Consider the following 71,173-nt stretch of genomic DNA (forward strand, 5'->3'; position numbering starts at 1 on the left):
CTGCACACACACACACACACACACACACACACACACACACACACAAACACACACACACACACACACACACACACACACACACACACACACACACACACACACACACACACACACACACAGTACTTTGATTCTGGGGCTCTTCGATTGGCTCTCCAGTGGTCTGCTGGCTCACTTTTTTTACCTATGAACTCATTTCCTGTTGGATGAAACACACAAGAAAACAAACCCTTTACTGTGAGCAGCTTTTTTTTTCTACACGTTTGTATCAAATTACCGGTTCACTGGGGGACTAAAAACTGCCATGAAGCACTGCAGCAGCATCTACATGATAAGTGATGATGACTATACTGAAATACACTGTATTTGTTTTTTACAGTTAAGGCTCTTATCGGGTGTTCAGTATGCTAAAACATAACTTCAGCATTCAAACTGATAATAAAGTAGAATTTTCGTTAAAACAAGCAGCTAATTTACAGACATAACTTCGAAATCAGTGCTTGAGGATTCCTCTACGATTATGAAAGAGAAAATGTGATGGCTGGCAGTGTGACAGCAGCTCGCTGGTTATGGTGCACTAACAATCTGCATGGCTCACTTTAAATGGCTACTGTATACAGTTCACATACAAAACATTATGCGCAGATCCTGCAGAGCCTGTGGTGCAGTGACAGCAGCGGTGTAGGCCTCACACACCGACACACACCAACACACACCGACACACAAAGGCCTCAGCACTCCGCGAACTACACACAAACACAATCCACTGCATCGACACCGGGCTGCTTTTGTATGTGCCGGAAATAAACGACCGTAAAAATCGGTTTGTAAAGCCTGACCGCACCGTGTTAATTCGTCTCCATTAAAGGAGGGCCGTCAGAAAGCGTCCGACAGCCGCACCGCGTCCTCCCTGCTCAGTGTGGAATCCACCGTAGGCCTGCAGACAAGGCCCGGAAAATACCGACAAATAAGTGCTCCACGGTCTTTGTCAGAGACATAAAGCCTTACCGTGCGATCACACTGATGTTCCCCTCCCCCTCCTCCCTCATCTCCGCAGACTGTCCCGCTCTACAGGGAGAGGAGCCGCGCAGATCCAGCACAGCACATCTGAAGAGGGAACAGAACAGAGCCGCTGCAGCTGATCAGCACCGCGGACAGAGTCAGCCCAGTGTTCAGCACCATGGACAGAAGCCCGCTGCACTGCCCCCTGCAGGAGCCCCGAAGAGCTGCAGCCCTGCCTCCCGCTGCCCTGCTATGGAAAGCCAAAGGTGCCATAATACGCCCGTAATGTTCGTCCGTAATTTCGCACGAAATTACGGACGAACATACGGGGAGGCACGTAAGTTGGTGCGAAAAAACTGGCGAACATACGGGCGTATTTTCGCGCGGTTTTTCGTATGATAATGAGCCCCTCCTTCTGATTTCCATGGCCAATGAGTTCAAAGTTTCTGTAACCAATCAGTCAAGACTAAAGCCAGACCAAAGCAATCTGTAGATGAAAAGTTCCTGACATTGTGAGGCTGTGAATTGTACATTATTCCAGATTCATGGGACTATGTATTCATTTGCCTTTCAATATAATAAATATATCAATCAATATAACCTGCCTTCATTGTATTTTAAAATAAAATCGCCTTTTCCTTTTCCTTAACCCTCTGGAGTGTGAAGTGAAGGGTATTTTCTCAATTTTTAGATGTCTCCTTAAATCAACTTTTAAACGTAGGCTACTTCTTATAACATGGCATGGTGTAACATGTCAACATTTTCAGTCGTCTCTGGTCTTGCTAGAAATGCAAAGCCACTCACCTTATGAGATATTAAGCTTAGAAATCCGATATTTGGAAAACTTCAAAACTGTTGTGAAACAAAGATGTACTCATGTCATCCATTTTTTTGGTTCACCAAAGTAGTGAAATATATGAATTACACTATAGGCCTATATAAATGTGTTGTTCATGTCTAAAATGAAAATGTGTAAATTATAATTTAGAGTAAAATATTTCCATCCCTCTACTTTCACCACAGAAGAGTTACATCAGGACTGATTCACATTCCATACCAAGGTTCATGAAATTGAGCATTTAACATTTTTATTCAACAAACTATTTATGTTAACATAAGAAACTGTAAAATCTCAATATTTACAATATCAGAACTTTCTCAACCAACTATTCATTATAAATGTAAAGACAGGGGGAGCAGTGTAATGGTCTGTCTTCCAGGACAGTGGGTCTGGCTGCTGTGTAGGTGGGGGTGATGGTGCATGGGCTGCTGGTGGCTGTGTCGGAGGGAGGTAGGTGTGATTGGCCCAGGTTGATACTGGCGGCCGTGTGGGAGGTATACGTCTGCTAGGAGAGACTTCTTTGCTGGCTGGGTTGATCGTGATGGCTGTGGTGGAGGCCTTTGTACCGAGGTGTATCTTAATCTTGTGGCAGGCACAGATGGAGGTAGAGGCCGCTGTAGTGATGCTGTTCTTCTGGTCCTTGGTGATGGCTCTGGTGAAGGCCCTTGAGCCACGGTAGATCTTGACCTGGGGGCAGGCACAGATGGAGGTTCTTGCTGCTAGGCCCAGGCAGCTGTGAAATCGGAAAGAAATATAGGACAATAATTACTACTAAGTTCATTAAAATATAAAGTTCAAGTGGAATGTTTCTCAAGCACAAATAACAATGCACAACTCAAAATAAAATGGGGAGGTGGGACAGGAGTCTCTCTCTCTCTCTCTCTCTCTCTCTCTCTCTCTTACAACCTATTTAACTATGTTACACCCACACAATGAAAGTACACTATTACTGTAATATTTACATTGACCTATCTTCAAATGGATCCGTGTTGTTGTTGTTGCTGTATTCTCCAGGTTCTGATGCTCCATCTCCACTGCTGCTAGTGTTACAAGTCCGCTGTGCAGATGGTAATCAGATAATAAGCCTGTCGAATAGGAGAAAAGAATGAAGCAGAGGGAAAGTTGCTGCCGTTTGTGTGGTTGTCCTAGACAGAATTTATTAAACACATTCATAAATTCACTTACAAATTATATCCGTTTTCTCTATTTATCTAATCATTCTCTGGTTTGACGCCAATTTTTACAATATTCCAAAATCCTATGGAGAAATCCAGTTGCTTTTTGTCAAGGGAACCAGCAGCTTACTTCAGGGTCGTCCTACAAAAATACGTCATCACTGCACCTCTCTATTTCAGGCTGATAACCAAAAACACATTTGAAAAACAAATTAACTTTCGTGTAGTGCTTATTGACATTAACAGGACATTGAAGCAATGGTGAAATACATTAAGTACAGAGATATTTTACTTAAGTAAACCACTGCATGAAAGCTATTAGAAACAAATTTTTAAACATTAACAACGTTTCTGTTCTTCTGAATACATAACCGTTTCTTGGAATCGAAACTAAAATGGTGAAACAAAAACCTACCGCACCCACAACATTTTCTTGTACATGTGCAATGTCCGATGTCAAGACGCCATTGTGCTAATACAGCACTAGGCCATGTTTTGGCCCAGAGGAGGAAAACATTGTTTTGTTTGTCGTTACTCTGAGCTTTGAAGTCTGCCATACAGACTTTGCACTTTGGCGGACATCTTGTGTTGGTCAAGCTGCATGATTATTTTCTGAAGTACTTCAAAAGTGAAATGAAGGGGTTTTGGATATGCTATGTTGAGTGCATATAGCAAGCTGAGGCAACTGAAGGCAGTTCATTCAGCACCTCCACGCCCTCGATGATGATGCCGATGTCTGCTGGTGGCTCCTGCAGTCCTTCCTCCTCCTTCCGTATCACAAACACACCCATTGTGAGCTCCTCCATCTCCTTCTGAAGATCATCTGTTCTGGAGTCCTAGAGTAGGGGTAAATGACAACAAACATCACTGGCATCACTTTGCACTAATATGTACTTAATATGGGACAATAATATCACTGGCCGGAGTCCTACTCTGTGATTACTCACTGATTATTCTGACGACTCACATGATCAGAACCTAATCTTTAATTCATTTATCTCATCTGATCCATCTGTATTATTGCGATTATGTTGAGAAGGATTAATATCACTCAATTGTTGTCAAATTGTGGATGTGCTGTGTGGCTGTCTGTGGGGGGGGGGGGGGGGGGGGGGTTGTCATGCATTGTTCTGTGTTTTGTGTTAAAATGTGTAAAATTCAACAAAGAGTATTTTTTTTAAAAACATGCTAGGACTACTTTTTACATATACATGTTGTGTTTCGCGGTATAGGCTACTTGGGAAAATTACAAAAAATCCAAATTCCGATGCTATGCTTTAGTTATTCCTGATGAGCAGGTGGCACGGTCCATCAGTGTATGAATGGGTGAATGTGAACATGGTGTTCAAGTGCTATGAGGAGTTGGAAAACCACAAAGGTGCTTTAAACTTACATGATGTCAAATGTCCAAGATTATGAATATAATTAAACCGGACAGGTGTTATTTTAGTATAGAAATGTCCCTTTTACAGCATTAATATCAATCTAATATGTATTGGCACGTGTGCCTTTGACAAGCTGTGCTGACATGCAAATTGCAGTTAAAACTTACTAGATATTCCTTTATCAGCTCATCTGGATCTTCTCCCAGGAAGATAATGAGGGCTCTCAGGACACACTCCCTCCGAAGATGAATGTCTTCAGTCTAGGACAACATTATTTTGGTTAATTTTATTTTTCAAAATGTCTATTGACAGATTTCCTTACTCTTACAGCTAAAATCCTTCACTTTATTTAGAAACAAATGGACAGAGTTACAGAGTTTCATAAAACAACGGTTGCCCTCCCCGTGCATCTATAAAAGGATACACAAAATGTATCCCTTTTAGCTGGCAAGGACTCATTTGACAATGCGGATTTACCTGGTCAAAAATAACCATGATGTCAGCAGTCTTTTGACGTGTTGATCCTCCTTTGGCATGGATGACTGTGATTAGCTGACTTGAGTGAATGTCCAACTGGGCCATGAACTTCTCCTCAAGAGGAATGGTCATTATCCTCTGGAACTCTGCATTGATCTATGAAAGAATAATACAAAAATGACAGTGAGTAAATTCATAAAAATTCAATTGAACTCAGTCTGTATGCAATTAACATTTGAAAAAAGAACCATTGAAGCAAGTGTAAACTTCTTCCGACCCCTTTTCGGACGTGTAATTAGCTAAAGCTTTGTTGTTTATTGATACCAGACAATGACACTACAGATTATTCAATTATTAATTAAATGTTTCGTTATTGCATTCATTTGTATAGTACTATATCACCTTTTGTTTCATTTGTATTTTCTTTGGTTTTACATGCTCGAAGAAAAAAAAACTAAACTAAGCATGCCTACACACTGGCAAAAAGTATAACAAACTAAAAATGTAAATTATGTCAGTAAACACTGTTAAACATAATCTTTACCACACCATATTATGATGAATGGATAAAAGCTTACTAAAAAATGGATACAGACTATATTACCTCTTTTTGTTGGAACAGTGTCTTTGAAGTCCTTGATTCCTGGCTCTTGGTTTACCACCTCCTGTCGTCTGTAGGCGAACGTGTGAGCCATTTTGTCTGCGATGACCCTATTATTGTTCCTTATCCTGATGTCTGTCAGAAGTTATATTCTTTCTTTTTCCAGGCTTTCCAGATTGGCACCAGTGGGGAAGGATGGATTAAAGTTAGACTCAGCTCGCTTTGGCCTCTTGACTTTTTTTAGCAGGGAAAGCATCTGTAGCAGCTTTAGATTTCAGGGAATTTAACACCAGCTCTGGGCACCCCTGCAATTTGAGCTGAGTCCTGTAGTTTCCCATCTTATATTTCAGGTGCTGTTTCCATCCATTGCAGCCATTGAATGAGCCAGGTTCTTTCAAACAAGGATGCTTTTTGATAAGAGCCTCTGCCAGGGCTCGCAATTAACGATGTCCCGATGTCCCGGGGACCATAACAATTCCTACTGGGGTACAAATCTATTTTGTCTGGGACTATTTCGGGACAGTGAAAAAAAAATTAAAAGTAAACTTCAAAATGGGATTTATTTGCAAATTCATTGGGCTGTCAAATCATAGAATACATTCTACGTCATCCACTCTGCTGCTGACTGCTGCTAGACTCGCGCCAATGCAACGGTCACGACAGTTAAAAAAAGAAGAAAGAAATGCTGAGGTGGTTGAATAAACAGCCCCTGATGCAAGCCCCAATTCTGCCGACTCCCGAAACGAAAACATCCCAAGTCCTGGTCATGATGCATCGTCGTCCACTGTGGTAAGTTAGTTGTCTTAAGTGTCAATGCTAGCTAACGCTAGCAACTGAAGTGTGCCTTACAATGCATACAAACGTCCTAAAATGCGATGTCATGTTCTTTTGAAGTTTGTGAAAATGATGTGAAATACAGTTGATCAGAATAAGAGGTGTTGCCTATCATTTTTGTATTTTCTTTGTCAGCCAGTCAGTGACCAGGCTAGAATCTTTAGCTGCAAAAACATAAGGCATTTAGCTAATCATTTAGCTTTTCATCTTTTTTTTGTGTTTCAGTTTTTTTTGGTCAAGACCGTCAGTCAGATTGGGTGACGATTAGAAAGGGTGTCGCAAGGTAATTTTAGTTTGTCAATCAACTCTACAGCCATACCATATTGAATTGAAAAATACAAATCAGAATTCTTCAATGTTGACATGACAATGATAAATTAGTCTGGATATTGAGAAACAATAGAAACATGTCTTAAAACCACTCTCTTCCCTTCTACTCTAGGAGAGGCAACAGATCAGACTAATATTTATATGTTTAAAAGAATAAGTATTTTAAACTTACATGGTGGACCAGAGTCTATGGTGTGATGATTAAGTGACAAAAAAGTATCAAATTATATGTATTCTGCATAATTGGGGGGGCGACGATACAAATTTAAATTTGGGACACTGCTGGTTATATCCGGGACAATACAAAGTAGAATTCGGAACAGTTGTGGGACACTGAGGAAAAAAGTTAATTTCGAGAACTGGCCTCTGCTACTGTGCAGAAATGTGAATCATCTGGATAGGCCTTGTATCCAGAAATTGTTTGTGCAAGTCTATTCAGAATATCAGACTTGCTTCGGGAGCTGACAGTCAACATTTTGTGGCTTCCATTAAATTCAGAATTCCCTTTCACTAGCTGCAGCTCCGTGTCATATGAAAATTGAGGAATCGGAAAGTCCGCTGACCACTGTTTGGCTCGAGAGGACACTTCTGCTGCTATCTTTGCAAAACGAGGTAACAGTCACATGTTATCTGGATGAGTGCTGCACAATACCGTTTTTATAAGGGATACATGTGTGGGTAGTCTTTCATATTAAACATGATCGCTGGTAGATAGCAACAGAAATCGTAACACAATTTAACCTGGGCGGGTCACATTTTAACGTGGGAAGGTCCCAGTTCCCTCGGAGGATCACAGTTTAACACAGATGAAGACTTCTCCACGCTGCTTTCAAACTGTGAGTAAACACCGTGTGCTTCACTTGGAGGCTGTCTGAAGGTATACACAGATGGACTTGGACATTAACAACGATATTCCGTAATAAGTCTGGCAACAATAGCCGGTTTAAATGATTTATTCGAGCAACTCGTTTGTCTTGTTGTAGTCCTCGCTGTTCGCGTCCGGATATCGCCATCGTAATCACAACCTCACACATTGGTACTGGATGTGCATCAACGTGTTCCTAAGAAGCCAAATATACCAAAAGATGTATGTAAACGACAGAAGAAAGCGATCGAAATGTGTATTTCAGTCGAAAGCCACGCACCCCACTGAAACGAGTTGATCGGGAAACAAGTTGATCGGGAAACAAGTTAATCCGGAACACCGGCACAACAAATTATTACTGCATCTCCCACACAGCGAGGTTAAGTTCTATGTTCGTCAGCCGGATGCATCACCGGGCTTTCACCAGCGCAACATGCCCCCTCACTGCTCGGTGATGCCGTATCGTCTTTATAATTACACTCGACGCAGCGGCGGTGACACTACATTAAACCGTTCACACACACACGCCGAAATAGTACCAAAACAAATGTGTGCAGTTTGGTCACAAGCTATGTACTAATAATGATAGTACTAGCCTTAACATGACCCACTTTGCGCATTAGTTTGTGCTAATTTGGTAATAAGCAGCTATGCCAGTACACAATAGGAATAACTTTAACACATTTCAGTGACAATATTAAACCAAGAGAGTAGGCTTCTACCCGCAAGCAACCAACTATCGTCATGTTTGAGCTAAAGCTAGCGGTTTAGCTAACAGTGGAGCCAGTGCATCAAAGCTTGGTTTGGTTTGGTTAAACAATTTAGGTGGAACATGTTATATCTGACATTGTACATTATTTTTATATAAGAAATATAACTTGTCTGAATCACACTTACCGTATGTCGAAGTCACGTCTCAAGAGAAAAAGGCGGCACATGTGACGGTGGAAAGATCTGGCAAAGACGTTGACGTTGACGTCATGACGTCACACGCACGTTGGATGAGAGAAACTTGATTGATTTGCTTTCACTGATAACAAAATAGCAAGTCAAGTCAACGAACAAAAAGATCACATGAATACAACCCACAAAAGTACATTGGAATCTCTAAAGCATAAATCTGAATCAGATGTATTAAATGTATTCAGTTACTTCAACTACTATCAAGTACACTTTTTAGAGTGTACCACAAAATGGTTCTGAGACTTATTCAGAAATGTATACAAAGGTTCATCACAAACACTGCACGTTTTCTGCTTCTATTTCATTGCATGCTTCAGAATAGTATTATATATTGATATATAGTGCTTGTGAAGGAAGAGGGGACACATATATAAATATATATATATACAGTATATGAAATCAAGAGGGACATAGTATCACAAAACAATTAATGATGATTATTTCAGCCATATGTATAATACTGTTAATATCTATGAGACTTAAAGTATTAATAATAATAATAATTCCCTGCAAAAGCACTAATAACAATACAATAATGGCAAAAATAGCAATTTGATATATAGTACAAATCAATCATTGTCATGTCATCTGAAGCAAGGAGTGGTTGGACCCAAATGCAGAGACTGGAGACAGCAGAAAACTTAACAAAAATGTATATTTAACAGGCAGAACAGGAACTCAAGTAACAACAATCAACACGGAAAAAACAGAACTTCATGACGTAGACAAACAAGGAACCGACAAGAACAGGACAGAAAACCAGGACTTATATACTAACAGGGTGACGAGGGGATGAAGTGCAAGTGGACACACAACACAGTGTGTAGCTGTGATGGAGATATTTTCAGTTTAGCTGAATGTATGCCATGGAACACATGTATGGCATACATCCCAGGTCTTAGAACATCAAATGTATAACTTTATCAGTTTTTTAAAAATAAATAAACGAACCTGAAAACGTGATCAATTCCCAATGATGCATTATATTTTCATGAGAATTTTACATTATCCGTTGCTAGGTTTTAGATTATCAGTAGGTAAAAGTGGTATCACAATTAGTCAGTCGGAATATTTTATTACATTATGCCCAGGTACTCACAAGAACATATCCTAGATGTCTGAGATCATCCAGAGATTACATTATAAACTTAATTTTAGCCTCTTCACCTCATTGGAGTCAAGAATTACTGTCAAGCTCACCAAGAAACAGCATCGCGTATGAAGACTGAATTAAAATGGATAGATACATGTTGAAAAGCATTGTAATTAGTAAAAGAAACTAGAGCATTTTTTAAACTTCATGCAGATATTAATAGCATTTCAAGCTGTGCATGTTCTCAGGCAGCAATGCATAGTGCATTCATCTATAGCTTTTTTTTGTTGCTTTCCTACAGTATGTGCTTATGTACCGTGGCACTAATGAACAATGTTAAACTCAGGGATATGTTTTGTAATATATCAATGTCAACACATTATGTTTTCTTTAAAAAAACATAATGTGGCTATTATTGAATTTCCCCATGAGGTCTGGACTGTTATTTGTCGAAAACACATCCCAATGGATGACTATATAAGGCCCAGTCACCGTGGCAAAGTGCAGGCCACAAGCGGGGCTAGTAACTGTCACATATTTTGGATGACGTCCAGTCCAAGATCTCCTCTACGACCAGCAAGAGGATCAAACTGTGCGGTGAGTTGCTCCATGTCCTCATCGCTTAGCAGGTGCTGGTTTCGATGTACCGTGACCCTCTCTGGCCAGTCCAATGCAACATCCCCTGCATCAGCTCCACCCTCTCATTCTGGCTCCTCCTGAGCATCTCCTTGTCCTCCACCAAAGAGGCTCTGCATGGCAGAAGTGGTCTGGCCCTGCCCTTCCAGGCAACCTTGGACAAAAACTTGTATGGGACTCTGGTGTCTTTCGGTCCTCAACCCATGATTGTTCCACTGGTCCCAAAAACCCTGTAGGTCATGGTTTATGCGCGGGAGATAGACATAACGCAGGGCCCACATGTGCATTTCATTGTCTATGTCTATTATGCCTTCAGTCTCCAGGAAGTTGAAGAGGTCGTAATAGACATTGCTCACACCTCGCCACAGGTCACCCCAGAGCCGTTCTATTCTCTGGTTGTGGGTGCTTCTTCCACGGAGAGCACTGCCTCTGTTAGAGCCTCTGAAGATGTTCATCATTAGGCAGACAGAGTTGTTTTCGCCCCCATGGTCGGTTCTGACCCTCGAGGGCACACCATACTTGGCCACCGCGTCCATGAAGCTCGCCATCACGGTAGTGCTCCTTTTGTTGTCTGTGGCCCTGAGGAAGACGACCAGGCGGCTATACCCATCAATACCCCCATGAATGACAATAATAATAATAATACATTACATTTATAAAGCGCTTTTCCTGGTGCTCAAAGCGCTTACAAGCAAGTAAAAGAAAATAACAACAAAAGTAGAAAGTGCTAAGGTAGGAGGAATAAGGGCAACAATCACACTTATTCATTTATTAATGTGTTTAATAAATTCTGGCTAGGACAACCACACAAACGGCAGCAACTTTCCCTCTGCTTCATTCTTTTCTCCTGTTCAACAGGCTTATTATCTGATTACCAGCTCTGATTCATTTACAAATTATATCCGTTTTCTTCAGAATCAGAATCTGTGTATTCACACTTCTTTTCTAAAACGGAACAAAGAACACAGTGCCCCTTTCACACCAACGCGGTTCCCGTTCTAGCTCCGTGCTAGTGCTCTTTTGGGTCGGAACCGGTTCTTCTTTTCAGCCCCCAGTTCCATCCCCTGAAGACAAGGAATGTGTAGAAATGTGCAGCCCAATGAAAGAAGGAAGCATAAAGCTTGTCAATTTCTATAACCCGTGTAAAAATCTTCACATTGAAACTTTGCAGACAATAGCAGGGACGGCTCATAGAAGGGAAGTATGGTGTGGTGACTTGAATGCTCACAACAGCCTGTGGGGAAGCATTCAAACAGACAGTAAAGGGGATGTTGTAGAAGAAATGTTAGAGGAAAGATCACTGTTTTGCTTAATGATGGACAAAAAACCAGAATAGACGCGAACAGGGGGACACAATCATGTTTGGACCTCACACTTGTGACAGATAGTTTAGTTAAATCGTGTGAATGCTCTGTAAAAAGTGACTCTACCATAGGAAGTGATCATTACCAAGTTTTCACTATGATCAACACAAATAGAATGTGAGTATATTTTCCAGGTGGTGCTTTGGTAAAGCAGACTGGGAGAAATGTAGACTTTGCCGTAAGGAGTCAGCACAATTGTTAGCATTAGAAGGAAGTATAGAGGAGTGCTCAAATCAAACACAATGCACATTAAAGAAGCAACAAATAAAACTATACCAAAAAGAACAACAGAGGGTAGGAGGAAAGTGGTGCAGTGGTGGAATGAGGATGTAGCAGAGCTATTAAAGAACGAAACAAGGTATTCAGTAACTACAGACCCATAGCATTAACATCACACTTTTGTAAATGGATGGAGAAGATTATAGTGTATAGACTATCACATGTCTTAGAACAAAAAGGGTTACTGAGTGGAACGAGTGGTGTCATAAATGTTGTATTTAATATGTTAATATATTGTTTAATGTTACACTTCACACAAGTCACGACTATTTGCAGTTAATGTCGTTGCCGTGTGTAACGTTAGTTTATATGTGCAGCGCTTCAAACAGTGTGCTGCCTTAAAGGCATTTTATAATGTTATAATTTGTTTGCAGTTCATAAAGTCACCACTAGGAGTGCTAATGGTACTGTTATCTTTAAGTTCGCCGTTCTTAGCCTCACTTCCGGTTTAGCGTTAGAGAAACTGCAGGGGCCCCGTCTCAGGTCGGTTAAATGAAATCCTTGCTTCCCTCACTTGCGTCGTTTCCCTGTGTTTAGTCCCTCCCTCCAGGGAAGCATGGAGGGACGCAAGGAAACCACGAGAAGCAGGGAAATGAGTTTTAAGAGCAATGGGACGTCCTTTCCTCCGGAGCGTCGCGTGAAGCGACGTCCGTTTGTGATGACGCCGCACAGCTGTTCGTCTGACAGCAGCTCTGTCCCCGTTATTTTCACAAACGCCCCTGCCACATATTTACTGACACAAACATTTGTATCATCTGTTGAAGACCCCAATAAATAAAATCAAATAAGAACTCATTCTCAAAAAAGATAAACGCCATTCTTAAAATGTATAAACGAACAATAGTATGATTAATATTGATTAGAGTGCACAATAGAAATAAAATAATTGAGAGAAGAAAAAGATATATATTATCTATCAAAACCCAGTTAGATTAACATTCATTGGATTGCACACTTTGTTTGTTTGTGTGGATATGTAGCACATTAACATTTTAATAGCACTTAATGACTGACTGAATGGAAATGACAGTAAATGAAAATATAAAACGAAAAAAGCGATCATGAAAATGTTTCCAATAAATGAATAAAATAATTTTTGACCACTTTGTTGTTCAGATATATCACATATTTGTAACTAAATGATACATGAATTGAAACAAAACACAGTTTAAACTGAGGAGTGACTCTCGTGAGTTTCATTTATTTTCTTCACTCCGCTGGGGTACTGCTCTCACGTCAAGAACAAGAAGCATGAGATCAGTGCATGCACTGCATCGTCCAATCAGTGAGCGATACACAGTAAGGGGGCGGGGCGAGTATCTGAGGATTTCATCGGAGGATGTACTGGTGGTTCCTCGATTATCGCTTATCTCCATTATCGGTCCTCGCTCCTCAATCCTCGGTCCTCCGGCAGAAATAAGAGCCATGGGACGGTACTCAAGATGGCGCAGACAAACAACTTCCGGTGAGACCGAGGACCGAGTAGCGAGGAAATGAAAATAGTCGACCTGAGACAGGGCCATGGTCCGAGAGGAGAATAAGAAGACCACAGACGACAGACACATGGCAGCAACTTTCCCTCTGCTTCATTCATTTCTCCTGTTCAACAGGTTAGTAGTGTGTACACAGATCATGTCATATTTCGATCTAAGAAGTGTGTTGGAAACTGTTTTATGTGTAGTTTAATGTCATTCTGTGAGCTACGCCACTAGCGTGTGGCTAATGGCTAATGGCGTCCGCTAGCTTCTTTAAAACAGGCTGTTGCTCTCTGAATAATGTAGGGCTCTACTATGTTACTATGTGTAATGCAGGGCCCAACGCTAACTTTTAAAAGTGGTTGCTAGGCTGGCAACCAGGCATCAGCTTTTGGTTGCCAAAACTGAAAATACAGTTGCCATTTTTAGTCACCTTATATTTTAAATAATTAAGATACTATACAGTTATACATCAACTTAATAATGAACATGTGACACAAAAGAATGTTCAAATGCTTTACAATATGTAATTAACACAATTATTTGAAATGAAAGTGGTAGTAAACTTGTCCACCCTCAATTGCTGGTATACAACACACCAGTAGTGCAGCTGTTGTCATGTTCTTCACAGATCCCCCAAAAAGGAATTGAGCAAGTCACTAGTTTCTTGGTGATACGTTGTCTTCCTTTCAAATGTGGGTTTTCTTGACCTTTGTGCTGACCCCCACCATAGATCCATTGGTCCTTCAGCATTGAAGTCTTGGATTGGCCAGACTAATACATTTCTAATGTTAAATACATTAAAACCATTCACAGTTAAAAATTAGATATTAATTATTAATGCTGTAAATTACCTTTAATATGTCTAACTATATTTAAAATGTGTTACCTTTTTATAGAAGTGATTATATTTGTATGCCAATATTTTCCGATGGTAAAGTTTTGTTTTTCACTTTTATTTTGGTAGTAATAAGATCGGGACTCTTATTTTGAAAGAACTTTTACCGGAAGTGAATGGACAACATTCCTCTTTGCTTTTCGTTCGGATTCACCTTGCGCTTTATCAGTTGAATCACTTTGAGATGTTGACGGGTTAGCCAAACATTTTACCCCACAGTCAAACAACTTAATTTGCTTCGCCATTTTTTGTAAAACAAACACACGGCGCACAGGCAAGCGAGTAAACGTGCATCACTTTCTGGCTCCGTAATCATACCAATGCACGTGCGACTTAAGTATCAGGTTCCGACTGGTCACAACAACAATTAAATATCACTCTTAATACAACAAATAATTAACATTTATCTATTTTGGGGTGCACATTTAGCTGTTTGCTGTCCTTGTTTCTTTATGTTAAAAACTGGTTGCCACCGATGGCAACCAAAGGCCAAGAAGTGGTTGACATTTTTTCTGAATGGTTGCGAATGGCAACTTGGCAACCGTTACTGTAGAGCCCTGGTAATGAATCCCGTGCACTAGTCTGGCTTACATTTCAAGTTTATTCTGTTTGTATAAATATGTGAAATGCTGGTCTGAGGTCATAATTGTTCATATTATTTCAATGCTAAAGCGCTAATGCTATGCTAATATTGTGCCTGTACAACAGCCATGTTAAAGTGAGTACAGTCGGGTTGTGTGTGTTATCTGTTATCACTGTATTATACTGAAAATGAAAAAGCCTTTAATCCTTCATGAAAGTCATAATATGGCATGTGGATTTATGTCAATTTTTTATTAGAAAACGAAATATGTCAGACATACAGTTATTTTGATTGGCTACATTTATTTTTACATTCTCAGTTAGCTTCAGGCCTCACTGAGGAGAAGAATTCAGGTAGAAAGCTGGTGAAGCCATTTCCTTATATTCTGTTTGCACAGATAATAAACCTGGTTGCCAAGAAGGAAGTCATATTCATTCGACCACACAACACAACGAAGAGATACATGTGGCGTCAAACCAGAGAATTACAGATGTAGTGATTCATTTCAGACAGTTTGAAACGCGAGGGCCGTGTTTGCTGTGTGATCTGCCCTCGCTCAAGGGAAAACCTCCAGCTTGACTTGAGACCGCCCCCGTGATAGATAAATGTAATTATAATGAAGCCAGCTGCAATGGATCATTGATCCACCAGGGGGTGCAGTGGGGTTCCACACTGGAGCTCATGTGAAATAAAGTCAGATACAGTACGCTGGATGTACAGCGGAACTTTGTTAAGATCCATATGTCACGGATATCATACTAATGTGCTAAATAAGAGACATGTAATCATTTACAAAACATCACCATGTTGTTATTTAACAAAATAATTTTGTTATTCGAAAAAAACGAACTTTAATGGAGCTTCGTCGGTCGATCAGGATCCCAAAGCGTAGCGGAGATGACGGGTGTTATTTTCCCCATAAGGAACAAGTCGCTGCAAATTATCCCGCTTATTACATGGCCACATTCTCAACAAAGTAACGACATGATTCCCAATATTAATTGAAATGCTTTTATGGATTTAGAAAATGTTTTTATTGATTTAAAAAATAGTTGTATGTATTGATTTAAATTGACATACATCCGCTAACAAAAATAGTCCGTTGTTACCGTTTTTTAAACAGTCTGAATGAAACGGCAGCTCTCAGCTGTGTATTTACACAACTAATGGCCCATCAACCACAGCTCTCCCCCCCCCCCCCCCCCCCCTGATCTTTCTTCTCCAGCAGCTAAATTAACAGTAGGTTACTCTGAGTGACCATAGATTGTATGTGACAAGTTTACAGTTAGTGACGTAACAACACCATAAAAGCTGGTGGGTTGAAAGCAATACGGGAGGTAAAAATAACTAGAATAATTGTGATTTATTTATTGTGGTTTTTATGTTTTTAGGTATAAAATGTTATGTAATTCAGGCTTATAGTTCACCCTTCTCTCAAAGCCTTCAACAATGTCAATATTCATTGTAATTTAATAAATCCTTCCTACACACATTGTAAAAAATAGCCTACTGTAAGTTAAGAAATCATTCCAATATTTACATCTTCTGATATAACAACAATATTATTATAAATAGTAACATATCTGAACATGGTATTGCACATTTAGCTTTGAGCGTTACTGACCTGAGATGTTTGTATTACATGAATTAAGGTGACTGAGGCTTTTTAACATACAGGGATGCAAACTCATCAGGTATGAAAAAGGTGACAAGGATCCGAGCCCCCGGCTCCCCCACCCCAGGGAATAACAGAGGATTTTAGCAGTCAGAACAACTAAAGCAGCAGTGTTAATAATAACAGAAACGCCAAAGAGTCACATCTAATAGAAATATATAAAAGCCTCTATTTTAATTTAGCAGTCAGTTTATCATTTTGGCAGCACTGTTGAGCATTTTGAAAATGTATTTTCATGCCTCTGTGCAAGGCTTAAGTCTTTTTATCTTTATAGCCACATGGTGTAAAGTAACTAAGTTCATAAACTCAACAAGTGCTATACTTGGGCACAATTTTTAGAAACTTGTACTTTATTTAAGTATTTCAATGTTTTGCTACTTTGTTCTTCTACTCCACTACAGTTCAGAGGTACATGCTGTAGTTTTCCTCCACTCCATGTATTTAATACCTTTAGTTACTTTACAGATGTGGATGAATGATGTGAAATATAATCAAGTGTTAATTCCGACTTTAGTTCCACCTGGAGTAAATCCACAAGCTACCCTGCAGTATACAAAGTCATTCAGACTAGCTGCACCTTTACCAGCTTTGTGAACAATTTCATGATCAATCATTATAAAAACCTATCATATCTATTATTCTGAAATGGAACAATCTGCACAATGACTACTTTTACTGTCGCTACTTTAACTATATTTTGATAATAATACTTTTCTACTTTTACTTGAGGAACATTTTGAATGCAGGACTTTTACTGTAACAGAGTATTCCTACACTCTGGGACTATTACTTTTACTCAAGTACAAGATCTGAGTACTTCTACTTTTACTCAAGTACAAGACCTGAGTACTTCTACTTTTACTCGAGTACAAGACCTGAGTACTTCTACTTTTACTCTAGAACAAGATCTGAGTACTTCTACTTTTACTCAAGTACAAGATTTGAGTACTTCTACTTTTACTCTAGTACAAGATCTGTGTGCTTCTACTTTTACTCAAGTACAAGATCTGAGTACTTCTACTTTTACTCAAGTACAAGACCTGAGTACTTCTACTTTTACTCTAGTACACTGGTTCTCAACGGGGGCGGTACCGCCCCCCAGGGGGCGTTCAGAGAACATCGGGGGGTGCTGGAAGCAATATTTTTGAAAGGGGGGCGTTGAGGTGTTCTTGGAGGGCGTTCACGCATAATGTCTTTTTGTCATGAAAAATGCTGGCCACAGCGTCTTTTCCTGTACAAAAAGCAGCTGTCAGCATCTTTTGTTGCTATAGGAAACCACAACTCTGCTTGCGATTGGTTCAGCTGTCAGCAGTGTTATTACGGGTACGTTCGGAAATGCACGAACGGTCAGTCCGCTCGGACAACCCGTCTGTTCCGCCAGAGCACCCAGCTGTGAGCGCTCAGAGCGCAGCGCTCTGGACTGTGGAACGGGGACGCTCGGAGCGCTCTGAGCGCATTTACGAACGTACCCTACAAAAAGCAGCCGGGAGCGGACCGGAAGTCGTTGTAATTTTGGGATCGCGACTGTTAATAATATGTGTCACTTTGTTAAATTTTGATATGTTTTGATATGACAAATTCCACTAAGTGGTCAGTTTATGAAAATAATACCCGTTTCTATGTCTGCTACGACATGGAAGAGCTGGCTAGCCAGGCTGCTCCACACAGAGCTCTGTTTGTTCAAAAATACAACGACTTCCGGTCCGCTCCCGGCATGATGTCTTGTCATGTCACCAGCTAGCCCTCTAGCGTTTGCCGCCATATCGTGACACTACGCCCCCCCCCCCCCCCCCCCCCCCCTAAATATTAGCATCATAAAACAACAAAAATCATATCACATCAGCAAAATGGCCACGAAAAAGATAAAATGCAGACAGTACTCTATTGAATATCTTAGCTATGGCTTCATACCGTCTCCTACCAATGTACAACTCCCAATGTGTTTACTTTGCGAACATGTATTTTCCAATGAGGGAATGAAACCCTCACGTTTAAAGGAGCACCTTACCTCCTTACCTTACCTAGCACCTTATCCACCCGGATAAGGCAGATAAGGAGCGTCCGTTCTTCCAGGCCCTCAAAGAGAAACATGGTAGGAGCACCATCAGCAGTCTCTTCGCTAGGAAGACCACCCAGACTGACAGCGGGCTAATAGCGTCATATAACATCTCCTTGCTGATAGCCAAGTGTGGGCAGCCGTTCACAATCGGAGAGAAGTTGGTACTCCCTGCCATCAAAGAGGTCATATCTACTGTGATGGAGCGTGATCCCACACAGGTGCTGAAATCCATCCCACTCAGTAATGTCAATGGCACGCAGGATTGATGAAATGGGCGCTGATATAGAGGAGCAGCTGTGTGTCATCCTGCGGGAAACTCCATTCAGCCTTCAGCTGGATGAGACAACCACTTCTGACAAAAATGTTCTGTTGATGGCCTATGTCCGCTATAGCACCTCCAACAGTCAGGAGATGGCTGAGGAATTTTTATTTTCCAAATATCTGGTCACAGACACCAAGGGCCAGACCATTTTTAATGCACTGGATGCTTATCTACAGGAGAAGTCAATCCCGATCAACAACATCCTCGCATGTGCTACTGACGGTGCCCCTTCCATGGTCGGCAGGTACCGTGGCTTCACCACTCTGCTGAAGGAGCAGGTCCCGCATGTCCTCACAGTCCACTGTGTCTTGCACCGCCACAACCTGGTGGCCAAATCTAAAAGTCCACCTCTCCACGAGTCTCTCAATGTTGCAGTAAAGGCAATAAACAAAATAAAAGCCCACGCCCTGAATAACAGATTGTTCCGACAGCTGTGTCAGGAAAATGATGAGACCTTTGAGCGTCTTCTTCTCCACACTGATGTCCGCTGGCTCTCAAAAGGAAACTGCCTTGCTCGTTTTTGTGAGCTGTTTGACAGCATCGTGGAGTTCCTGGAGGAGGTGGATGCAGCTCTCGGGGAACAGGTGTCATCCAGCCGCTGCGACATCATGTACCTCGCAGACTTCTTTGGCAAAATGAATGAAGTCACGCTGAAGCTCCAAGGAAAAGGAGTTACTCTGATCCAGAGCAAGGCGGTCATCCACAGTCTCACCTCCAGGCTGGATCTATACCGGCAGAGCATAGGCAGGAGGCAGTTTGCTCATTTCCCGCTGTTGACCAAGGTGATCTAGCCTAGGCTACTAAATAATGATAATAATAAATAATACATGTAATAAATGTAGGCTACTCTATGCAACACTATATTTGTGTTCCTGGTTAGTATAAATAACTTATGTTCTGAATGTATTATGAGAATAAAGAAACATCAATTAGTAAACTAATTAGCAATAAAATAACCAGTTTAAAATCGGATGGTAACATTCTGCACCGATAACAATTTCCTGGTTATACTCATTGCAGGTGTCTGAGGCTCTTACCGATGAGCGCCTCCTCATTTACACAGACCACCTGAGGATGGTGAATGCCGACTTGAAGATCCGCTTCAGAGATCTTTTGGACCACGATGTTCCCACCTGGGTGGTGCAGCCCTTTCAGGCGGACGTGGCGGAATGCGAGCCAGCAATACAGGAGCATCTCATCGACATCCAGAGTGACGATGAGGCCCAAGCTATTTTCCGCACCTCTGACTGGGGCAACATGTGGGTCAAATACTCTCAGCGTTACCCGGCTCTCTGGGAGAAAGCGAGGCTGCTTCTTCTGGCTTTCCCAACCACATACCTCGTGGAGCAGGGATTCAGCCAGGTCCTCCACATGCAGTCCAAGTACCGCAATCGCTTGAACTTGACGGCCTCAGGTGCACTGCGACTGAAACTAAGTTCTCTGCAACCCGCAGTGAAGAAACTGGCGGAGAACCACCAAGCGCAGGGCTCACACTAACCTTCCCCCCCCCCGCAATTTGGCGAAATGCAACACCTTTCCGACCTGTTAGTTCTGTAGGCCTAATGTACAGTTTTGTAGCCTACTGTTTGTTCTGCACTGGACATGTGTGAAATTGCTGCTGTTCCGTAGCAGTCTGTTTGTATTCTCTGCTCTTGTCTGAGTTTGTTTAACACTCATAAATATCATTTTTATTCACATTCACATGGCTTTTCTGCTCTCTGGTAAACTAATGATAATGATATTCCAACTGCCCAGTTAAATCAAATCTATTATTTGGCATTCAGTGACATTCTTTTTAAATGATATAACACAGAATATTAGTCAACATTAATATTCAGGGAAGAAAATAAGTCTACTTTTTTTGATGGGGGGCGTTAAGAGACCTGGATAATGGACAGGGGGGCGCTGGCCCAAAAAAGGTTGAGAACCCCTGCTCTAGTACAAGACCTGTGTGCTTCTACTTTTACTCAAGTACAAGACCTGAGTGCTTCTACTTTTACTCAAGTACAAGACCTGAGTGCTTCTACTTTTACTCAAGTACAAGATTTGAGTACTTCTACTTTTACTCCAGTACAAGATCTTTGTGCTTCTACTTTTACTCAAGTACAAGATCTGAGTACTTCTACTTTTACTCAAGTACAAGATCTGAGTACTTCTACTTTTACTCTAGTACAAGATCTTTGTGCTTCTACTTTTACTCAAGTACAAGATCTGAGTACTTCTACTTTTACTCAAGTACAATATATACTTATACCACCTCTGTTTATAGCCTATGAAAAAAACTATTAGAAATAGAAGGCTAAAGCTAACGTTAGCAGATAGTGACAATGTATGCTAGCTAGCTAGCTCAACGATTCCTTAAATAATATTGCCACAGAAAAACTTTTCAGTTCACATCACGCTCTGCTGCTCCGACAGGGAGCACTGCTCTGAACACCTGAACGGCCCGTTCTAACAGCTGTTCACCAGCGGTCCAGTCTGTGCCACAGTGACTCCGGACGCACAGTTAATATTAACGAACGCACCCGTAGGCAGTGTTGAAAGTGTGCCGGTCCTACCCGGTCCTTAGTACCGGTAAGAGATTTCCAGGCGGTCCGGAGGACCAGGAAGAATTGACAGCTCCACCCGTGGAATTTATACTACGAAGGGCAGATATTTTGGTTTGGATTACTGGTCTGGGGGGTGTGTGTGTGTGTGTGTGTGTGTGTGTGTGTGTGTGTGTGTGTGTGTGTGTGTGTGTGTGTGTGTGTGTGTGTGTGTGTGTGTGTGTGTGTGTGTGTGTGTGTGTGTGTGTGTGTGTGTGTGTGTGTGTGTGTGTGTGTGTGTGTGTGTGTGTGTGTGTGTGTGTGTGTGTGTGTGTGTGTGTGTGTGTGTGTGTGTGTGTGTGTGTGTGTGTGTGTGTGTGTGTGTGTGTTTCCCGGGGAAAACACTAACGAGAAACACCGGCTGCTGTTATGCCTGCTGTGACCTCAAGTTACTCCGTTCTCCGCTTGTAATTATGCCGTTACAAGCTTCTAAATTGTATTTATCATCTGAATTTGCCGAAAAAAGTTTCATATTCTGAAAGCCAAGACTTTGTTTATTTAAAATCAAACAAAACACCCGAACCCCGAAAAACTATTTTTTTACGCAAATCCACGTTTATTTTGAAATGAGCCGTTGCGACTTCCGACTGATTTCGATAGAGCGGGTCACATATTAGCTTTTTCCCACTTGATCAGAACAGCGGGAGGAGAAAAGAATGGAGTGACTGAATGACAGCTAGGAAATTAGGCTACGTGGTAATTAAAGCAAAAATGCAAACGACGATTCTTCAGATGTTTAAGAGAAAGGAGAGAGATGAAGAAACTCAGAATGTGCTTAAAATTTGAAAAACAACGCCCACAGATGACACAGGTGATGATGCTTATTTAGCCCAGAGAATGGACATGAACATGGCCATGATGAATATAATAAGTTAGCTAACTAGCAAACTGTATATCTCTATATGGGGTGCCCAACCAGTCGATCCCCAGTCGATCTCGAGATGTCTAAAAGTAGAACAACAATATTCTGTTTTATCGTTAATGTCCTACAACAGGGGTGGCCAAACTTTTTAGCTCAGGGGCCACAATGATGTATCAATGTGACAGCCGGGCCGGGGGGCATTGTTTGGTTCCGTCTTGATTCATGTCGGGCTGAGGGTTGTTTTAATCTCATTCTCCCGCGCGCGGGGCGACGTCCACGCGCAGCTGCGACGACCAGGGAGGAAGGGACTTTTCGCGGCGCGCGCGGCGTGTGGACAGTGGGGGATAACATAAATAAAAATTGGATCGTTGTATTTTTAAGGCTTTTTAAGATCAGCGCGGGAACCCTGGCTCATTTATACCAATATTGGAAGGGCCGCATTAAACACATCAACGGGCCGCATCTGGCCCGCGGGCCGTAGTTTGGCCACCTCCAGGCTCGGTTCTACGGGGGTGCATAAGGGTCCCAGTTGAATGTTATGCACCCTCACTTGAAAAAGAGAAGGGAGTGAAAAATATTACATATACAATAACAATAATAATAATAATAATAATAGTAGTAGTAATATGAAGAAGAAGAAGAATATAGTTGAAAATAAAATAAACTGTAATTGTGTTCAAATATTGTGGTCAAATAACTATAGATAATAACCCCCCCCCCCCCCCCCCCCCCCCCCCCCCCGTCAACGATCGCCGCCGTCTTGGTTCAAAAAAGGTTGGGCACCCTTGCTCTATATAGTCAATGGCTATCTTACTCAGAACACAACATGTACACAGCATACTATTTTAACATTAAATATTTTGCTTTGATATCTTCTATTTTAATCTGCACATTGTGGCATACATTTTATTTTATTAGTATTTTAATTTATGTAACCAATATTCTGAAAATTCAAAGAAAGACAGAGACTTGTACATTTTTGACTGTCTGCTGAATTTAGTGATACATTTTTATTCTAATTTATAACAGTTGAGGCCCAGAGGGAGGAAGAGGAGACTCAGCCAGAAGAAGTGGCAGCAGGTCCCTCAGAAGCCACCATAGGTGATGCTAGCCCTACTGCATACCCTTCTATATGGAAAGAAGAACAATATGAACAGTTCAAACAGAAAAATGAATGGATGTATGCTCACAATGGAAGACTAGGCTGTACCCCATGCCATGATGTGAAGGATCTGGGTGTCATGGCATCCCGTGGTGTTAATATTGCTATTCAGTGGGCTGATGGAAAGATAATCCCAGCTGGTCAATCAAGGGATGTGCACTTTTCATCACTGCGCAAAAAAATCTGTGAACACAAGAACTCTGCAGCACATAATGAAGCAGTCAAGATTATTCAGACAGCAAATAAAGATATTTTTCTGAACATGAACGCGAGTAGTCAGGAGTCTGTGTTTGAGTCTACTGCCAAGGTATTCATGACAGCCTATTATGTGGCCAAGAACAACAAGCCTTTCACAGACTTTGAGATTCTGATTGACCTGCAGCATGCAAATTCTGCTGATTTGGGACGTGTTTTGCATAGCAAAACTGTCTGTGTTGACATAATTGAGCATGTGTCATCACAGATGAAAAAGGAACTTCTAAAAAACATAATAGAGACCAAGAGCAAAATCACAGTATTGGCTGATGAGTCAACCAGTGTTGGGCACAAATCAACACTAATTGTCTTCCTGAAGGCTAGTGTTGATGGAGACATGGAGCCCATTGCCTTTCCGTTGGACCTGGTTGAGCTGGATAGTATGTCTGCTGCTCATATCAAGGAACAGATTATGGGTTGCTTGCTTAAAAATGGCTTCACTGTTGAGTTGCTGAGAGAAATCGTCATTGGATTTTGCAGTGATGGGGCCAGTGTCATGCTGGGAGTGAAGTCAGGTGTTGGGAAGTTGCTCCAGGATGACTTCCCAGGCATCATACTATGGCACTGCCTTAATCACAGACTGGAGCTTGTTGTTGACCAGGCACTGGATGTGACCGGGGGAACAAACGACTTCCAAGCATTCATGGACAGCCTATATTCATTATATAGCCAGTCACCAAAAAAGATGCGGCAGCTGAGTGAATTTGCTCACAACCTGGACATCGCCCTCAGGAGGATTGGAAAAGTGTTCAGTGTTCGCTGGGTAGCTTCTTCATGGAGGGCAGTCTCTGCAGTTTAGCAGTCTTATCCAGCCTTGGCACAACATTTCCGTGAGGCATCAGAGGATGATACAAGGGACAGCAGAGAGAGGGCCAAATTCAAAGGTCTGCTTTCTAAGTTGTGCTCCATCAACTTCCTGAAAAGTCTTGCACTGATGGCAGATATTCTGATTGAACTTAAGAACTTGTCAGAAATTCTTCAGAACAGGAAGACCACACTCCCAAAGGCCCATGACATCATGACGACGTATGTGAAACACATAGAAAGTTTCAATCGCTACCCAGGACAACATGCAGTTGATGCCAGTCAGGCAGAGGAAGTGATGGAATTCAAGGGAGAGGATTTAAGAGTTGGCAGGTCTCCCATCATTGACTCTGCTCAGTTCATCCGAGCAGTGGCAGACAATATGAAACATTATAGTACCTGCAAGAAATTCAAACCACTTTCACCCCTGCCCGTAGGTAATGTAGCTGCTGAAGCTAGACCATCATCCCGGAGCAGCAGAGCCTTATTATACATCCATGAGCAGAGCCGACAGGCAGGAAGACTCGAGCACACAGCTGGTACTTCATTATAATATATAAAAAAAGAACACCATGCGTGTAATGATGGCACATAACAGCTCACGGCCGCAGATTACTCCGATTCCCAGACCCCCCCATACCCCAAAAATATTTGTATTGCAGATCTACATGAATCACACAAACGACTTATTTTGGATTCAAAACGGCGAATTTCGCCGAAAGGTGACAAGTTTGCATCACTGAACATAGACAGAGCACAACTGAAACATAACATCTGAGATGTAACAACATAATACACTTTTTGGGGATGTGAGGAGTGAGGGACACGGCTTAGAACGGGCGTGTCGCCTGGCAGGACAGGAGAGTGTGTGCACCAGTCTGCCTTGATTTATGAATTCATGTCCGTGACACTCACTGCTGCCCACAGCTGTTTTATAGAAGGAAATTCCTTCACTTCATGAAAGTGTTTTAACCACACACACCTCTACACACACATGACGGGTGTTATTTTCCCCATAAGGAACAAGTCGCTGCAAATTATCCCGCTTATTACACGGCCACATTCTCAACAAAGTAGCCTAACGACATGACTCCCAATATTAATTTAAATGCTTTTATGCATTTTGAAAAAAAAATTATTGATTTAAAAAATAGTTGTATCTATTGATTTAAAAAATAGTTGTATGTATTGATTTAAATTGACATGCATCCGCTAAGAAAAATAGTCCGTTGTTACAGTTTTTTAAACCGTCTGAATGAAACGGCAGCTCTCAGCTGTGTATTTACACAACTAATGGCCCATCAACCACAGCTCTCTCCCCCCTCCCCCCTTGATCTTTCTTCTCCAGCAGCTAAATTAACGGTAGGTTACTCTGAGTGACAAGCTTACAGTTAGACACAACACTGTCATTGCAAGTGACCCTCAGTTAGTTGACTTTTATGTTCAACTGCTAAATTCGTTACTGATAAAAAAGGGCTTTTACTGTACCTAATTACCTTAACACTAGAACCGCCAGAGGTTTTTGTATAGGCCTACCTAAACCCGTCAAATCCCGCTATTAGAATGCAATTTTTAACAACATAGGGTGCTACATAACACACTTTCAGGAAAAGTCACGGACTGGGAGACTTTAATATTTTATTGAAAAAAAGTTACATTGCACACACACAACACACATCACACAAATTGACCCGATTGACGGTTCTAGTGTTAAATAAACTCACTAATTAATTAAACCAGTTCAACACGCATTATTCTTATTCTTATCATTCTTTATGAGCGCAGAAATAGTCTTAAAATCAGATCTGTTTTTTAAATGAAATCTGACGGCAGGCAGTTAGCTCTGATCACCTATGATAAATGCGCCGCACCTAATCGCTGGCCATTCAGCCACAGACACTGTTCGAAATGGGGGGGAGCGAGGGGGAGCTTGGCTCCCCCGAAGAGGGAGGGAGCTCCCTTGATGGCTGACTTTGAGATAAATAGCGGGAGCCCAAAACAATCGTGCATATTTGTGTCACACAGATTAGAAATGTTGAGTTTTTGTAAATAACAGTTCTTTAAATAAATAATAGTTATTGTTCATTACAGTTTCTGAATATTTGTTTTATATTTGTGAATATGTCTGGGTGTTGCCATCTGTACGTGGCGGCGCTGCATTCTTACTTACGTTGCTATGGTTATGGCGTTGATGCTGGCGCGGTATTTGAAATGTTCATATTGATATTTTTTTAACTCTGGCTGTGTAATAAAAAAATATGGCAAAACGAAAACAGCCAAGCGTCACAGCTTTTGGATTCACAAGCAAAGAAGCGAAGGAGTCTAAAAATGACAACGTGAACGGAAAACAACTTTTAGTTGGCCGGCTGTAAGCTGCGTTAGGGTCGAGCTTGACAGCTCCACACCGAGAGAGAGGCCTGCCGATGCGGAGCCTGAAGAGGCTTCAACAACGGCCACATCCGCCGGCATAGTGACACCGTCTGTATTAGTAGAAGAGTGTTTTTATAGCAATTGATCGCATCCGCGCTGCTGCGCCAGTCAACAGAGCGTGCGTGTGACATATTTAGTAGCAGGATGTGCTCTGAAAAATAGGGCTCCCCGAAAGCAAATGGGTAATTCAAAAATTGTATACAAATCAAACTGTAGACGGTGTGAAAGCACCTATTGTTTTAAATAATGGTCGGAATGTGACTTGTGAGCCTTCTGAATTACCGTGGGACAGCACATTCTAAACTAAAATGTTCAATCAATAAAGTAACATCTTATCTTATCTTAATAATATCTTCATATTAATAATAAGAATAAATCATACAGTATGTGTCCGAAAGGAAGCAGGAGGAAGCAAACACAAAAATATACTGCATATTAAAGCAAACGATTGTAAAGGTTAAAGTATGAGCATAACAAATAAAGAAGTGTAATGTAAACATTAACATTATGATTATTTAATATATAAAGACTATTATTGAATTACAAGATTAGATATACTTTAGTTGATCTAAAATATTGATGTGTTCAAATGCTCTTCAAAACACAACTGAAAGTCCATGAAACTTGTCTTTGTGAATGAAGCGCCATCTCCTGGTTAAAACCTGAAATTGAAAATCTGGCAACGCCCTCTTGGAAAATAGTGGGAGGGCTTAACATTCCTCTATACTGGTCTTTGGCAGGTAGTAGGCAGGAAGCTGTAAACTGGAGTCCGAAATTCAGTGCTACATCTGTAACAGGTAACCACTTCAAGTTGTATTCCTTGCGTAGTTACGATATCTAAAGCAGTCTCTGGTGTATTTTTTAGCTTTAGCTTTAAAAAACAGCATTACCTTGGTTTTATCCACATTTAAAAGAAGCTTAAGCTCAGAGAGCTGAGCCTGAATAATGTTAAAAACAGCCTGTAATTTAACAACAGCCTCGTTAATCGAGGGACCTGCACAGTACATAACGGTATCGTCCGCATAAAAATATAAGGTTGCTCCTTCGACATTTTCACCTAAACTATTAATATAGATAGAGAATAATAGCGGACCTAAAACTGAACCTTGTGGTACACCATTAGTGATGTTTAACCACTCAGAAGACAGCCCATTAAACTGAACACATTGGGATCTTTCAGAGAGGTAGTTCACAAACCACCCCACTGCATGGCTGGATATACCAATACTGACCAGCCTTTGCTTGAAATGTGATGATTGACAGTATCAAAATCTTTGGATAGGTCAACAAATAGAGCTGCACAACTCTGCTTATTATCTAAAATACTCGTAATATCATTTACCACTTTCATTGTGGCAGTGATGGTGCTATGTTGCTTTCTGAAGCCTGACTGATGTTTAGACAGGATGTCATTGTTACATAAAAACACCTTTACCTGCTCACTCACTAGGCGTTCAAGAACCTTTGCCAGAATTTACAATTTAGAGATGGGTCTATAATTGTTTAATAAGGTGGCCTCCCCTCCTTTTAGTAGTGGCAGGACATAAGCTGACTTCCATACTTTTTATTTTTAGATTCTCAGTCAGCTTCAGGCCTCACTGAGGATGGGTATTGAGGTAGAAAGCTGGTGAAGCCATTTCCTAATATTCTGTTTGCACAGATAATAAACCTGGTTGCCGAGAAGGAAGTCATATTCATTCGACCACACAACACGACGCAGAGATACATGTGGCGTCAAACCAGAGAATGATTAGATAAATAGAGAAAACGGATATAATTTGTAAGTGAATTTATTAATGTGTTTAATAAATTCTGGGTAGGACAACCACACAAATGGCAGCAACTTTCCCCTACTTCATTCTTTTCTCCTATTCAACAGGCTTATTATCTGATTAACAGCTCTGCACAGCAGACTTGTAACACTAGCAGCAGTGGAGATTGAGCATCAGAACCTGGAGAATACAGCAGCAACAACAAGGATCCATTTGAAGATAGCTCAATGTAAATATTACAGTAATAGTGTACTTTCATTGTGTGGGTGTAACATAGTTAAATAGGTTGTAAGAGAGAGAGAGACTCCTGTCCCACCTCCCCATTTTATTTTGAGTTGTGCATTGTTATTTGTGCTTGAGAAACATTTCACTTGAACTTTATATTTTAATGAACTTAGTAGTAATTATTGTCCTATATTTCTTTCCAATTTCACAGCTGCCTGAGCCTAGCAGCAAGAACCTCCATCTTTCCTGCCCTGCACCCAGGTCAAGATCTACCGTGGCTCAAGGGCCTTCACCAGAGCCATCACCAAGGACCAGAGGACCAGCATCACCACAGCGGCCTCCACCTTCATCTATGCCTGCCACAAGATTAAGATACACCTCGGTACAAAGGCCTTCACCACAGCCATCACGATCAACCCAGCCAGCAAAGAAGTCTTTCCTAGCAGACTTACCTCCCACACAGCCGCCAGCATCAACCTGGGACAATCACACCTACCTCCCTCCGACACAGCCACCAGCAGCCCATGCACCATCACCCCCACCTACACAGCAGCCAGACCCACTGTCCTGGAAGACAGACCATTACACTGCTCCCCCTGTCTTTACATTTATAATGAATAGTTGGTTGAGAAAGTTCTGATATTGTAAATATTGAGATTTTACAGTTTCTTATGTTAACATAAATAGTTGGTTGAATACAAATAAAAATAAAAATGTTTAATGCTCAATTTGTATTTGTACACATCATCACATGAACCTTGGTATGGAATATGAACCAGTCCCGATGTAACTTTTCTGTGGTGAAAGTACACTTTTTTGCCCCACTGTATATATCACTCAGTATAACAGGCCTACATTACTCTCTGTATGTGTATGCTGTAGTGATCACTGATTTACATAATTCACTCATGGAACTACAGGTTGGGGGTATTGTTCCGCAAGGACATGTTTGTTGACTGTACGCACTGTGTGCCCTCCTTTCTTCTTCCTCTTGTCTTCCCGGTGTAGGTACCAAGGCCCTTTCTCATTTCTCTAACTCCCCTCCTCGACTCCTATCCTCGAGACTTAGTCCCGCCCACAGGAGATGCGAGCCGAGGAGAGAAACCGAGGAGAGAGGAGGGGAAGCAGCAGGCAGTTAGAGAAATGAGAACTCCTCTCCTCTGAGCGGTCATTTTAAAGAGACGTCCATTAATGACGACTTATATATTTACTTTTAATTCATTCACAGTGCGGTATAATGAGACAATAACAGGCTACAGATGCGGACACACGCACGCACACACACACACACACACACACACACAGGCCTATTTATATATACAATTTCAGAATCAAACAGAGCACTCTCATAATAACGTAACACTATCAGAGACTGGATATATCCCCCCCCCCCCCCCCCCTCTCTGGTCGCTACAAAGAGGAAAATAAATTACGGGCCAAAAGTTGTATGGGCCCTTTCTCATTTCTTTTCTCTAACTCCCCTCCTCGACTCCTATCCTCGAGACTTAGTCCCGCCCACAGGAGATGCGAGCGGAGGAGCCGAGGAGGGGAGCCGAGGAGAGAGGAGGGGAAGCAGCAGGCGGTTAGAGAAATGAGAACTCCTCTCCTCTGAGCGGTCATTTTAAAGAGACGTCCATTAATGATGACAGGAGGCACAGCAGCCCTCTGTCTGATGGACAGGTGTGTTCATGACGACTTATATATTTACTTTTAATTCATTCACAGTGCGGTATAATGCGACAATAGCAGGCTACAGATGCGGACACACACACACACACACACACACACACACACTTACACACTTACAGAATCAAACAGAGCACTCTCATAATAACGCAACACAATCAGAGACTGGATATATCCCCCCCCCCTCCCCTCCCCTCTCTGGTCGCTACAATGAGGAATTGAAATTACGGGCCAAAGGTTTTATTTACAAGTATTCAAAGTAAGCATTGGACACCAAACCAACTGAGACCTGTCTGTCCGCCGCATCTACGCACTGTACAACACACACACCTACACACTGTACCACACACCTACACACTGTACCACACACACCTACAGCCCCAAAGCATATAATCAGGCTACAGCCGTTGTGTGTTTTATTATGTGAAGCACTAAAGGGTTTTAGAAAAATATCGACTCTTTGTTTGTAGATATCTACTAAACTACAGCAAATAAAGAGAGTATAGGCCTGTTATACTGAGTGATATATATTTTACACACTGCTCTGCTTTCTGCACGGACCTCACAGCTGTTCTCACTGTAAACATCGCATCGCGATGAGAGCAGTTAATAAATAATATCAAGGGGATGCATGCAGAGCTGTCATTGGCTGAGATAAGTCCGGCCGTACGTCACGACTCTTTTAAACAGCCTGTCCTCCTACAAAAAACGACCAAATAGGTCGATTGTTTAAGCAGTGTTGATCACGATATTACGACCCATAGCCACTTAGCTTTCCCCCTATTCATTTCTAGCAGCAGCTTATTACGACCTTTTGTCACGTTTTGTCACGATCGTAATCCCGTGAACTTTAACCTTGCGCATCAATAAAAGTGCGACAAGCCAAGAAGATGAAGATGAAGAAGAAGCGTGAGACACACGCATTTCACTCCATTCACACGCTCACACGCCACACCTTGTATATCTCACGCAGAGATTTCTTTCCAGGGTGCCGGCCACCAAGTTGCGCCGCAATTTTGTACTAGGCTTGTTTGAGACGCGTGCACTCCACTAGCACCCCCCCCCCCCCCCCCCCGTTGAGCCAGAAGTTGGAGTACCAAACACTAGTGATGGCAGTTTGACACCGAAGCTTCGAACGGAGCTTCAACCCTGGACTTCCTATTCCATCGAAGCAGTGCTTCGAAGCTTGCTTCAAATCACGTGACATGTGACGTCCGAAGCAGCGACTGCTTCAAATCACGTGACATTTCAAATCACGTGACATGTGACGTCCGAACCAGCAACTGCTTCTTTCCTGAATGAATTAACTCACTGGTTCGCCGTCCAATCAGGTGATTCAATGCACTGCCTCGTCTCGATTCTGACAGGTGACAGGTTGAAATAGTTTCACATTTGAGCGCTTCAACACTTTATAACCACTCTAAACAATGCGCAATGTGTGGGTTGTTGTCGTAGTTTGCATTGTTGCTGTTGAGTTGTTGTTGGCATTGTATTTTAATTGGATCATTATAGAGCAAGCCAGGAAGGTAAATAGGTCGTTCTGGCTCGTGAAACACTTCGAAATGTGGAGAAGTTGTGAACAAAAAGACAATGAGTAATATAAAAACACTTCGATTATCTAAGGAATTGATAGCCCAGTGGATAGAGTCGACGGCTAGGATGCGGCGATATCCTCCGCGCAGCTGGTTCAAAGCTCGGAATAGTTCAACTTTTAATTTGAATACTTTAATAACTGATAAAAGCCCCTCTCCGCCCAAATAAATGTCAAGCACTCTCGAGTCTCTTCTCAATAACCCAATACACACTATTATCAATCTTTAATTGCAAATAGAACATGATATTCAGTCTTAGTGTGTGTGTGTGTATCGAATATTTTTCAAGGCAAAGATACGTTAAACCCACTGCAGCCTTGCACTTCGCCAGGAGAGGTCGCTGTAACTGACACAATCCGACACAATTGTCCAAGTGGTTTGACGCTTCATTCAAAGCTTCATTTTGCCATCACTACCAAACACTGCTGCCAAAATCTCACTCTGAACTCTGTTCAAAACTTGAGAGCCCTGCTTAGCGCTTAGCTTATATGCGCTAACGGATATGTATTGCAATATAAGAAGGTTCGTCTACAACAAGTTGGAGGGAGAGTTTTCTCCTTCGCACAAAAGGAGCTAAAATCTTGCCTAAAAACAAAACCCTTGGTAGCACGTGACATAACACATAACAATGGCAAAAGTATGTATATTCAGCTAACCAGACCAGGACATGATATGGCCGTAAACAATGCGAAAGGAAATGGCATTTTAATAATAATAATAATAGTTGACATTTACATGGCGCTTTTCATAATGCACACACTTTTTTTTCCTTCTAAATGTCACCTAACATGTTGCATTAATGATAGTTAGGGTAAGTTCAACACTTGAATATCATCAGGTGATAGTTGTTTTACTACTTTAAACATTTGCTAATTCAACTTAAGTTTTTTGAAAGCATCACATCTAGTTAAAAAGAGAAATATATGTCCCTGTAATTACTGATTTACCTGGGACTTGATTGATTTTGGTGCCTGTAGTTTTATTTTAGCAAATGCTTATTTATGAAGCAACAATTAAATTACATGGTAGCACAGCTAATCTGAGTTCATCTGTTTGGTTTTTTTCAGGTCATCTATCAATTCAATTATATGAAGTAGCCTATTATCATAAAAAAATCAACGGTTCTTTTCAGAGCCATATTCCTCTTCCTACTCTCTTTCACCCCTCTCGTTTTCTTGTCTTTTGTTTTGTTTTTCTCCCTCCCTGTATGTCAGTTCATCCTTTGTTTGTTGTTGCCCTTTTTATCCTCACTTAAAAATGGCATCCAAGCAACTGAATGAATGGCTAGAGATAGGGAATGCCCTCGCAGATGAGTTGGCAAATAAGGCAAGTACAACATTATCCAAAAATGTATTATAACATTTACTCAAATGATAAAAGACACACACATTTCAAAGATGTGTTTGCAACAATTAAGGGATATATATAATCTCTTTTATATATTTATATATTAAGATACCAAAGAAACCAAAGAAACCGAAGATACAGAAGATACCAAAGAAAATAACGCAAGGATCAAATGTTTCCTGGAGGAAGAGGGACCTGGATGGGAACATTATAGCCCAACATTGGAATAAGAATCGATCTGGTCTGTAAAATATAATCTAGTTCTAGTGTTTCATTAAGTTTTAATGTCGTTGGTCGGTCCTCAATAATGTTTCCCATATCATCGTACTTTGTTTTATGCAGTTAAATCTTCCAGCTCTCAGGAGTCCCCAGAGGTCGAGGAGACACATGAGATTCCTCTTCAGGTCCCAAGTCTTGGTATGCACAATGAATTCTTAAATGATCCTTCAACTTGAAATGTAGGTAATTGTTTGTAGTATGTAATAGCTTTGTTCATGATACATTGTGAAGTGAAAAGCCATGTATGGAATTTCTTTTTTTAATTAAACTAAATTCCATGATTTGTTTTATATTTTGTTATTTTAGATCAACGTCTTCAGACACTGAGAAACATGTTGGGTTCTCTCACTGTCCCTGCATCATCAGAAGAAACACCCACTGCATCAACATGGACCCAAAGACAGTTGAAACGTGAACAAAAATTCAGAGCTGCAATGCCAGAGCTCCTTAATTTGAAATTGGCTGCAGAGATTGTCACTACACGTTCCTGTCTCCAATGCAAAACTGCTGATGCTGTGGTCCGGTGCTTGGACTGTGTTCCACCAGGAACTCCCTTTCTTTGTCCGGCATGTGACCCTATTATCCATGGTAAACATGTCTTCCATGACAGGGAAGCCATGTTTGATGGGTTTTACAGACCTATTCCTCCCACATCCTTAGTGGTTGTGGATGAAAGTGGCCAATATGGACTCTGTGAACAAGGTGGGTTCAAATAATGTATTACATATTCCCTTACCATGGTTTCCTAATGTGTACTACATATACAGCGGCATCATTTTCACCATGTCGGAAGTTTGCTTTAACTGTTAAAATGTCTCAATTTGTATTGACTACATGTCCTAACATGTCCTAACATGCATATGAATCTCTGAAATTGTCTTTGCTGCAGTGTGTCTGCTTCCAATTCCTCCACCATCCCAAATCTGCTTCTGTGGTCCAAGCCAAGATTTCACCATCATCCCAGGAAAGCAGACCGTGTTGGTGACTATCAATGGTTTGTTGCCACCAGAAGACGATCAAGTAGAAATACAGGATTACTATTATACTTTTGTCCTACATTGCATAGATAGCTGTCAAATTGCACATTTATATTTTTTCTCAGGTCCATACAACGTTCGTCTGCCTTCTGTGTGCTGTCCAATTTGTTCCGCCAAATGGTCCCCGAGCATAGGTGACTTGCTGGGATACAAATACTGGCCAGCAACCGACAGCTGCAAAATGATTTTTAAGTTTGATGTGTTCACATCATTCGAGCAAATAAAATTGGCCAGCCCAGCATTATCCAAGCAAGTATTTATAAAAATGCTTGAACATCGATCGTTTTCCACAGGAAGGGTAAGAATAAAATGTGGTTTTCAAGATTTTTGAATACCAAACTTTTAATTAACCAAATGAATACCATTCTTGTTTCCAGACAGGCAGAATCTGTAGCGATACCTTCCACAGAGTCTTTCGGGAGTTTGCCTTCTGTAATTACAGACAAGAAGATCTATGCCTGGTGGAGCCCTTTAAATGCCCAGCATGCACACCTGACATGCTGGCTATTGCTGTAGATGGCAATAGAAAGCATTATGGCTTCAAGAAGTCCAGAGGGTCAGTGAAATCATATTCTCATTTTAATTGTTGTTTTATTGACTAAGCTGAATGTCTTTGCTGAAATGTCTAACTTTCCCCAACTCTGCAATTTCTTTTTCCAAAGTTTGTAGACCATCAGAAAACAATAGTTGGTTTGAAATTACACATAATTATATAAATCCAATTCATAAACATTATTGTATATGACGCCTGTAAAGTTAACTCAACTTTAAAATGTTAAATGGTTGACGTTAGTTGGATATGTTGGAGCTAAGAACCAGTTTTGGATATAATCGCTTCATGAAAAATGTATTAAATTGCCCAGGAACCTTTTTCTATGCCTTCCTCTGCCCTATTCCATGCCCATCAATATAAAGGATGTACTTTTATTTTTACCTTTTTACAAGAAGTCAGTAAACTTTTCACTAATGTTAAATAATGGTGGCAAAAGACTTTACACAGAATTACAGATCAAATTCACAAAGACCTTTTCCACATTTATGAAAATGTTATGGCAAAAGCAAATTGGCCACATTAAATAGAGGACACAATCAAACTTATGTATGTATGATAATGTTGCTGACAATTTCTTTCTCGAATTTCGCAGGACAGATGAACCGTCTCTATTTGATGGACTGTTCATTGCCCAGGACAGTAAAGTGTCTGCCTTTGTCGACAAAATCAGGAGCCAGATGACGATTGTAAGAATCTATTCAATCCCTTAACCCTTTATTTATTTTTCTTAGCACAGGGTTAAATGTAACAGATTGTGTCTATTTCAGAAAAGTGGTCGTGATGTTTGTGGACCGGCAACATTCACAGCTTGCAGAGAAACCTCACACAAGTCCAGGGCCAAGGTGGATGAGGAAGGCCTGCAAATAGCTGTGTGCAGACATGGCATCTTGCTACAAGGCCTAAATCACTACCGTGGTGAAATATATGCCTACCCAATGTTCCTGCAGAAGGAGCTGGCTGAAGTTGCGAATGCAACATTCTTTTGTATGGATGTTGCCTGCAGATAGTTATAACTATTGCAAAATTGGAAGTGTTTGTGGGAAACGTGTTATCTATTTAATTCTTGCACATCCAGTAGATGTAAAGCAAAAAAAGCATTCATTTGGATAAATGCTGATGTTGGTTACAAGGATTGTACTGGTAATTTTAAGGACCTGGTTTATCTTTTTACTATTATGCCATCATGCAACTGGAAAAGCTAATTGATTTTGTCATTACAGGTACTGGCCTTATTTGGAGAAGATGGCAGCAAAGTTGCCTGAGCTCCAACCACTTACAGAGATGAAACCTTTTCTCTCTGTAATGCACGCCAAGGCCCACACAGGCAAATGCGAGGTACAGTATGCAAGTTAAACATTTGTGTCACTAGATTCAAATGTTTTAGAAATTGTAGTGCACATAAGAATATCATGTAGTATATTCTATTCAAGCCTGTGGAATAATTGTAATAGTTAGAAATGTTGACAAAATTGTTACAAAACAGACTGTCACAAGGATAGGCTTCCAAAACCCATGATGTTTATTTTAGTAAATATATCCGCACTGTAGAAATAATGAATGAACAGAGCCTCAAATAACTGCAGTTGTGACATTGTAGTTCAAAGCATAATTCAATATCAGAACATTTTAACTTTCTGAAATTGCTCCTGACACTGATGTTAACTAAAGATGTACAGTACAAGAAATTATAATATTGAACTAAATATCTAGATCTCATTGTTTATGATTCTGAGCAGGTGAAGTGGGGTGGCAGAAGCCAGGAAGGTGCTGGAAATACTGTCGGCGAGGAAGTGGAACAGGTTAACAGCTTCCTCTCAAGGTCAGCTCTGACAACAAAATACATGACCAAATCAGGTTGGTAGAGGAAAACAAATAGTTTTAAGTAGTGCCACATTGTAAAGCTCATGTGAATTTTCATGTTTTTGTGTTTACAGCTAGAGCAGATATGATAACCGTGCTGGCTATGTAATGGAACCACAGGAAGGTGGAGAATCTCCACAAGACACTCTCAAAGAGATTTGTCAAAGTAAGACGTCCATGCTGCATTTCAAAATGTATATTAAGAATATCTGAGTTTCTTGTTGTAGTAATTTAACACCATCCTTAGCTACATGTTGTTGAATTAAATGTATTCTGCAATCATTTCATTATGATGGCGCTGCCATGGCACACTGTTCTGCCAAGAGAGTCTCTGTTCTGTTTGTTTTTAATAAAGCACTATAGGTTGATTCATCTGAATTTCTGGATAATAATAATAATAATAATAATAATAATGTTAATCCTGCTTGATCTTGAAAAAAAAGGGACACTAAGGTGATACTTGCCAACCTTGAAGAGAAGGTGTTTAGCATTTCATGTTGTTGTCTGGTCAGTTAATGTGCATAAAGGAATTCAGTAAAAAGCAACCTTCTCAACCAACTGGAAAGCATATTCACTTTTTCCTTTTAAACATTCTAACCAGACTACACAGAGAGCACAAACTGAAGTGTACAATCTTGAGAGTCTCAAGCAAGAGCTGAAGATCTCCCTGGAGGACACGGAGCAGTGGGTGTTGGAGGTCAAGCAATGGGCAGCCACTGGTATGTTATATGATCACTGTGGTATAGATTTGGTTCCATATTTCCAAACATTTGGCTTCATGTTTTATGATTACACCTTGTTGTTTCTGTTTTCAAGAGAAACATGGAGCCCAGAGTAGCCAGGAGGAGCTCCAGAGAGAAATAGATGAAATTATTTATTCCCTCCGAAGAAAGAAACATGACCTCTATCGACAAAATGGTATTTATTATTACGTTATCTAGAAACAATATTTGTTTCTTGTTGTTGTTGTTTGTATTATTAATATTACTTTATTTGTATTTTGTTTTACTTTACAGACAGCAACCAAACAAGGCAACGCAAACGGAGAAGACTGACAGAGCTCAAGAAGAAACTCAGAGAGAGGATACTGCAGTACAACACCATTGATGCCTGTTCAGAGAAAATTGACACAGAAGCAGCATGCGGTCTGTCTGAGAATGTCATTCTGCCCTGGGAGGCGCAAGGAGATGGTAAGAAACAACTTGTTTTTGTTTGCCCTAGATATTCCATAAATTCAGTTGTAGTACTAGAATACAATCACCAATGTAACACAGAGCTATCAACATAGGTGTCACAAATCATCATGATCACAACAAATCATTTAAAAATAATTATATTGAAAGGTCTGTATGATGTTGCCCTATCAAGTCTTAATAGTCTAGTCTCACTGGGACAGGCACATCTATGGAAACGGTAAAACCCTTCCTGACCACCCTGAACTGCATACTAATGTTGAATCTCAAGACATACTGAATGTAATTCTGCCAACATAGACAGAATTGAAAAAATTCAGCAAGCGGCGAGGTTGATTTTTTTTTTACCAGATTTTAAGGTTTTGGTCAATTTAAGTTAAAAAGATTGAATACAAACTGATATTATTTGTTTTATTAGCCTTACCATTGTGGTTGTTATATTTTGTGTTTTTTCCCTTATAGTGGTGAACCTGCGCACAAAGCGGTGACTTTTTGACCAGGTTACGCTGGTCAGGCGTATGGAAGAGGAGAAAGTCATCATTGTGAAGGAGATGACCCAGCATTGTCAAAATCTGAGGCAGGCACTGGACAAACTGGACCACCTCCTTCATCAGACAAAAGACGACATCAGGAACCAAAGTATGTTCCACAAATATCGATTTATAACATTTGCCACTGCCCCCCTCCCAGTGTCAAATGTCTATCACTGAATAGCATATGTAATGATTGCATTTTTTCTAAATCACAAATCTTTTTAGCTAATATACAGCCTCGGAGTTAAACATTAAAATTGCTTATATGGAACCAACATCAATGCTAATTAAAAGTTGCCTTACATAGACTCTCATTTTGTCTTTTTATTTTAGTTTCTCCAAGCGATGTAACAGAAGAGGGATACAGGGGACTGCACTGCTGTATTTTACACCGTCAATATCTTCTGGAGCAGAAACTGAGCAGAGTCACCAGCACCTACAGCTGTATTGGCTCGGACTCGTCTTTTCTCATGATGGAGGAAGACATTGAAGACGGTAATGAGGACGACGAACAGGACGGTGATGAGGACGGTGATGAGGACAACTAACAGGACGGTGATGAGGACAACTAACAGGACGGTGATGAGGACAACGAACAAGACGGTGATGAGGACGGTGATGAGGAAAACTAACAGGACGGTGATGAGGACAACAAACAGGACAACGAACAGGACTTAACAAGTCTATTGTGTTGTATGCATGTCAACGTATTAAAACGAGTATTACGATTGAATGGCTTGTTTATTACCTTTTTTTTATATGATCCTGCTTTGCATTTACTATGTCTGGTATTCAACTAAATGCCATTAGCAGTTATCAGTCACCTTCAGATCCGAGTTACCTCGAGGGCCGGAGGTTCCCCACCCCTGGTATAAGGTTTTGGTGATCACCCTTATTATCATCATGTCATTTAATCATGACCTGTTTAATTAGCCAATGCTTACATCCAAAGAATGTGTCTAGACTTTACTCCTACAGACACACACTAACAATAAAAATTGAGCTAAGTAATACACTCACGAGCCACTTAATTAGGTACACCTTGCTAGGATGGGTTGGACCCCCATCTGCTTTCAGAACTGCATTAATTCTTCATGGCATAGATTAAACAAGGTACTGGAAGCATTCCTCAGAGATTTTGCTCAATATTGACCTGATCGCATCACGCAGTTGCTGCAGATTTGTCGGCTGCACATCCATGACGCAAATCTCTGGTTCACCATATCCCAATGGTGCACTGTAGGATTTGGATCTGATGACTGTGGACTGTGACATTTGAGTAAAATTCATTGTCATGTTCAAGAAACCAGTTGGAGAATATTTGAGTTTTGTGACACGGTGAGTTATCCTGCTGGAAGTAGCCATCAGAAGATTGGTACACTGTTGTCATAAAGGCATGGACATGGTCAGCACAACCCGGTATCACGGCAAGACGTGAACATGTGACGATTTACCATGATGGGACACGTGAAGCTGTCACGATTTCGTCCCTTCAAACGTGACAATTACACAGTATTGTTAACGTGGCCCAACCAGTGGAGATATACCCGGAAATGCCAAGCAAATGCTACCCCGACGGTCGGTTGTTATTATTATCAATATTAATATAATAATGATTTAATTTGTAATAGTCACATTCGATTTCACCAATTTTCTTGTTGCCCCAGCTGGTCGGCACCTCTTTTAGCAGATACAAAGGCTATATTCATTTATTAAATCGATGTGTGTGGATGTGGAATTAACGGCCGTGACGTTGCACGATTGCGTTACCAGGCAACAGCTTCGGTTCATGTTAATTTATAAACTCTTCAACTCGAACCGTAGTTATATTTTAAAACATTTTAGAAAGCCTCACAAAATACTTTAATGTACATTTTAATTTAAATGTGAAGGAATGTGTGTATAACAAAATACATCCGTCAAAAACAATACCGGAAACAGACGTAGGCAAGATCCTCGGTTATGGCTAGAAAGGATCCGTCTAGTGTAAATATGACGTCACGTTCTCGTTGTAACTCTCGTTGGAATCGGAGCGGCTCGGAAACACATCTACAGCAGTAACATGATGCAACCTTCACATTAATGCAGCAGCAATATTAATAGAGAAACATCAGACATAATAGTAAACATAGGGAACATTTTATTGCACCAGGAGCTATCTTTGGACTTTTACTGCGACAACGTTGACTTGCCTGTGAATACAAATTAAACCATAGTGTTGGTGATCTACAGTGTTGTCATTCTTCTTTGAACACCAGCAAGACCGCTTTTCAACAATCACACTACACTCCCTGTCATTGACATAATTAATAGATAGTTTAGCTTCCAGTGTGCGAAATACGGGGGGGTCCGGGGGAGCTCGACCCCCCCGTTTAACACCTGAGCCCCCCTGAAAGCCTCAACAGCAACATTTAGGGGGGGTCTGAAATTATAATATGTATTTGTCACTTGCAATGGTCACTAAAATGTTTTTAAGCCTACTATGTCCAGTATTCATAATTCAAAACATTTATTCACAAATAACTTCTATTTTGGCTGTCAAAAGCAGAGCCAGCCGCGTGACACGGGTACGCTGCGTGACGCGGACACAAATTATGCAAATTAGCCATGCGCGGCAAAGAGGAGAGAAAGACGTTACATTAGAGGACTCAAATGTCTAAGAGAAAGCTAAACCAAAGTGTTTCACTCGCGCACTTTGGGTTCACATCCAAAAAAGTGACACCACGAGATGACCATGAGACACCCAGAGATGATGCTGATGACGCAGCAGCTAGCACAGCACTCGCTACCAGAACCGTTAGCGAGTCGGGGGCTCCTGTCCCGCCCAGTCACTCCCCAGAAGGAGGTGAAGTTGAGGCAGAGCGCTCAGAAGACGCAGCAGTTGCGGAGGTAGCTGCCACTGCTGCTAGTGACTTTCCGCCGGGTGGTTGGACAACGAAGCAGGTGGGCGAATGGAAAGACCGCAACCCTTGGCTTGACATTAAGGCTGGAAAGTTAGGATGCTTAGTGTGTAGGAAAGCAAAAACGTTGCTACTCTCAGAAAAGGGACCGGGTTTACACCTCTCGGAAGACTGGATCAATGGTGATGTTACTAGCCCTGATGCAAAACAGCTACGAAAGAAGATATACAAACACAGGGACAGCCAGGCCCACACAAGGTCAGTGGAAATAGTACAGATGAAAGACAAAGAAACCCTCCCAAACTGTTTCATTGATGTACAGTCCGATTTACTCAAGAAAACAACAGTCTCGTTTAGAACAGCTTACACCGTAGCAAAGGAAAGGCTATCTTATAAAAAGCTCAACCCCCTCATGACAATGCAGGAGCTGAATGGAGCCGAAGTTGGGAATATCCACAAATCTGACCATGCATGCGCAGAAATAATAAGTCACATTGCAAAGGAAATGCGCCGCAAGTTCGTCTCTAATGTGAAAGAAATGGATTCAAAGGTATCAATCACAATTGATGAAAGTACTGTTCACGGTCGTCCCTATCTAATCATTTACGTAAGATGTGATGTCAGTGGTAAGGGGGATGTAGATAATGTTTTCCTGGATATAGTGGAACTCACAGATGGGGTCGATGCTGAATCAATTTATAACTCGATGATGGCGAGTCTATATAAAGCTGGAATGGATGATGACTTTTTGAAGACGCACCTAATAAGCATAGCCACCGATGGGGCTGCAGTGCTCACGGGAAAAGCCAGTGGGCTTGTCGTCAGACTCAAAAACAATTTTCCGAACGTGCAGTCTGTACACTGCCTGGCGCACAGACTAGAACTGTCAGTCAAAGATGCTCTTAAAGATGTGGGTGGCACTAATCACTTTGAGATATTTATTTCACATTTATGCTCACTCTACAATCAGTCAACCAGGAATTCCAGATTGCTGAAAGAAGCAGCGGCCGAGCTCAACATGGAAATACTGAAAATAGGTCAAATTTTCACCATCAGATGGGTTGCCAGCAGCTTTAAAACAGTAAAAGCTGTATGGAAAGATTTCCCCGCACTAGCACTCCATTTTAAAGCATCCAGTGAGAACGCATCACGTAATGATCTTGAGAGGCAAAAATACAAGGGACTTCTCAAGCACCTAACCAACTCAGGATTTGTGGAAGATTTGGCTGTCATGAAAGACATCCTGCGTGAACTCCAGAGCCTGTCTCTCAAGCTGCAGAGAAGAGAAATGACACTTGTGGACTCAAGTGTCCACATCAAACAAACCATCAATGTTTTGACCGCCATGAAGACGACCGGGGGGAGATCAATGAAGAAGGCTGAACAGGGCGTCTCATCGGGCTTTTTTAAGGACGTAGAGCTGACAGAAGGCAGGGGGAAAATAAACAAGCCTCGTTTTTATGAATTGGTGGTTGCTACTCTAACCAAGCGCTTACCGGAGTCAAGCTTGGTCCAGACGCTCAAAGCTCTTGATAAGCGCTTTTGGCCAGGAGAGCGGGAAGACTTGACTTTGTATGGCGAACAAGAAGTACACCGTCTGGCTAAATCGCTCGGAGAACCAGCCGGGGACGCCGTGGGGCAGTTTAGAGACTGGAAATTGCAGGGCACTCCACCGGGCAAAACACTGGAACGGCTATGCACGTCTGCTGAGTGCGAGAGAGGCTTTTCCGCCGTGAATACACAAGTTATTGAGCCGTTTCCGCTCTACATCCTGAACTCCTCCCTTCGATGCAATGCACTTCCGTTTTGGCGGACTGGGTTTGTTTTGCTAGCTAGCTCCGTTGTGCCGACAAAGCACTGATATCGCAGAGACAAAGAGGATATAACAATTACAACATGAAGAAAAGTGGTTCGGGAACTACGTGTGCGGTAGTTGGTTGCAATCACTCGAGAAAGCACCTGAACGAGTGGTTAGATAGAGAGTGCTACGACCACAAACCAGCACCCAGCACCCAGCCATGTTGTTCATTAAATACAGATAAACACAACAAATACTGCATGCATTGTATTTTTTAATATTATATATGAATATTTTCATAGTGATGTAATTGTGTGGGCTGCTTTTATATTTTAATTTGTAATACCTGTTAGGATTAAACATGTGATCTTTCTTGTTGAAGCCATTTCTTTAGTTTCCTCTCAACAATTAATTAATTCAGTGTTATTTATGTACAGTATGAGCTTAATATGAATGATGAACTGTGTTAAAAGAAATTGTAGCACTCTAAGGAACATATGAAATGCAATAATGCAATAACAGTGCAATAATGAAATTAAATTACATCAAACTTTATTTTCACTCAAACAGTACAGGCACATATGATATATTGCACAGCATAAAGAGATCATGTAAATTGTGCATTATGTAAACAACAGACAACTGTTGGCTCCTGTGGGCATGACCTAAATAAGGCAGTTTATTTTGGTTTTATGCTGGGCCACGTCGTCATGTTATCCTCCCAGTTTTGCACTGAATTCGGGTGGGGGAGAGTAACGCCATCTCCAGTCAAAGAAGTAGAATCGTGTTCCCAAGCTAGCATCACTGTTAGCATCGAAATCGCTGTGTTTACACCAGTGCCCGTCTGACTGTTTACATCGGTTTACACCGACAGACGCTGTGCAAAAGACTTCCGGCGGAAATGAAGTGCATTTGTGTAGTGTCATGGCGCTACCCGTGTTTTGGCGCGTAAACTTGTCTATAACACCGACAACCAGAGCCGCAACAGGTTGCGCGAGGAGAGCCTGTCTTCGCTTCTGTTTGTGGACCTAAACGGACCCCCTTTGGACAAATTCGACCCAGTGCCGTTCGTGAAAAGCTGGATTAAAGCAGGACATCGTCTCTCTTCTTCTTGGAAATCAGGACGGCAACGAGAAGAAGTCGAGCCAAGGCATCTTTGGTCTATTCTCACTTAAGGTAAAAGACTATTTTTTCGATCTTTGCTGTGCATAAGATGAGCGTGTGCGTATGTCCTGTGTGGATTCCGGGGTTAAGAAGAAAAGCATAATTAGCCTTGGTCTTCAAGTTGGTGTGTGTGTGTGTGTGTGTGTGTGTGTGTGTGTGTGTGTGTGTGTGTGTGTGTGTGTGTGTGTGTGTGTGTGTGTGTGTGTGTGTGTGTGTGTGTGTGTGTGTGTGTGTGTGTGTGTGTGTGTGTGTGTGTGTGTGTGTGTGTGTGTGTGTGTGTGTGTGTGTGTGTGTGTGTGTGTGTGTGTCTGAGACCAGCTCTGCTCCCATTTCCTCGCATAGAATCGAAAACAGATGGTTCTTTAACGGTCGCGTATTCATTCATATGAACGTTAGAATATATAATTATTTGACAGCGCCCCGGTTGAGAAACGCTGCTACTACTGATTGTCTTGGATTGCATCCATGAAATATTGTATAGGCCGACTGCATATTGAGAAATCTTGAGAAATCTTATTGACGGGTATTTCGCACACTGCTTCTCACTATCATTTGCTGTGGCAAACTGATGTTAACGATCCTAACTGAAAGGCTGCCTGCCAAACGTAAACATTCAGCCACGTGACATTCAGCCGAACTCTCGCGAGAGTTTTACACAAGACGGATCCTTTCTAGGCATAACCAAGATCCTCAGCTCGATGATTCATGGTTTAGCCGCAATGCACGTTGGGAAATGGTGTTTATGCGATGTGAAATCCGAAAACATTTAAAAAAAAAAAAAAAACGTTATTCCGAGTTTGCTTGCTTTTCTCTTTGGAGCTAATCACATAACGGCAATGTAATACACGGTTCGGCTGCATTACATATTACATATCTGCCGTAGTTATCTATTTATAGAGCCCTGATGAGAAGACTTCTATACAAACAGGAAGAACTGCCGCCAAAACTGAAAACGTGACGTGGATCACAAATATATCAGCCATTTAACAACATCTTAGATTTATTTTCACACAATATGTCTCCCTTGCAATATCAACAGTAATTCGGCTGACTTTTATATTGGATCCAATTGGTAGATAGGTAGTATTTACACCATAACAGCTTATAGACGGGCACCTAGTGGTTAAAGCGCGTTATTGAATTTTATTATTATTATTAACTAACAGAATAAGAGACCTGACAGGTGATGGTCAGACGTTGACCTGGCTGCACAGTCACAGAGGCTGGCTGTGTCAACTGTTCACACTTCACACCTGTACAAATACAAAAAAAGTTATATGACAGATTATCCTGTTAAACAGCAGCATAATCAGTCTTGACTCACTTCCAGCTGCCAGCAGCAGCAGCAGAGAGAACATGATGATGATGACTCTCATTTAATTTAATTTCAAACCTTTATTTATACAGGTGTATCCCATTGAGATCATTGATCTCTTTTTCAAGGGAGACCTGCTCAAGTAAGTTCCACATAAAACATAAAAACATAAACAAAACAACAAAAGGACATCATACAGCATCATTTACATAACTATCCACATAAACAGGTACCAATAGCTTCCGATTGAGTAGCATCCAACCGAGCTTTAAAAACATTTAGTGGCAGCAGATTGCTCAGTTTCCATTTAATTTGCAGACTATTCCAAGACAGAGGAGCTGCGCATCTAAAAGCTGTCTTCCCTAAGACAGTCCTAGCAGTTGGCACATTTAATAAAACCACAGCATTCGATCTCAGGCAGTAGCCACTTACAATTTTCCGTGAGATCAGGGAGCAGATATAAGATGGAAGTTTCCCTAGCATGGCTTTGTATATAAAAATGTACCAGTGACTGAGCCTCCGTACAGTTAGTGAAAGCAAACCAGCCCTTGCATACAGGGTACAGTGATGGGTTAATGCTTTACAGTTTGTCACAAATCTCAGTGCACTGTGATACGCAGCATCTAACTTGACCAGGCAATTAGGTGCATTCATATAAATCAAATCACCATAGTCCAGCACAGGTCAAAAGGTCACAGTGACTAGCCTTTTCCTGGCCTCAAGCAGAGAAACAGGACTTGTTCCTGTAGAAGAAACCTAGCCTAACCTTCAGCTTTTTAAGCAGGTTATTGACATGAAGTTTAGAAATGTGAGATAATCATCAAGCCAGATACCAAGGACTCTGAGAAGACGTGAGCTCCTGATCCCCTTTAATCTCCACTGACAGTCTCTTGTGAAGGCCTTATAACTGTATCACAATGGATATTACTGAGTTTGCATAGAACCAAACGTGTTCACGTGTGATCGTGAACATTAATAGAATATCACCTCCTATCTTCAGAGCAATCTGACTATTATAACATTAGCGTTAAGAAAGCTAAATTAAGTATCTGCCACAACATAAGTAACTGGATCAAAGTAACAGTACAGTCCGCGGCATCACATCATAATGTATCATATATTTCCTTATCTGAGTCAGCTGAGCCGTATCTGGCCGTGCAACACTTACAGTGTCACATACTGTATGCAGAAGTATTATTTTAAGCAACACATTACGAAACACTCGAGTCAAATGTAATTAAAGTCAGATCGTGTCTTAGACGGGGCATATCATAAACCTGTTAATGTACGCATTCAAACACTTTTTCTTGTACCAGCTGTATTCACCTTGCAGGTGCAGCTATGTGGCTTTTATCCTGGATAAAGTGTTTGAGTCATGGATGTTTAAAGTTTAACGTCTTCATATTTGTCTAATTATATAGTTGACTTTTCATTCAGGAAGTATGACGCGCTGCGCTGTCAGTACGCTTCTCCATGTTTGTGATTGGTTGAATGCTCCAAATACTACCCCTTTTATGTGCGCACCTAACTAGATAGGACACGGCTGGCTTGAGCGATCCACTTGATAACCCGTGTCGTCGTGCCGTTTAGCGAGAGGGCGTATGTTTTGGATTAGGCCAACCGGCTAACTCAAACATATCCAGGTTAGGTTGAACCAGTTTCGTCGTATACCCCCCAGGTCTTGTCCTGACTGAGCACAGGCACCTGTAGCCTTGGCTGCTGTGCTCTGTGTTTTGTCTCCCTGTTCCTGCCTATTGGCGTCAGCTGATAGAGGTGTTGGTTTTATCTTGTTATGCACAATGTTGATTCTTCTCTCAGAACTAGCTAAATATGGGTCTGGGGTAGAGATCTTCAGAATTGGTTTGGCATCTTTTGTGTCAATTCGTGGCACACAACATGTCTTGTGAATAAACCATCAGTTTGCCATCGAAGTTCCTGCTCTCCTCGTGTCTCTCTGACTCCTGTTTCCATTGCTTCAGAAGTTTCCATCGCATATGAAAGATTTTCACATGTTTGTAAATGATTTTGGTTTCAGTGTGTGTGTTTCACATGGGTGAACAGTATATTTATATGTTATGGAATGAAATACAATGTCAGATTAGGGGAAAGTTAGGGGAGTGCATGTTAATGTGTCTGGAGGTGGCGTGTTCCAAAAGTGTTTGGGTTTGTCTGCCGTGTGTGGGCTGCGTTCCATTTCAAATTGCCGCCTGTACAATGTATGCACCAGTCTGTGATATGCCGATGTGCCCTCCATACACGCCGATCACACAGACTGCGTCTGCCTCTCGCCCTCATCTTGTGGAGGGAGCCTCAACTGATGCGCAAATGCGGCGCAATTGAGCGCGCCACAGTTTCTGCTACGAGGCTCCACTAGCTGTAATCGGCATGGTGTGTCCAGGGTTTACACACCACCCCCCCGTCGACGCTCGCGAGGGCCTCATCACATCACAGTCCTGCCGATGTGATATAAAGTATAGGACCTTTTTCCTCATGGGTGTCATTCATAACAGACCAATCATGACAGTTTTAGAGAATGAGTTTGTATGGATACACTTAAAACATATATTTGTATTTGTCTTGGCTTCAGCTCACTGATAACATAAGAACACAAATAGGCACAACACTTACATAGATGTTTTTTTTATATGTATTTTATTACTCCAAAGTAGAAAAAAAAAAAGTCAGCCATATTTAACTGGGAAAGTTTTCCTTTGGCTCCCAGGATTTTTTCCACTTCGCCCCACTGTAAAACAGAAACACAGCAAATATTTTTACTTTTTTTCAACTGTTTGGAATATGTAGTTCTACAGTATGTTGACAATGCTATTTCAAATGAGAAGATACACTAAGTCACTCAAAAATATCATGATGAAAGTGCAGTATAATGTATATATTTATATATAACACGTACATCATATATAATACAAGGTACATTTTTTATTTCAAAGTCAATGTTTCATTTGACCAATTCTTTGAATTTGCTGTCTTATCAATGCCCAAACATACAGCACTAAACTTAGACAACTGCCTGCAAGACTGCACACAGAAATAATACTACTTACTACTACTAACTATACTTATAGTATAATTGTTAAGAACAAATGTAACAAGTCAGTAATTACAAAAGAGATCAAATACCATCCAGCCTCACATATCAATCATTTAACCTTTAGTGATATTGATCAAGGATAAACTCTATTGTATATTTTATTTTAATTTCTATTTCAATGTAGGCTACTTCCCTGCTTATGTGTTACAATCAGACAGCGTTTCTAGGGCGCGATGTCTGAATGACGAAGGGCAGAGAACTTGGATGTCTTACTTTATGGCGCAAACGTCTGATAGAGCCATTGATGACATGGCTCCCCACCCCCATGTGATCAACTAAATTCAATTTACTGCTGAGGAACCCAAAATGTTGAAGTTAGTGATCTCAGGGTTGATGAAGTTGGTTGGTAAGACTACTTTGTGGCCCCTGTTCTGCCAGACCCATCAGCTACACTGAAGGAAACTTCAGATTAGATACATACCAGAGCAAGACTGCCACTGCACCAACACCTCGGTATGGCCCTGAGTAAAGAAACACAGATTTTAGGTAAACTTCATTTTTTTCAAATGTCATACATGTAAATACAAAAAGTCCAGTGAAATCAAATGATAATTTGAAATAATAGTAGGTACGATTAACTCAAACATATGAAGGACTGTAACATAGTCAATAGCATTTTCCCCATCAGTTTAATATTTTGGAATACTATTATTATTTAACAAAATATTTTTAATGCCAAGAATAGGAATTCACCTACAAAGGATTACAAGAAAAAATGTAATATACAAATAAATGGCTGGACATGATGCATTAATGCGACATGAAGCATTACACAAGTACCTCAACCTTAAATTAATAATAAACTATTGTTACTGTAATTTCAATATTTACATTAGTAGTCATGCTTAAGACTGAAACACTCCTTTTAAACAAAGTATACGAAAATCCAATAAGATAAGACTTGGTTCCACGGAAACATTATTGTCATTGTTTATTTATTTTAAAATATTTTCTAAACAAACCTCCCTGATTTGTTCCCTCAGTAGTTTTTTGTAGGGGAAAATGTCTGACCCTTGATGAATGGGACATTCTGCAAGGAATTAAAAGATGGTAATAAGTTGAAGTTCAGCAATAACCTCCTAAACATTGCCTAACATCACATTGTGCTCAATTAAACTGTTCAAAATGGCACTGAGACTTTTGATACTGCAAAGTCTTAAACAAAACAAAAGGTGGCGTATTCTAATTGTACCGATGATTGTTTTCTCTCTCTTTAACTAATTCAATGTGCAAAATCAAACACAGTTTCAGTCGATGTAAATAAGATAATTACTAATTAACCCGCACATACCATTAATTGCCACTTTATTCCTTGTTGGTCTTCTTTTCTGTGAGGAAGACACTGAGGAGAGAGCAGGAGTCAGGCCGGAGGAGAGAGCAGGAGTCAGCCCGGAGGAGAGAGCAGGAGTCGGGCCGGAGGAGAGAGCAGGAGTCAGGCCGGAGGAGAGAGCAGGAGTCAGGCCGGAGGAGAGAGCAGGAGTCAGCCCGGAGGAGAGAGCAGGAGTCAGCCCGGAGGAGAGAGCAGGAGTCAGCCCGGAGGAGAGAGCAGGAGTCAGCCCGGAGGAGAGAGCAGGAGTCAGCCCGGAGGACACAGGAGTGAGGAAGAGAGTGAACTCAGTGTCAGTCTCGGTGGTAAGAGGTACAGACAAGTCTGATCCTGGGTCAGCGGCCATTTCTGCCTGTGTGGTTGAAGGGCCATCAGGTTCAACTGCCAAAGTCACTATTGAGAAGAAAAAAAAGTAGACGCATGGTGAATAAATGACCAAGTATAATCCGCCATATACATTTATAATCTGAGTAATTACAGCTAAAAATGAAACAGCAGAACATCAGTGATTATGTGTTACAATGGCGTTTGTTAGCAACCAGGAAATGACACCAGTAAGGACAAACAGATGAGAATGCTGCGTGGGGTCTGGGTGCCGTGTTGGCGGGACGTTGGGGGGCTCCCTGCTCCGCCCTTTGAGGCTCGAGGAGCAGACATTGTGAGCTGGATTACTGGTGTTGTTTCCTGGTTGCTGCGTGGGGTCTGCGAGACAGCGAGGAACTCAGCCTGAGCGCACATACACACACACGCACTCACAGCCAGGCTGTGAGTGTGAGTGCGTGTGTGTGTGAGGAGATCCACGGAGCCTCGGCTGAGAAAAGATAAGGCTGAGTGAGTGTGTGTGTGTGAGCCGGTACGTCACTATGCCCGTTACGTCACTATACTCAGGAAGAAAAAAATGGAAAAAGAGCAGCATAGACAGGTATTTTCTGTGTTAGAGTTGTACTCGCTACAGGGTGTACTTTGAGGGTTTGTGACTCTGCAGACCGTTTACATGCAGGAAAAGCTACATAACACACAAGGGCAGGGCTCGAGCTTAAGGACCTCCCGTCGTCCCGGGGCCGAAAAAAATAGTGTCAGGGAGGATAAAAAATAATTTTGGGACGAATTTGGGACGAGAGTTAAAATAAAAATACCATGGTAACTCTACTACAAACGGCGATGAAAATGAAATCGACTGCACGTTGTGTGTAGCACACAATTATTAAACCTCCTTGTCAACATAAACACACAAAACATTTAGCAACCCGCGAAACACACACAGAGACACACACACACACACACACACACACACACACACACACACACACACACACACACACACACACACACACACACACACACACACACACACACACACACACACACACACACACACACACACACACACGTAAACTGTGTCCATGTGCTGTCAGCCAGCCGCACAGCTGGCTGTGCCCGCGAATTCCTGGCCCGCAAATTTGCGGGTCTATCTACAGTAGGCTATGTACTGAGTGTGTGTATTTCGCGGGTTGAGTGATGTAAAATGACAATGGTATCCCGTGGAGGAATTCTGAAATGTTTTACCTTTACATCACAAAAACGCACAGCAGAACCAGACCCTGGAGCGCCGGCCTCTTTATTTACTTACTCCACTTCATCCCCTATGGGTAATAAGGCTGAGATGAGAACCCTCCATCGTATTTAGTCCTTAGCAACATGCTGCGCCTCTCCCCATGTATGGATGGGTACCGAGCCCCGGTATTAAACGGGCTCCGCCCGGGCCGGAATTATTAAAGACAGTGGTAACGTTAAGCTCCGACGTTATCTGACTTTTTATCGGTACTGGAGACATTTAAAAAATATATGTCATATGTAGTATTGCTACATAAACATTATATCGCAGTTTTAGTTTATCCAACTCCGTTTCTAATATGCAATAAGACTACAACATGCGTCTATGATGTATTTTCGAGCTTTCCAATCCAGACGAGATCTCTCTCTCCCGTCTGTGTGCGAGGGGGCGGGGCAGTTTGTAAAGGTCTCCTGACTGTGTTACAGACTGTCCTCCTGGTTAGTGGTTACTCTGGGTTCTGTCTTCAGGACAGAGTGTTGGATTTTTTTGGTTAATTGGATGGGACTTGATTTGATTCAATATTAGTAATTTTCTCGTTTGTGTGTTTGTTTAAATATATTTAGCCTTTGTCATGTGATTGACTGATTTACTCAAATAAAAAGGTTAATGAATTATCATCTAATGATTTGTATGATGTTTTATTTATGTTAAAGGTCACTTTGAATGATTTTAACTAATGATAAGTAGTAGAAAAACTAATATTTTAAATTCGGGACGGTCCACATTAATTTCGGGACGGCTTAGATTGTATTTCGGGACGGTTCCGGGAGGATGGTGAAAAAAGTTAGTCGAGAGCCCTGCACAAGGGGACGGGTAATAACCGGAAAAGCATGACATGGGCCCATTAACTGACAAAACAAGACATAACGACATATTTTTTACTACTTGGTAAACAGTGATTCACATTTTTTTACATTTAAAACCAGATAACTGAGCAACTAATTTACAAAAGATTTTAACAGATAAATTGCTGAAATATAGCATGCAGATTTGTATACTTTACCATTAATAAGGCTTTCGTAAATCCTCTTTATGGTAACAAGTGCATTGTTACCATCTTCTGTCTCGATTTGCCATGGACAGATGCAATCGGCCGCAAAACCATTTGTGCCTCTCTTGGCAAGAAGGAGGATGGGACGCCGATCTAACATTTTCCATTTGTGGAGCTGGAACACAATGGACACAAAAAAACAAGAAATATTATGTACACAACAGCTCTAAACATTTTCACACACCTAGAGCCATTATAACTCCATTTATTTTGCATAAGTGAAAAATGCACTGATGTGATACGTGTGCACATTGAGGAAGGCACCCCACAATTAACCAGGTGTGATTTTAGACCCCTTTTAGGGGAGCCCCTAAAAAAGAACTGTTAAAAAAAAAAAGAAGTTTATCGAGCTCGGGTTCACTTTGAGTTTTTTTTACATGGGCATAGTTATTTTTATATGGGTTAGGGATGCCAGCGATTATTCTATTTTTCGAATATTCGTTACAGTCTCCATAATCGAAAATTATTTTTAAAATTCGATTTTATTTATATATATTTTTATTATTATTTATGTTTTTCTTTTTTTTCCTGGCTTAGTTTCAATTCGGCGGCGAATAATCGATTAATATTCGCCAGGGCTGTCCGATTTTGATCATGGTCAGTTTCTGGCATCCCTGATATGGGTCCATTTAACTCTCACATTCAGATATCTGAATAAGCTACATTTAGCTTTGAAACATGTCAGCAAGCTATAACCTATATCATTTCAGGTTCAAAGTTCTGCATTAACAGCACTTCAGATGTAAAGCTGGTGTTACAGGGGAATTTTGAAATGACTGGTCGAACACGGCTCAAAGTCAGAGACTCTGGTAAGCTTAATGAAAGTGCTTTTAAGAGCTTCTTTATTAATACTAACTCTTTCCAGGTCTTGATTGTCTTTCAAGCACTATATTAATATGGGCTGGTTTTGATTCTGTGACATTCTTGGTTTTACCATTTATTCAAAAATGTATATGATATTTATTTTACTTTTGGAAACCATAGTCACATAATTATGTGTTTTCCATACCATGAAGTTCCAAAATAAAATATAAAACACCAAATTGCAGGTTTTTTTGTAAGATATAATTAGAAAAACATGTACATTGAAGCTCTGATTCTAGGAATTACCACTGGCCTGAACTATGTTACTTCTGGTTAAGAAATAATGTTTTACTAAAACTGGGTACCTGCAAGTACAAACACTATCTAACATCAGTTCGAAAAAATGTGTTATGCCTTTACAGATTTAAATACAACGGTGACAACAATTTTGCTTAACACATTACATGAAGTGCAGTAATCGTGCACTAGTCTGTACTTCTCACATAAACTTAATTAAGAAATTAGGATTATTTTAAAAAAAAGTAAATGAGGGCGACTGTTGGAAAGTATAAATCAATTAACTAATTTAACAATTTGTATAAAAAGATTAAGATCAGGGATTATTTACACACTTTTATGATAACTGACATCTATAATAATAATAATAAATGGGATTTATATAGCGCTTTTCTAGACCCAAAGACGCTTTACATTATGAATCAGGTTGACAAACAAAACAAGAACAAAAACAAAAACAAAAACAAAAACAGAAAAGCAGTCAGGAGGATGTTGGTTCAGAGGGGGGAGGGGCAGGTTTAAGGATAAGCAGAGTTGAAGAGGTGGGTTTTGAGACGGGACTGGAACAGGGTGAGGGAATCAGACTCACGGAGGTCTTGGGGGAGGGAGTTCCAGAGCTTCGGGGCTGCCACAGAGAAGGCTCTGTCCCCGAAGCTCCGGAGTTTGGCCTTGGGGATTGAGAGCAAACCGGCTGAGGTGGATCCGAGGGACCGGGGTGGTTGGTAGAGGATGAGGAGGTCAGTGAGGTAGGGGGGGGGCAGATGGTGGAGGGCTTTATAGGTGAGGACCAGGAGTTTGTAGTGAATGCGGTGTGAGACGGGAAGCCAGTGGAGTTCTTTGAGGACCGGGGTGATGTGATGCCATGATTTGGTGTGGGTGAGGAGTCTGGCGGCTGCGTTCTGGACACGCTGGAGTCTGTTGAGGGATGTTGTGCTGATGCCGAAGAGGACTGAGTTGCAATAGTCAAGGCGGGAGGAGATGAAGGCGTGAATGAGTCGCTCAGCTGCGGGGCAGGTGAGAGAGGGACGGAGTTTGGCGATATCGCGGAGGTGGAAAAATGAGGTTTTTACAACTTGGCGGATGTGGGGGTCGAGGGAGAGGGTGGGGTCGAATATCACGCCAAGGTTGCGTGCCTGGGTGGAGGGGGAAACAGGGGTGCCATCGATGGTGAGTGTCAGGTTGGGGGTTTTGCTGAGGGTGGATTTGGAGCCGATGAGGAGGAGTTCAGTTTTATTGCTGTTGAGTTTGAGGAAGTTGTGTTGCATCCAGGATTTTATTGCAGTCAGACAGGATTCGATGTGTGTGAGAGGGGGGTTGTGGGGGGATTTGGTGCTGAGGTAGATCTGTCTGTCGTCAGCATAGCAATGAAAGTCCAGGTTGTGATGGCGGAGAATCTGACCAAGGGGGAGGATGTAGAGGAGGGGGCCGAGTACTGAACCTTGGGGAACACCTTGGGTGACTGAAACTGTGGTAGAGGAGTGATTGTTGAGGGAGATGAAGTGGGATCTGTCGGAGAGGTAGGACTGGAGCCACCTGAGTGCATTACCTTCGATACCGATATCCCGGAATCGGGTAAGCAGGATAGTGTGGCTCACGGTATCGAAGGCTGCACTCAGGTCAAGCAGGATGAGGATGTTGAGGGAACCGGTGTCAGCAGAGGTGAGGAGGGAATTGAGGACTTTGATGAGTGCCGTTTCTGTGCTGTGGTGAGGACGAAAACCAGACTGAAGGGGTTCAAAAAGGTCATTTTTTTTGGAGATGGCGGTGGAGTTGTTTGGAGATGATGCGTTCTATTGTTTTTGAGAGAAAGGGGAGGTTGGAGATGGGGCGGTAATTACTGAGGGAGGAGGGATCCAGACCGGGTTTCTTGAGGATGGGAGTGACAGCAGCAGTTTTGAAGGCAGAGGGAACGGTTCCTTGGGACAGGGAGGAGTTGAAAAGGTTAACAAGGTAGGGGCACAGGACGGGGAGGCAGGACTTCAGAAGAGGGGTGGGTAGAGGGTCAAGCGAGCAGGTTGTGGGTTTGGAGGAGCTGATCAGTTGGAGTATTTCAGGGGGGGTAACCAGAGTGAACTGGGAGAGAATGCCATGGGGAGGAGGGCTTGGGAGGTCAAGGGAGATGGAGGGAGGAATTGTGGCGGTGGATGATGGGGGAGATGTTTGTGTGTCAGATGCAGCGGATAGGGAGTGATTAACTGCAGTGATTTTGTCAGAGAAAAACTGGAGGAATTAACTGCATAGAGTGGAAGTGGAGGAAGAGAGGGTGTCAGCACGGGGTTTGAGGAGCTTGTTGACGGTGGAGAAGAGGGTTCTGGGGTTACGGGAGGGGTCGATGAAGATGGTGGAGAGGTAAGCAGATTTTGCGGCATTGAGGGCGTCTCTGTAGGTAGTGAGATGGAGTTTGTAGGAATCATGGTGAACTGTGAGGGATGATTTCATGGTTAGGCGTTCAAGCTGGCGGCCGGTTTGCTTCAGTTTGCGGAGTGCAGGGGTGAACCAGGGTGAGGAGGTTTTAAAAGTGACATTTTTCCTTTTGAGGGGGGCCAAGCTATTGAGGGAGGCGAGTCGGGTTGAATTAAGGTGGTTGAGTTGATCATCGGGTGAGCTGAGGTTCGAGTCCATGGGGAGAGTAGAGGATAGCAGGTCGGAGAGGTGCTGGGGATCGACAGAGCGTAAATTACGGAAAGTGATGTTCCTGGATGGGGGGGGGGGGGCGGCGGACTGGGGAGGCTGTGGTGAACTGTATGAGTTTGTGGTCAGAGAGGGGAAAGGGGCAGGGGTGGAGGTCGAGTACTGTGAGGTTGGTGGAGCAGACAAGGTCAAGGATGTGTCCTTTATCGTGGGTGAGGAAGGTGACATGTTGTGTAAATGAGAAATTGTCCAGAAGGGAGGAAAATTCAGAAGCGTGTTTGCAGGTGGTGGAGTCCATGTGGATGTTAAGGTCGCCAAGGAGTAACAGACGTGGAGAGAGGGATGAAGCAATGACATCTGCAAGAGAAAAAAGCTTACCAGTAAATGTTTCGAGTCATACACTTTGTTGACACTGTGGTTTTTCTTTTGCGTGTCCTTCCACTCATGTGCAACCTTTTCTTTTTGCTTGGAGAGTTTCTCTTTGTAGGGTTGGATGGCACCACATTGTTTGCATTTTTTACTTGCTACTCCTATGCTTTGCCTGCATGTCTGGCACACTTTTTGAGTAGGCATCTGTAACAGCAACACAGATAATGTCAGGGAATACAAAAAATAAGAATACTATACTACAAATGTTTACAGGATTCATGTATTTTATTATATCGTGAAAAATCTTGTTAAAACAATGAACTCATGTTTTTTTATCTTTTAGATAGGATGAACAAAAATCACAAGAGTAAGGAAAACAATGTTATACAGAGTCAGTCACATGTTTAAAGTGACTGTTATGGACAACCCTAATCTGTCAATATCTGGTTGATCCAAAAGTTGATGCTCCATCATCACAGAAAATAATAATAAAATCATCATTACCAGGGGTGTATTGCTAATTCTATAAGTTCTGCATGTGTGCAGGCGCAGTTGTGGCTCGTTTTGAAGCTTATGTAACTACTGTCAATTAACACTCCAGCCAGAATCAACAAAGAATGGTCATTTATTAAGTCTGCATTATTGAATAAATGTGTGATTCTTACAGTAAATGCTGCACACAGCTGCGTGATAGTCAAGTGATCAGTGAAGGACCTTTATAAACTAACTTCCTCCTGCTGGCTGAGGTACAAAGGTTACTATATAAAAAGTGTGCACATTTATTTAGTATCCTATCCATGTGAATATGTTTTAAGTGGGGGTGGACCTCATGTCCTCTAGGGGGGTCCGGAGGCCCCCGGGAAGTTAAATGCATCAATCTTGTGCACTTTGAGGGCAACATTAACTAAATCTATGGATACATCTGTCAACACCCATATGAAACTTAACTGTATACATTTCAATAATTTAAAAAAGTGATAAGAATAATACTTTTTTTTTTATTTATCTTTGTGCATATTTAACTATTTACTGTTTTTTTTTTTACGCATTTGTTGTATGTCCAATAGTATGAATTGTAATGATTTCATCGATGTTTTAGATTCATTCGATTTTTTTTAGGGTGCTGTGTGACGTTGAACCTGCGACCTGCAACCTGTGACCTATGAACCTGTATTTGTATGCTACCAAAGGAACTATTGAACCTAAGAACTTGAATTTCCGACTCCTATTGTGGAACATTACAATAATATAAAAGTGTGCCTTGGAAATATGTATTTCCATATATGGTGACCAAACTGTTTCAGACCCACTGAGATAACTTAGACTAAAGTTAACTGTGTAAACATTACATTAGGTACATTAGCCTCTTAGCCTATCCGTTATCATAGCTAGCTAGCACCAGATGCTAACAACCATCCCCGTTTTAGGTACCGGAGCGGTGTTCCGGCAGTATTACACCCCTGGTGACTCTTCACTTAATAGATAAATAGTATTTAATATAGTTATAAAGAATGTGACGTGTGTTAACATTTGGATCAACCGCATGAACCGATGGATCACATAACTTCCATGCTCACGTTAACGTTAGCTGATTCTACTTTTGGCTAATTTAGCTTTGCTATCATTATTCCTAGGTAAACATAGTAATCTTAGTCACTGTACTAGACGACAAAATAAAACAACATAATACATATCCCAAAATGAATATACTTTTGATATCTGACTACTCACGTTTATTAGCTTGTCTGGGAAATAAATGGATGTTGTCAGTGATGCAGTGACGAGTCCAAAACCCCGGTGAGTTAGCATTTTACCACTTCCGGTTCCCTCGCCTCAGAACCAATGAGATTTCTCCATAGGATTTGGGAAAATAGCTTGTAATAAGGTCTGTGGTCAACACAAATTTAAGAGACGGATCACGTTTTGTTCTACGACAGACAGCCGTGATTTTTGAAGAGTGTACGTGTCTGAAAAACAATGGTTGTTAACAGAAGTTGTCGAGGACGTTGTACGTCATTACGCCGCCTCCCGTTGATTTAAAACGCGCCCGTGGGTCGTAAAGGTATACAGGCTGACGCACCCGTTGATTGAAAACGCTGCTCTGGGTCGTATTAATGGGTCGGAAAACAAGGAAAACAATCAACCTATTTGGTCGTATTAGTTGGAGGACTTGTTGCAGCTAAACATCACTGTTGCCGGAAATGCATCTACGAAGGAACCGTGGATGACCCATCAGTGTATCCTCAGTTAGAGCTCCTCAAGATAGCCTCCTCGGCGCTCGATCCTCGGTCCTCGAAGTGGATTTAGAGAAATGAGATGTCCTTCAACAGGGCGCGCTGAAATTCATTTCCGGGTCACTACCGGAGGACCGAGGAGTCGAGGAGGGGGATTTGATGAAATGAGAAAGGGCCATTAGAGGTTTCTCAATACTCAAATTTCCCCTCCTCGACTCCTCGGTCCCAGTGCCCTTGAGCAAGGCACCGGATATCCCCCTTCCCCCCTCACTCCCATAGAGAGGCGAAGTCCCGCCCATCTACTTCCGACCCATGGGACCCCGGAAGCGGAAAATTATACATTGACGTCAATGGAGAGAGAAAAGTCATCTTTCGATCGCGTTTGAATTGTGCCACGAATGACACATATGATGTTTGTCAAATTAAAAGAACATTTTGCAAGTCAAAAAAATAAAAATGTGTCGTAAAACTGTGAAGTTACAATTTTTTTTGTGTGAAACCGCTCAGTGAACTACAGGTCTCTGGTCTCGCACAATACGCGTCACCATCACAAAGATGGCTGTCACGTTAGTAAATTTCACCTGTTTCTTTCAGAATGAGGCGAAAAAGTATAAAACGAGGTGAAAATCACTACAAGTCTGGGCATGTTGAGAGCTGTACATACACGAAAGGGAGCGGTTCTGTAAGAGCCAGCATGCGGGACCGGCTTTACAAGGTTTCAGTGAGTAATATGAGTGCAATGTTTAAGGTTAATGTCAGCTAGCTAACAAGGTACACTAACGTGTTTTGTTTTAGAAACTAGTTTTCTCCTTAAGAACTTTGTGGTGTCTGTGTATGCTGTGGATAACATTAGTGTTCACAAGAACAAGATACACTCCCGTGTTTTGTTTTAGTTGCTCTTCAGATTGAAACGGCCAGTTCTATATCGACTATATGTGTGATCTCCTTTTTACATCTCGTTGTGTCATTTGAGTTTATTTGCTGTGTGTAGATTCAAGGATTTTGGTTATCTTGTCCAGGGATGCAAACTTGTCACCTTTCGGCGAAATTCTCCGTTTTGAATCCAAAATAGGTCGTTTTTGTGATTCCTGTAGATCTGCAATAAAAATATTTTTGGGGTATGGGAGGGGGTCTGGGACCCGGATTAATGTGCGGCCGCGAGCTTTTTTTATATATATTATAATGAAGCGCGAGCTGTGTGCTCGAGTCTTCCTGCCTGTCGGCTCTGCTCATGATGTATAATAAGCCTCTGCTGCTCGGCGATGATGGTCTAGCTTCAGCAGCTACATTACCTACGGTGCGTTCGTTAATATTAACTGTGCGTCCGGAGTCCCTGTGGCACAGACTGGACCGCTGGTGAACAGCTGTTAGAACGGGCCGTTCAGGTGTTCACAGTAGAGCTCCCTGTCGGAGCGGCAGAGCGTGATGTGCACTGAAAAGTTTTTTTTCCCCGTCGCAATATTATCGTTGAGCTAGCTAACTAGCATACATTGTCACTATCTGCTAACGTTAGCTTTAGCCTTCGTTTTCTAATCGTTTTTTTCATAGGCTATAAACAGAGGTGGTATAAGTATATATCTTGGAATTGATTAAAATTAGAAGTACTCAGTTCTTGTACTTGAGTAAAAGTAGAAGTACCAGAGTGTAGGAATACTCTGTTACAGTAAAAGTCCTGCATTCCAAATGTTCCTCAAGTAAAAGTAGAAAAGTATTATTATCAAAATATAGTGAAAGTAGCGACAGTAAAAGTAGTCATTTTGCAGATTGGTCCATTTCAGAATAATATGATATGTTTTATAATGATTGATCATGAAAGTGTTCTCAAAGCTGGTAAAGGTGCAGCTAGCCTGAATGACTTTGTATACTGCAGGGTAGCTTTTGGATTTACTCCAGGTGGAACTAAAGTCTGATTTAACACTTGATTATATTTCACATCATTCATCCACATCTGTAAAGTAACTAAAGGTATTACATACATGTAGTGGAGTAAAAGTACACCATTTACCTCTGAACTGTAGTGGAGTAGAAGTACAAAGTAGCAAAACATTGAAATACTTAAGTAAAGTACAAGTATCTCAAAATTGTGCCCAAGTATAGTACTTGTTGAGTTTATGAACTTAGTTACTTTACACCAGTGGCTATAAAGATAGAAAGACTAAGCCTTGGACAGAGGCCTGAAAATACATTTTCAAAATGCTCAACAGTGCTGCCAAAATTATAAACTGACTACTACACAATTAAAATAAATGCTTTTTATATATTTCTATTAGATGTGACTCTATGGCGTTTCTGTTAATATTAACACTGCTGCTTTAGTTGTTCTGACTGCTAAAATCCTCTGTTATTCCTCATTTTAAAGCCGATATTCTGTGGGGTCAGGGGGCTCGGATCCTTGTCACCTTTTTCATACCTGATGAGTTTGCATCCCTGTTAATTTGTTTGGTTATCTAGGCACAGCTGTGTGTGACTCCCTCTGGTACACTGGTATGTGTTTTCCTAATGTAGAGAGCATTGATTAATTAATAAACTACACACTGACTTTAGATCCTGACCAAATCCTTATTTTTTGATCAAATGTTTTTCAAAAAAATGTATTGTATATTATATAACAGCTGCAAATCACAGACCGGAGTCTCTGCTACTGTGGACCACGAAGGAGGGGATCATCATCCCCATCCCCAAAGACCCTGCATGGCATGGAAATCTCCTCCTCCTGGAACAATTCTACACCCAGCATATGCTCCCTGTGTTGGCCAGTAGAGAGGAGGACATTTAAATAAACATACTCTTAACACCCTCGGACTCTGCGTTGTGTTTCGTATGTGTGATGGGGTGTTATGCAGAGGGGAGGAAAACAGGACACAGCAGATTGGGATTGTGGTGGAGATGCTGAGCAGTTATTTAATTGTTGCGTGTAATTATTATTATACTACGTGCTTCTTAGTAATTCCATCTTTTGCTGTAACATGGATCTGTATGTAACTCTATATTTACTTGTTATCTACCACACTTCCTTCTACATCATACACCATCATTATACATGATGGTGTATATAGGATATGTATTTATTTGTATACATATCTGTAAATTGTATAATTTTATTTTTCGTATTTGGGATTTCTCTTTTGTCCACTCAAATACACTTGGCCCTTTCTCTTTTCCATGTGGAAAATGGCAGCTGCATATTCTGCTTTTCTCATCTGCTCCCTGTCTGCTCATCTACGATGAGAAAATTATATAATTAATTACTTATAATCATTTAAACCTGTTATTACCAATATTTCACAAATTCTTCATGTAAACTTAAGAGCACAGCTGTATGTTGAGTATGTCAGCTTTGCTTGGTTCATCTTACTGGGGGGGGGGGGGCTGCTACATGGATGTCGGTGCAGTCCACAATAATTTTGCAGCTGAAGGCAGAATGAATTTATTATTGACTCAGAATGAAGCACAACTTCATGTCATACAATACATTGACTTTATTTGTAATTGTGTAAAAAAAATATGAGCATTGATTAGCAAGCAGGACCTGGCAGGAACAGAGAATGGTGATGGATGGAGCTGGGAAGAGAGAAGAATAAAGAAAACAGATCAACTTTATTATCGGATATTAAAAATTCAATTTCAAAACAAGTTGCCGCTCCTACAGTTTTCTAGTGTGTAAAGATGATTTCACATGACCAATGCAAAATATCACACTCAATACATGTGTGTCTCTGAGGGGTGCATTGTGCCTTTGATGTATATAAATAATATACCATAACCAAATACTATTACGTACAGTGGAAATCAGGTTGCCAAAGCAGGTCAGTCCAATGTGCATGTTCCTCAGGGTCTCAGCAGTTACAGGTGAGGTAAAGAAAATAAAAGAGAAAAAGGTCAGTAACAACACTTTAAAGTAACAACACTGAATAATTATCTCTTAATAATTTTCTCTCAGTAATCACTCAACTACTGTCTTTCCAACAAACAGATTGACTCACTCTCACTATCATCACAATGAAACACGTCCAGAAGAATGTCATGCAAAGCTGCCTGCCTTCCTTCCTTCGACTCTCCCTGAACTGCCTGATCTTTTAATGGTCAATGTTAACCATTTGTGCAGATAGCATTAAGTAGAAAAGATCGCTGATACTAATGTGGCGTTAGCCTACCTCCCGCCCCCTTAGCACCTGGTGGAGGGGGCGATAGGCTACTCTTCAAATGTTTCACAAAATACTTACCATCATGACTACTCTTACTGTTTAACATTTTGGTTTACTTCATGTTAAGGCTAATACAAATGACAAGGCTAAGTAATGTAATATAATGCTAACTAACATGCTCGCTACTAGCTAGGTAGCTAACTTGACTATGTTCCATGCAAAACATGTAGCCTATATAGAGCTCCTGCGGATGATGTCACATATGCTGGTCACGTGACGAGAAACGAAGGGGGCAGCCATTTTGGCAGTAATCGCGTCAGTAAATTCATTGGCAGGCACTGGCAGACTGTCGAGGATGGTGGATAACTGCTGTGCACCAGGTTGTACAAATAGGCGTGGGAAGAAGAAAGGTGTATCTTATTATCGCATTCCAAAAGACGCGGAGAGGAGGGAAAAGTGGATCGCAGCGATTAAAAGAGCCAGGAGCCGTCTGAACAAGACTGAAAGATGGGACCCCCCGGCCGTTTGCTTTCGCTTATGCAGTGATCACTTCATATCAGGTGGGTGAAGGAATACAGTACAATGCTACAAAAAGTTTCTGGTCAGTTTAATTTTTACCGAAGTAGAATCTAGCACCCAGTTATTATAGCTAACGGACTCTGTGATGTCCCTTTTTAACTCAACAAGTGTGGCTCTGGTGCAGCCTAGCCAGTTAGCTTGTAGCAAGCTAGTGGTAAACAAACCCGTGTTGAAAATATTCCTTCTTATTTTTTAGGGAGAAAGAGTGATAACCCGTTGAGTCCGGATTTTATTCCGTCAATTTTTGATTACCTTCCATCTCCAGAGAAGAGGAGACGAAAAACGAGACTGGAGGTTTTTAACAGAAGGCAGAAGGCTAAATTGCACAAAGTAGAGCAGGCAAAGCTATCTGCAGAAGCCATCCGTCAAAGGTTGGTAGATCAAACTCCTGTCTGATTACATGTTGGGTCTACTTGTTATCGGTGTGTTATTCAGATTATTTTATTTCAAATAGTTAACTGCCGTGATATGGTTCTAAACAAAAACGTCACACCAGTCATTTAATGAAGGCTAATATCATATGATTTCCATTAAACATGTCAGACTGTAAACATGTAAACTGCCATCAGTATTGTATGCATGAAAGCTTATTTTGCTGCTTCTGTGTTTTCATCAGGACATCAACTGATTGTCCCCAGAACAAGGCAGCCCAAGAAGACCAAATCACAGAGCCTTTGAAGGAGCCCCTCATCTCAGATCCTTTGGTAGACTCAGGCGATGAAGATCCTGTCCAGCCTGATCCAGCAACACCACCATGCACCTCTGAAACCTGTTCTAACCGCATCCAGTGTCTTGAGCTAGAATGCCAAGCTCTAAGGACTGAAAACATGTTGTTAAGGGACAAGATAAATAGGAAGACCCTGACAGAGATTAGTTTGCATAATGATGATAAAAAGGTGAATGTCCTCACTGGGTTAGCAACCTATACATGTCTTATGACCATTTTTCAATATTTGGCTCCATTTCTCAAACTTAAATCATCAATAACATGTTTTCAACAATACATGTTGACTTTGATGAAGCTTCGAATGAACTTCACATTTGACTTTTTGGGTTTTTATTTTGGCATCGATCCAACGACTGTCTCCAGGCACTTCAAACACTGTGTTAATTTGATTTATTGTAGACTGGTGCCAAGTTTAGTGGTGTGGCCTGAAAGAGAATCTTTAAGAACATCTCTTCCATATGTATTTAGAAATGGTGACTACGAGAAGACTGTTTGTATCATTGATTGCTTTGAAATATTTCTAGAGAAACCAAGTAGATTGCGACCCAGTGCGCAGTGTTACTCAAGATACAAATCACATCACACCATGAAATATTTAATTGCCATTTGCCCTCAAGGTTCAATTTGTTTCATTTCTACTGGATGGGGAGGTCGCACCAGTGATAAGTTCATTACAGAACACAGTGATTTTTTACCTAATATTCTCCCAGGGGATGTTGTTTTGGCAGACAGGGGGTTTCTGGTGAAGGAGTCTGTTGAAAGGTGTCAGGCTGAATTAAAAATTCCAGCATTTACTCGTGGAAAAACACAGTTAGATCCTGCTGACATAGAGAATACAAGATCTCTAGCCTCTTTAAGGATTCACATCGAAAGAGTCATAGGAGTACTTCGTCAGAAATATACTATCTTACAAAGCACTGTGCCAATAACTTTCACAGACATAGAGAAAGAAAATGATGTTACTTATCTTGATAAAATTGTGAGTGTATGTTGTGGACTAACAAATGTACCTGATTCTGTGGTGCCCTTTGAGTGATGAATGTGTGCGTCAACAGAAAGTAAACCTTTTTGATTCGCTTCTCACTTGTTTGTTGTGACTACTCTTCTCACTCACTAGATTTGAGTGACCTATCCATGTTTTAAGAGCGCTACAGATACTGCTACAGACACAGAAGACATTGGTTTAACAGTTGTTTATTAATTAATAAAATATTGACATTGCATCAGCTCATTCATATTCACACTTTTCGTAAGTAAGTAAGACTAAGTAATTATGTTTTTTTTTTTTGGGCATTGATTAGTTTCCTACAACTAGGACACACCCACTGTTTCGGTACCCTTTTCATCCGAAGGCAGGTTTGGTGGAACCTCTTCACGGCACAGAACCCTGAGGCACAAACAAGCATGTTCCCTGCCGCAGGTGCACGGCAGTAGCACCACTGTTGCTGGGGATCGATGCTTGCAGTTGCTTGTTTTGGTGCAGAAAACCATTTGCCTAACAGCTCTGGGATGATGCATTTTAGGAAGAAGTCACGAGCAAGTTCAAGTTCTTTGTGAAAGAATTCTGGGTCAAATGTAATGCGTTCCACAAAGGGTGAATCACCTTCCTTTTCAGTCCACAGAATGAAATCACAGTATGCCAATTTGGTAACAAATAGCTGCATCTGCACTTGGTAGAAGTATGCATGGTCTCGCTTAAGTCTAATTTTTCCTTGGGAATCTTGTTCAAGGCAAAAGTGTGCAACAGAATTTACAGCTTCATTGACAGAAAGCTCCTTTGCAGAAAATGGGCACTTAATTTCTAAGACCCCTGTACCACAGCAGCTACAGGACACATACCCATCAGGTGAGGCCCCGATAAATGGGTGCAGAGGTGAAATTCTAAATCCGGCTGGTCGCACCAGGACGTCTGTGTGTGATAGGCGATGCTGCATTTCGTAGTATTTTCTGGCCAGTTCTTCATTCTTGCATCCCCATCTGAAGAAACAATGTAAATATGAGTTTTGGACAATAGTAATGCCACCCCACATTGCTACCTCCCTGCCCTTTACAAATGTTTACTGCTGTACTTGGTTTTACACTTCTTTTTAAAGAATAGCCTAGTACTTACTGCATTTACCCTTCATTCACCTCACACTAATTTCCTTGTACACCCTATGGAAATGACAAGTTAACACATACATAGAAGAGATTACACACTGCACACCCTATTTTAGTTTACAGGGAAATTCCAGCTGATTTCAACATGCAGTTGTAATGCTCACACACACTACCCTTGACTTGTTGTGAAGATGTGGCATTTTATATCATCCCACATGATACAGCTGTATTGTAAGGTGTCTGCTGATGCACATGTCACAATGTTTCATACAATAAGTAATCAAATGCATATGCCCATTACTTTTGGGATGATGAACATCAGCTGACACCTTACAACAAGGCAGAAACTTTTGGGATGCTATTTGGAGTATGTTAGGATGTTCAACTGCATGTTGACATTGGCTGGAATTCTCTATGCTCATGAATACCTGGTAGCCTCACTGCTGAAAACATGGGACTTTGGGTCACATATCTGTCTTATGAGAGACACTGCTGGTTTTCTGAGGTCTGTTCTTGTTGCTGCTCTGAAGGTAGATCCTGTCACCCTACCACTCCTTTGATCAAACCAAATTCTGGACTTGGACTGGGCTTGGGTCTCCTCCTCTACAATATCACTCTGAAAGCATGGCAATCCAAACAGTTTCTCATTTACATTGCAAGTTAGCACACACAGTACACGTGCACATAACATGGTAGATCTTAGATTTCAGTCATTAGTAAACAGAATATGTTCTGTACCTGTTCTTCAGTGACAGTCAAGTCCTCAAATATTCCTTCTGCACGCTCTTGTAATTCAGCCAGGTTCAGGTCTCTTGCCTTCTTGTCGTACAGACTGGTAAGGGGTTCAGGTAAATCTAGCTTGACAGTCTTGGGTACATAGGATGTGGCGTACCCGCGAACAACTGACAGGACTGCAGGTCTGCAGGACTTCCCATCTTGAGTCCGGCACTGTGAGAGATTTTTGTAGAGCTGTGTTTGCTCAGCAGCAGTCAGGGGTGGGAAAGATGCCGGCGCAGAGGTACCCTTGGTGGAATTCCCCTTTTTATTTTGTTGAGTATGGTTGAATATGATGTCCTTGCCCTGCAGGTACTCCACATTCTTCGCAGCATCCTCACTGGGAGAGGCCCACTTGCATTTCTTGGATGTGCAGCTGATCTCCTCGTGCCTTTCGTTGTTTTTTCCCCACAGACTGAAGAGAACAGCTGACACATGAGAGCAGCTCTCCCCGAGTCCCGCTGTGCAGTTGCAGTGGGCTCCCACCACAACACCGTCGTTCCTGACCACCACCCATGGCTTTAGTTGACTTTCATTAAGCCTTTGGGAGTGATTAACCTATATATGAAATTCAAAAATAGATAAATAAAGGTTAAAAACGCCAGCCACTTTGGTTGAGTACGTTCAAAAATACAAACTAGTTTCAGACGCACTGCAGTAGCTATCCAAGCTAATAAACAAACATGCTAACGTGACACTGCCGTAGCTAGACAAGCTAATAAACAAACAATGCTAACGTGACACTGCCTATCAAAACTGGAATAATTTAATACTTACCCTTGCAGTGATGATGCCGAAGTTTTGGGATGTAAGACTCCACAGTTGAATGTTGTTTACGAAGCCGGACTGACACCATTTGTAAGCCTCCAAGCTTTTGTAAGCTCTGAGGGAGTCTCCTGAGTACACTGATGGAAAGCTTACAAGATAGCTGTGGATGTCCGCGTAGCGCAAGTCGGGTACATCGTCTTCAGAGCAGGAGGTTATGCTCTTGAAAAGCACACCGGGTGCATTATATGGGTCGCTTATATTTAATCTTTCTAATTTTGTACTATAAAGCCGAATTTCACTTGAATTAAAATGAGATGTATACTCGCACGGTAGGAAAACGCTGGCACCGGTCGTCATGTTTACTGCCAAAATGGTGGCTGATAACCAAAAGTCACGTGACCGCAGGAGCTCTATTGCCTGATATGTTTGGTCCAACGACTCCTGGTCCTTTCATCAGACGGGAAGCGATAGAACGAGCAAGTGGTATGATCTCTTTTGTGATTACAACCTCGTACAAAGCACACAGGCATCTCGTAAAAGTGAATTTATTGGAGCAATCTCTTATATTTATTGGAGGGAATAAATCAGTCTTCTTCTTCCTCTTTGCTTTGCGAGTCACAACCAGTCTTGGAGCATTATCGCCTATGACATCACTTACGCGACCCAGAATGCATTTGGGATTTGTAGTCTTTCTAGTTGCGTATTATTCATAGTCTTATATTTCAGCATTTTTACGACAAACTGTGACTTTTTTTGCATGGAAATGATTGTTTAAGATTGACAAACATCATATGTGTCATTCGTGGCACAATTCAAACGGGATCAAAAGATAACTTTTCTCTCTCCATTGACTTCAATGTATAATTTTCCGCTTCCGGGGTCCCATGGAGGCTCCCGGAAGGGGAGGGACTTCGCCTCTCTATTGCTCCCCGGGCACTGTACAATAGCTGCCCACTGCGACTAGTACTAGACACCTGGTACTAGGATGGGTTAAAAGCAGAGAACACATTTCACTTTGCTGTGTGCTCTGCATGTGTGACCATTAAAGAGGCTTTCATCCCTCCCAATTCTTCTTCTTCTTCTTCTTCAACACCCATATAAAACAGAACTCTAAACAGATTAACTTTTTCTTTCAACATTTATTTGAACTGCAAGTGGAGGCGAAAACGAAATATGTCAGACATACAGTTATTTTGATTGACTAAATGTATTTTTACATTCTCAGTTAGCTTCAGGCCTCACTGAGGAGAAGTATTGAGGTAGAAAGCTGGTGAAGCCATTTCCTGCCGTCATTATATTCTGTTTGCACAGATAATAAACCTGGTTGGCAAGAAGGAAGTCATATTCATTCGACCACACAACATAACGCAGAGATACATGTGGCGTCAAACCAGAGAATGATTAGATAAATAGAGAAAACGGATATAATTTGTAAGTGAATTTATTAATGTGTTTAATAAGGACAACCACACAAACGGCAGCAACTTTCCTTCTGCTTTATTCTTTTCTCCTGTTCAACAGGCTTATTATCTGATTACCAGCTCTGCACAGCGGACTTGTAACACTAGCAGCAGTGGAGATGGAGCATCAGAACCTGGAGAATACAGCAACAACAACAAGGATCCATTTGAAAATAGGTAAATGTAAATATTACAGTAATAGTGTACTTTCATTGTGTGGGTGTAACATAGTTAAATAGGTTGTAAGAGAGAGAGAGACTCCTGTCCCACCTCCCTCATGCCGATCTAGATCCCTCCGCTTCGCGTCGGCTCCTGATCAGCCTGTCGGTGTTCTTTTCCCCATAATGACCGCGTCGCTGCACATTATCCCTTACATATGATTATATAGAGTCCTTATTCATTTGTTTTAAAGCAGGAGGCGCAAACGCTTGCCTCGGGGAGGGAGAAAAAGAGCCACAGCGGAGAATAAACAGAAGGGCAACCATGGCAACCATGCAAGGGAAGTCTTCTTCGCTGCTTTTGTGGCAAACTACAGCGCCACTTACAGGCCTGGCATATGTACTACAGCGTCTCCAGCGCTTTCGAGCAGCAATGGCCGGCCGTGGCCCAACCTCTCATTCCCCTGATAGGTGGAGAATTGACCAATAGCCGTAGTGCCACCGTCCGTCCTGACGTCAGGACACTGTTCAAATATGGATCAGTCTGTATCAGATCCGTTGCAGCCCCTTTTTTAGAGATTTGGGTATGGAGGAAAATAGAGAGGGTTGTGTTTTCTGACACTTGGTGAGTTCCCTGGAACACCGGGGACACATATTCATGTATAAAAGACGTACAAAAGTGCATTTTGCATGATAGTTCCCCTTTAATGAACTCAGTAGTAATTATTGTCCTATATGTCTTTCCGATTTCACAGCTGCCTGGGCCCAGCAGCAAGAACCTCCATCTGTGCCTGCAGCCAGGTCAAGATCTACCGTGGC

The 71,173-nt window shown here is 41.5% G+C and overlaps 6 protein-coding genes and 1 long non-coding RNA gene across 11 annotated transcripts in view; 4 read left to right on the forward strand and 3 right to left on the reverse strand.

The window, feature by feature from the left end:
- LOC307034842 (uncharacterized protein) overlaps positions 1–994 on the reverse strand; it is a gene marked incomplete at its 3' end in the record, with an annotated part of 91,409 nt that extends 90,415 nt beyond the window's left edge. Inside the window, exons 1-2 of the mRNA XM_079673768.1 lie at positions 842–994; positions 124–196 (exon numbers count right to left, since the gene is read on the reverse strand). The remainder of the gene's footprint in view (positions 1–123; positions 197–841) is intronic.
- Positions 995–6,065: 5,071 nt separating this feature from the next.
- Positions 6,066–39,895, forward strand: LOC307036297 (uncharacterized protein). 3 transcript variants are annotated; one of them, XM_079676484.1, is made up of 17 exons: positions 6,066–6,267; positions 33,442–33,553; positions 33,683–33,815; positions 33,917–33,991; positions 34,160–34,555; positions 34,743–34,847; positions 34,956–35,188; positions 35,268–35,446; positions 36,036–36,129; positions 36,211–36,778; positions 37,180–37,297; positions 37,378–37,469; positions 37,905–38,022; positions 38,120–38,221; positions 38,320–38,493; positions 38,959–39,135; positions 39,363–39,895. In XM_079676484.1, exons 1-10 carry the CDS (start codon positions 6,161–6,163, stop codon positions 36,448–36,450), a joined length of 1,674 nt encoding a protein of 557 aa, XP_079532610.1. In that variant the 5' UTR covers positions 6,066–6,160; the 3' UTR covers positions 36,451–36,778; positions 37,180–37,297; positions 37,378–37,469; positions 37,905–38,022; positions 38,120–38,221; positions 38,320–38,493; positions 38,959–39,135; positions 39,363–39,895. The 3 variants fall into 3 exon arrangements, with proteins under 3 accessions (XP_079532610.1, XP_079532611.1, XP_079532612.1); XM_079676485.1 differs by having other exon boundaries at positions 37,180–37,262; XM_079676486.1 differs by lacking the exons at positions 36,211–36,778; positions 37,180–37,297; positions 37,378–37,469; ... (3 more) ...; positions 38,959–39,135; positions 39,363–39,895 and having other exon boundaries at positions 36,041–36,121.
- Positions 13,377–30,251, forward strand: LOC307036300 (E3 SUMO-protein ligase KIAA1586-like). The gene is made up of 4 exons (XM_079676489.1): positions 13,377–13,452; positions 23,331–25,061; positions 28,832–28,953; positions 29,161–30,251. The coding sequence occupies exon 2, from the start codon at positions 23,480–23,482 to the stop codon at positions 24,515–24,517; it is 1,038 nt and encodes a 345-aa protein (XP_079532615.1). The 5' UTR covers positions 13,377–13,452; positions 23,331–23,479; the 3' UTR covers positions 24,518–25,061; positions 28,832–28,953; positions 29,161–30,251.
- Positions 18,345–20,555, forward strand: LOC307036298 (zinc finger BED domain-containing protein 5-like). Its single transcript, XM_079676487.1, has 2 exons — positions 18,345–19,636; positions 19,875–20,555. Exons 1-2 carry the CDS (start codon positions 18,776–18,778, stop codon positions 20,349–20,351), a joined length of 1,338 nt encoding a protein of 445 aa, XP_079532613.1. The 5' UTR covers positions 18,345–18,775; the 3' UTR covers positions 20,352–20,555.
- Positions 39,896–41,757: 1,862 nt separating the features above from the next.
- The window catches only part of LOC307034843 (uncharacterized protein), a gene marked incomplete at its 5' end in the record, with an annotated part of 30,297 nt that continues 881 nt past the window's right edge, over positions 41,758–71,173 (forward strand). The window contains 6 exons of the mRNA XM_079673769.1: positions 41,758–41,918; positions 42,986–43,605; positions 44,806–44,903; positions 50,651–50,947; positions 70,258–70,373; positions 71,110–71,173. The exon at positions 71,110–71,173 is cut by the window's right edge and continues 881 nt beyond it. Of these exons, the coding sequence (XP_079529895.1) occupies positions 41,758–41,918; positions 42,986–43,605; positions 44,806–44,903; positions 50,651–50,947; positions 70,258–70,373; positions 71,110–71,173 (1,356 nt within the window). The remainder of the gene's footprint in view (positions 41,919–42,985; positions 43,606–44,805; positions 44,904–50,650; positions 50,948–70,257; positions 70,374–71,109) is intronic.
- LOC307036301 lies at positions 60,771–63,563 on the reverse strand. The gene is made up of 2 exons (XR_013807308.1): positions 63,425–63,563; positions 60,771–63,204 (listed from the first exon to the last, which is right to left on the reverse strand). It is a non-coding gene; the product is annotated as an uncharacterized lncRNA (long non-coding RNA).
- On the reverse strand, positions 66,326–69,150 carry LOC307036295 (uncharacterized protein). 3 transcript variants are annotated; one of them, XM_079676481.1, is made up of 5 exons: positions 68,746–69,150; positions 67,933–68,526; positions 67,623–67,810; positions 67,205–67,248; positions 66,989–67,071 (listed from the first exon to the last, which is right to left on the reverse strand). In XM_079676481.1, exons 1-4 carry the CDS (start codon positions 69,091–69,093, stop codon positions 67,221–67,223), a joined length of 1,158 nt encoding a protein of 385 aa, XP_079532607.1. In that variant the 5' UTR covers positions 69,094–69,150; the 3' UTR covers positions 66,989–67,071; positions 67,205–67,220. The 3 variants fall into 3 exon arrangements, with proteins under 3 accessions (XP_079532606.1, XP_079532608.1, XP_079532607.1); XM_079676480.1 differs by lacking the exon at positions 67,205–67,248 and having other exon boundaries at positions 66,326–67,071; XM_079676482.1 differs by lacking the exons at positions 67,205–67,248; positions 67,623–67,810 and having other exon boundaries at positions 66,944–67,071.

This window comes from Notothenia rossii, assembly GCF_949606895.1.
Source record: "Notothenia rossii genome assembly, chromosome: 4".
NCBI classification, from domain to species: Eukaryota; Metazoa; Chordata; class Actinopteri; order Perciformes; family Nototheniidae; genus Notothenia; species Notothenia rossii.

Coding starts and splice junctions, on each gene's coding strand:
- LOC307036297 (XM_079676484.1), top strand. CDS start 6,161: ATGCTGAGGTGGTTGAATAAACAGCCCCTGATGCAAGCCCCAATTCTG. Junction 33,992..34,159: donor TCTTCAGGTCCCAAGTCTTG/GTATGCACAATG, acceptor TTGTTATTTTAG/ATCAACGTCTTCAGACACTG. Junction 35,447..36,035: donor GGCTTCAAGAAGTCCAGAGG/GTCAGTGAAATC, acceptor CGAATTTCGCAG/GACAGATGAACCGTCTCTAT.
- LOC307036298 (XM_079676487.1), top strand. CDS start 18,776: ATGTCAATGGCACGCAGGATTGATGAAATGGGCGCTGATATAGAGGAG. Junction 19,637..19,874: donor ATTTCCCGCTGTTGACCAAG/GTGATCTAGCCT, acceptor TACTCATTGCAG/GTGTCTGAGGCTCTTACCGA.
- LOC307036300 (XM_079676489.1), top strand. CDS start 23,480: ATGTATGCTCACAATGGAAGACTAGGCTGTACCCCATGCCATGATGTG.
- LOC307036295 (XM_079676480.1), bottom strand. CDS start 69,093: ATGACGACCGGTGCCAGCGTTTTCCTACCGTGCGAGTATACATCTCAT. Junction 67,811..67,932: donor TGACTGTCACTGAAGAACAG/GTACAGAACATA, acceptor CCATGCTTTCAG/AGTGATATTGTAGAGGAGGA. Junction 67,072..67,622: donor TTCAGCAGTGAGGCTACCAG/GTATTCATGAGC, acceptor TTGTTTCTTCAG/ATGGGGATGCAAGAATGAAG.